Source organism: Spea bombifrons, chromosome 9 (genome assembly GCF_027358695.1).
Source record: "Spea bombifrons isolate aSpeBom1 chromosome 9, aSpeBom1.2.pri, whole genome shotgun sequence".
NCBI classification, from domain to species: domain Eukaryota; kingdom Metazoa; phylum Chordata; class Amphibia; order Anura; family Pelobatidae; genus Spea; species Spea bombifrons.
The window spans coordinates 21328020-21399078 of NC_071095.1; the positions used below are offsets into that span (position 1 = coordinate 21328020).

General features: G+C 43.4%; 6 protein-coding genes across 8 annotated transcripts in view; 4 read left to right on the forward strand and 2 right to left on the reverse strand.

Moving 5' to 3' along the window:
- Positions 1-12443: 12443 nt before the first annotated feature.
- ERH (ERH mRNA splicing and mitosis factor) lies at positions 12444-14947 on the reverse strand. Its single transcript, XM_053474625.1, has 4 exons — positions 14873-14947; positions 13578-13665; positions 13218-13338; positions 12444-12887 (listed from the first exon to the last, which is right to left on the reverse strand). The coding sequence occupies exons 1-4, from the start codon at positions 14873-14875 to the stop codon at positions 12785-12787; spliced, it is 315 nt and encodes a 104-aa protein (XP_053330600.1). The 5' UTR covers positions 14876-14947; the 3' UTR covers positions 12444-12784.
- A 304-nt stretch (positions 14948-15251) lies between these two features.
- On the forward strand, positions 15252-21347 carry SLC39A9 (solute carrier family 39 member 9). Of its 3 annotated transcripts, none has more exons than XM_053474619.1 (8): positions 15252-15414; positions 15927-16048; positions 18070-18178; positions 18465-18650; positions 18744-18812; positions 19377-19462; positions 19727-19861; positions 20212-21347. In XM_053474619.1, exons 2-8 carry the CDS (start codon positions 15953-15955, stop codon positions 20440-20442), a joined length of 912 nt encoding a protein of 303 aa, XP_053330594.1. In that variant the 5' UTR covers positions 15252-15414; positions 15927-15952; the 3' UTR covers positions 20443-21347. The 3 variants fall into 3 exon arrangements, with proteins under 3 accessions (XP_053330594.1, XP_053330592.1, XP_053330593.1); XM_053474617.1 differs by having other exon boundaries at positions 15253-15409; XM_053474618.1 differs by having other exon boundaries at positions 15253-15409; positions 15932-16048.
- A 3900-nt stretch (positions 21348-25247) lies between these two features.
- Positions 25248-36276, forward strand: PLEKHD1 (pleckstrin homology and coiled-coil domain containing D1). Its single transcript, XM_053474627.1, has 13 exons — positions 25248-25556; positions 26081-26174; positions 28045-28134; positions 28536-28612; positions 28969-29060; positions 29894-29946; positions 30109-30203; positions 30756-30849; positions 31509-31675; positions 33408-33540; positions 33966-34110; positions 34695-34838; positions 36119-36276. Exons 1-13 carry the CDS (start codon positions 25408-25410, stop codon positions 36274-36276), a joined length of 1491 nt encoding a protein of 496 aa, XP_053330602.1. The 5' UTR covers positions 25248-25407.
- Positions 36277-45710: 9434 nt separating this feature from the next.
- CCDC177 (coiled-coil domain containing 177) lies at positions 45711-48733 on the reverse strand. Its single transcript, XM_053474614.1, has 2 exons — positions 48519-48733; positions 45711-48009 (listed from the first exon to the last, which is right to left on the reverse strand). The coding sequence occupies exon 2, from the start codon at positions 48005-48007 to the stop codon at positions 45941-45943; it is 2067 nt and encodes a 688-aa protein (XP_053330589.1). The 5' UTR covers positions 48008-48009; positions 48519-48733; the 3' UTR covers positions 45711-45940.
- A 6930-nt stretch (positions 48734-55663) lies between these two features.
- On the forward strand, positions 55664-61526 carry SUSD6 (sushi domain containing 6). Its single transcript, XM_053474620.1, has 5 exons — positions 55664-55795; positions 59719-59916; positions 60050-60188; positions 60307-60731; positions 61331-61526. The coding sequence occupies exons 1-5, from the start codon at positions 55672-55674 to the stop codon at positions 61354-61356; spliced, it is 912 nt and encodes a 303-aa protein (XP_053330595.1). The 5' UTR covers positions 55664-55671; the 3' UTR covers positions 61357-61526.
- Positions 61527-66372: 4846 nt separating this feature from the next.
- The window catches only part of GPR176 (G protein-coupled receptor 176), a 10684-nt gene continuing 5997 nt past the window's right edge, over positions 66373-71059 (forward strand). Inside the window, exon 1 of the mRNA XM_053474616.1 lies at positions 66373-66820. Within this exon, the coding sequence (XP_053330591.1) occupies positions 66625-66820 (196 nt within the window). The 5' untranslated portion in view covers positions 66373-66624. The remainder of the gene's footprint in view (positions 66821-71059) is intronic.

The following is a 71059-nucleotide window of genomic DNA, read 5'->3' on the forward strand; positions in this document are numbered from 1 at the left end:
GTGAAAGTAACTTCCGTTTAAAATAACTATTTTCAGCTATATATATTTTTTTCCTTCCCCAAGCATCATACCTGAGGTGGGTTGTTGCTCTCGGCCCATTACCAGCCGTCTTGGGTCACAGTGGTTATCGGGCTGATTAACTTCCAGTCCGGCCCTGTGGTTACAAACAATCCTGAAAAAGCTGAAAATTCTACAACTAATAGTAATTGGTCTATCGTGGATAAAATATATATAAAAAAAAGCTACATTTTATTTTTTGTACAGAGAAACTTTAAATGTACAACAAAACAAACAAAACAAAAACGACGCTGTACCCAAGATACTTTCCAAAACATGCTAGCTGAAGGCACGAAAAAACCTTCCGAAAAATCTGCGAACAAGTCCATTTTACATCGTTTGTCTTGGCCGTGGGCAACGCTTCATTATCAAGAGACACAATGTGTTATTGATGGCGTGTTGCCGTGGAAACGGACGCATCTTTTTAGAAGCTTGCGTTGTCTAAGTGGAGAACACCTTTAGAATAATTCCTCCTCATATTCTACCATACATGATGTAACTATAACGCTCCGTGTGGCTCCTATGTGTTTGGACTTATTTATTCAAACGTAAGGAGTCGTACCACGGCCTTTAATAAGCGGGTTATTATTATTGCTGACCCCCCCGTTCTAAACTGAGTTGTGGTTGGAATTAATAACTAAGTTGACGTTTGCTCGTCCCTTGATGCCAATATGAGGGTTAAGGATGGGAAGGAAAATAATGGAGGCGGTAAAACAAATGACAAACAGGCATTAAGAAATGATAGCGACTGGGGACTGAAGAACGAGGTAAAATAGTGAGGAATAACACAGAAGGTGATGGTTACGGCCCTGTGCTATGCCTCTGGAAGGCACTTAACGCGTATTAATACGTATTTAGTCAGGAAGGATCACAGACTTTCACTACATGAAAACAATCAACAGAATCATCCCCTTTATGACTGAAGCCACGGGGGTTCTCCTCCTGCTTCCCACGTAATCCAACTGCAGGTTTAGGTCAAAACATTGGATTTTCCATCAACCTGTAAAACATCTAGAGAAAGTATTCAGCACGGCCTTGTTTGTGTTTGGAGCACAAAGTACTCTCGGTGGGAGACATTCATTTTATGCCAAACAATTACATTAATACCCAAATCTCATTCCAAAGAACCCGGTTTTATTAAGATTCCTAGAGGTCCAAAAGGAGAGCGAGCCTCTATTGGATATTTGGATATTGGGCGGTTGAGGTATGTGGTGTAAGAGAAGACATTTCCACCCCAAGAAGTCTTTCCTGCTGTTTTATTTCACATACGTTTCGTTTGATACATCGAAAAATATTAATCTGGCGCTGAGCTTCTGTGCGGGTTTTGTTAATAAATAGTCCTTTCAACATATTCGATTACTTGATAATTAACACTAAGCGTGCTGTAAAAACTTGGCGCGTCATCAATTCCTGAATAAGAGAAGAGCTGATGAGTAGTAATACCGGAGGGCCAGACTGGACTACCAGGAAGTTTCCCAGCCGGCTACCTCTCTTGGGGCCGGCCATGAAATTATACGTGCGACTGCGGCTGCCAACGCGTATAACATAACTATTACTGTCTAAAAGACAAAAAAGGTCCGGCTTCTCTACCGTACTGGATCCAGTCCCCATGACCCCTCTATGTGAATCGTATGCTGTTTAGGGGGCTGTGTGTGTCATTATATATAGCTGTATCTGCCTTTTATGCAGAGGATCGCTGGATCAGATCCTGATGGCTTCTGCATGGTGATGAAGTATAAGTATAGTAACTTTACACCACAGGACAGACAGACAGACAGACAGACAGACAGACAGACAGACAGACAGACAGACAGACAGACAGACAGACAGACAAACGTCTGTGCGTCCCTACGGATGTATGAGGCCTGCGTGTGCCTAGGCCGCAAATAAAACTCTTCATCCATACAGAGGCCACGGGGCTCGATCCGGTAACGCGTTGTATTGCAGGTAATACACCTAACCTTTACTCCACATCACGTTACACAAAACAGCCGAATACGGGCATTTTAACGGAATCGCAAAGTTTTAAAATGCACTGCTGTGTCGTAATTATGGTGACCGAGAGAGTAATGGAACCCTAGCAAAGACATTAAGATACCGGTAAGAATCATTTCTAAAAACTCACAAAAAAAAGAAGAAAAAACCCCAAACAAGTGTCATTACTCCTAGCGCGAGACATGCTTGCCGGCAGCGCCTTGCTCCAGTGCTGGATCGGCAAACATTGCTGGAGTAACGGGGGTGCTTTGATGCAGCTGATTGGCCGCTTCAAGCAGCCAATCCGTGGTGAGAATTGCAGGATCACAGCAGGGGAGCTACAGGTCTGTAGCTGCTGCGCAATCTCCTTAAGGTACGTGATTAACATTTTCAATAATGTATAAAAAGGCACTTAATTATGAAAATATATTGTTCTCGAGAACAGTGGCGTCGGCGGAGGGAAGGGCAGAGAGGGCCATGCACCCCCCTACATCATGCTGTGCCGCCCCCCCCGTGTGCCTCCTCAATTCAAACGCACTTTTTTTTTTTTTTTTTTTGGTACAGCCGCGGAGGAGAGAGAGGGGCGCCGAGCGGTTGCTCAAGAATAAGTTTTGAGCAACTGTTCGGCGCCCCTCCGTCTCCTCCGCGAGGCTTCTGTCTTGGTCGCGGTGCCGGCATTTCATGCCGACCGCCGGCATACGACGTCATATGCCGGCGCTCAGTAGTGAAGAAACGCGCCCCGCGGCCAAGGCAGTGAGACAGAGGCCTCGCGCTCCCACCGCAGGACTTCTACAAGGTAAGCGAACTTCAAAGGGGGGAGAGGATAATTAGTGAGGAGGGGTAGATAGGGAGAAGGGAGAGGGTAGAAAGTGAGGGGGGGGGTGAGAGGGTAGATAGTAAGGAGGGGGTACAAATATGGTATGAGCAGAGTGTTTAAGCATTGGGGACCAAGATGGCATAGGCAGAGTGTTTATGGGACAATGTTGACTCATGCTGGGCTGTTTGGGGACAATGTGCGTCCTATGTGTGTGTAATCTGGGTGCTGGTCAGGTTCTATGTGGGCAATGTGGATGCCGAGGCTGGCCTTTGGGGTGTGCGACCTGTGATCTATGCCTGTAATTTAGGGGGTTTTATCTATACCTTTAATGCTGAGTTTATATGTGATTTCCAGTTGATTCATAGCTGCAAAGCTGGGTTTTTGTGTTATTCTGTTGATCTATATCTGCTATGCTGTGTTTCCATACATTATTTATGTATACCTGCAAATACAGGGTTTGTATGTCGTATTCAGTTGATCAATACCTGGAGTGCTTTTGTCATGTGTTTATTTGATCTGTACCCTCAGTGCTGAGTTTACATGTGATTTCCAGTTGATCTATACCTGCAATGCTGGGTTTGTGTGTTCTGCTGATCTATATCTGCTATGCTATGTTTCCATACATTATTTATGTATACCGGCAAATACAGGGTTTTTATGTCTTATTCAGTTGCATGTGCTGTTTCCATGTGTTGTTTATTTGATCTATTCCTGAACTACAGGGAGTAAGTAAAAGAGCGGTATGGTTTAGTGAATGAGGGGTCAAAGAGACTCCTTTGGGGATGATTACAGGGGCGAGGACCTCTCAATGTCACGGTGCAGTCAGAAGGAGGGAAGACTGGGTAGGGTCCAATTTTAATATAAAATATACTGGCAGCAGGGGCTAATATTTATATATATTGGCTGCAGGGGCTAATATTTATACATATCGGCAGCATTGTATAATATTAATATATATCGGAAGCAGGGTCTAATATTTCAGCCAGTTCAGCTGTTATTTTGAAATCATATTTCAATCAAGGTCTTTACTTCAAAGAGAAAAGTACATATTATGTAGTTAAAATGCATGTCTAACGTATATATCTATATATATATATATATATATATATATATGTAGCGTTATATATAATTGCCCCCCCTACTTTGGTCCCTGTTCCCCCATGTGCCCCCCTAAATATGAAAGCTGGAGACGCCACTTCATATCAGACGTGCCAAATTTGTCACAGATCTAAACTTCCCAGCACCTCTTACTGTTAAATGACACTGAGTGTAGAAAAAAAATAAGGTTGTTTTCACAAATGAATTCAATTATCCTCAAAGCCGTGAAGGCAAGCTGTCCTTTAATAGCCCTAAACTATTCAAGTATGCATTGGCCACAGAATACTATATCAGGCTTTTCCGTAAATCAGCAGATGGGCGCTTATTTTACGTGGGCGGCTATGACCGGGAGGAGACGCCTTCTGCATCCCCTCCCTGGTGCTCTGCCTGCCGCTGGAAAGATGGACCAGCTACGCCATCTCCGGGACCTCACTCAGCCACTGGGTTGGGATGCCACCTGCACATCCCACCCCCCCGATGCTCTGGCTGCCGCTGGGGAGACGGACTGGCTGCGCCATTTCCAAGAGCTGCTAGAGTGTTGCCACCTGCCTCCTCTCCCTGCTGTGCAATCTCCTAGGCGGTCGCTCAGCTGCTGAGGAGTGATGCCGCCTGCATCCCCTCCCTGGTGCTCCTGCTGCCGCTGGGGGGGAATGGACCAGCTGCACCATCTCCCAGGTTCTCACTCAGCCGCTGGGGATTGATGCCGCCAGTATCCTCTCCCTGCCGCTGCACCTGCCACTGGGGAGGTGGACTGGCTGCACTGTCTCCCAGGTTCTCACTCAGCTGCTGGGGAGTGATGCCGCCTGCATCCCCTCCCTGGTGCTCCTGCTGCCGCTGGGGGGGAATGGACCAGCTGCACCATCTCCCAGGTTCTCATTGATGCCGCCAGTATCCTCTCCCTGCCGCTCCACCTGCCACTGGGGAGATGGACTGGCTGCGCTGTCTCCCAGGTTCTCACTCAGCTGCTGGGGAGTGATGCCGCCTGCATCCCCTCCTTGACGCACCGGCTGCTGCTGCTTGCGAGATGGACCGGCTGCGCCATCTCCAAGACTCTCACTCAGCCGCTGGGGAGTGATGTCGCCTACATCCTCTCCCTAATGTTCCAGCTGCAGCTGGGGAGATGGACCGGCTGCACCATCTTCTGGGCTCTCACTCAGTCGCTGGGTAGTGATCCCGCCTGCATCCCCTCCTTGGTGCTTCTGCTGCCGCTGGGGAGATGGGCCGGCTGCGCCATCTCCCAGGTTCTCACTCAGCCGCTGGGGAGTAATGCTGCCTGCATCCCCTGCCCGACGTACTGGCTGCCGCAGGGGAGATGGACCGGCTGCATCTCCTAGGCCAGGGGTGTCCCAAGTTTTTTCTGCAGTGGGCCACTTCATCAGAATTGTATACGTGCGCGGGCCGCACTCATTTTTCACTGGGAGAAAATATGGCCTTTAATAAAAAATGCAGATTAAAATAAAGTAAATGAAACAAAACCTTTACTTTTCCTCTCACTGATTTCTGGGCCTAGAAAGTTTTGTGACTACAAATTCAGGATTCTGGATAAGTAAAAATGAAATAGTTCATGACTTGGCATGATATGAGTGTGATTGCTAACAGCAATTACACTCCTTTTATACCCAGGCAACCAGTAAATGCTGGAATCTAGGCATGATGGGACACTCCAAGTCAGCTAGTACATGCTGGTACAGGGTGGCTGTATGTGCAGACCCCATACTGCTGGCAGCATCAATACACAAGGGGGGCAGCTAGCCAGGTTTCAGCATGTACTGGCTGACTTGGCATGATAGGAGTGTGATTGCTAACAGCAATCACAGTCCCATCATGCCTAGGTTCCAACACTTACACATCCATGCTATCACATCACACACACACACTAATTCAGGGCTTGACAAATTTGTTGTGAATCTAGGCACCAGCTAAAAAAGTTAGGATTTTTTTTTAAACTAACAGTTGGTCAGGAGGGATCCGATCATCATCAGCCCACTTACTAAACTCACAGCATTTGACCTGGAAGCACCCTGGACATTCAGGTCAGTGCTGTTTTTTATTTATTTATTTTTTTTTAATGCTTTCAATGCTGATGTTCCATTGGAGCACAGCATTGACTCATTAAGGGGGACTCATTGGGGACAAATGTTAACCCCTGCAATGCCACGAATGTGTCATACACAATTGTGACATTGAAGGGGTTAACGCTGCACTGTCGCTCTCATGGAGCGATCAGGCAGCAGGGGGGTGTTGGGGCTGGTGTCCACACTCATGTGGAGACCGAAGAACCCTCTCACCCTGTCCCTGAAGCTGCCTCTGGCTATAGACCAGCCATTGCAGGGGGAGTCTCTGATGACTGCTGTAGGCTTCCGTGCCTACAGGAGTCATCAAAGGGCTTGTGGGGGCTCGTTTTTGCTGTTGCTGGTCTGCCTGGGCTTCCAGGCAGACCACCAGCAGCAGAGCCCCGTACAAAACGGGAATTAACCCCTAAAATGCCGCGATCGTGGCATTGAAGGGGTTAACGCTGCACTTTCGCTCTCCTGGAGCAATCAGGCAGCAGGGGGGTGTTATGTCAGGTCCCCACACTTGTGTGGGGACCCAATCAACACACAACCCCCTTTCCTGAAGCTGCTTGTGGCAGCTGAAAATGCGATTGCTGGTTTTCCAGCAACCGCGGTTTCAGCCTACAGGATCGGGGGCGGGCTCTGAGTGGCTGTGCTGTCTGCCCAGACTCCTGGGCAAACAGCAGCAGCAGCACCCCCCGCGATTACAGGCTGACAAACACCTAGGCGCCAGGACAAAATTCTGAGTCGCCATGGCGACCTGGCGCCTGGGATTTGTCGAGCCCTGCACTAATTCATTAATTCACAAATTCATTCCATCAATCACGCATACTCATTCAAACACCTTCCCCCACCCCTTACCTGCACTGCAGCTCTCTTGATACCGGTTGCAGACTTCAGCAGGGGGCGCGGCCTCCCTCTACGTTCTCTTGTACTGCACAGAGGAAGCAGGACTGGAGCAGAGTCCTGTGTTGTCACGTGAACTCTGCTGAGTTCCGCTTCCTCTGTGGAGTACAAAAGACCCTCCCACAGGTAAGCAGCAGGGCTCTTATGATCCCAGTTGCCCTGGTTGCCAATCTCACGCGGGCCCAGGCCCGTACTGGCCATCGGTCACACCGGGCCGGACTGACTGGGCCTATGCGGCCGAATTAACACAGGGCATAAGGGGCACCTGCCCCTTAAGCCCGCCGCAACTGCGACCGGGTCTACCCCTCCTTCTATAATCCGAATGAATGAATAAATGTGTGGGTGAATTGTGTGAATGCGTATGACAATTAATGAATTCATGTGTGGATGAATTGTTTGAATGATTTGTGAGACTGTATTAATGAATGTGTTAATGATTTGTGTGAATGAGTGAATAAATGCAAAGATGGTACATAAAGGGTGGGCTTTAACAATAAATAAATAAATAAATAAAAATGAGCTGCTCAGGCTTAAATGCCCGGGCCTATTTTTTGTCCCAGTCCGGGCCTGCGCGGGCCGTACCTCGAGGTGCCGCGGACCACATGTTGGACGCCTCTGTCCTAGGCTTTCATTTAGCCGCTGAGGAGTGATGTGGCCTGCATCCGCCCACTGCTGCGCCTTGTCCTAGACTCTCAATCAGCCACTGTGGAGTGATGCTGCCTGCATCCCCTCGTTGGTGCTCTTTCTGCTGCTGGGGGGTGATGCCAGCTGCATCCCCTCCCTGGTGGTCTCTGGGGAGATGGACTGGCTGCACCATTTCTTAGGCTCTCACTAAGTCGCTTGAGAGTGATGCAGCCTACATCCCCTCTCTCGTGCTCCAACTGCCGCTGGGGAGATGGAGCCTCTGCGCTATCCCCTAGGCTCTCACTCAGCCACTGAGGAGTGATGCTGCCTGCATCCCCTCCCTGCTGAGCCATCTCCTAGACTTTCACTCAGCCTCTGAGGAGTGATGCCGCCTGCATCCGCTTCCTGACACTCCGGCTATCGCTAGGGAGATGGACCGGCTGCGCCATTCTCCCAGGTACTCACTCAGCCTCTGGGTAGTGATGCTGCCTGCATCCCCTTCCTGCTGAGCCATCTCCTAGGCAGTCACTCTGGGAGTGATGCCACCTGCATCCTCTCTAGGGCTGCAACAACGATTCGATAATCGAATATGAAAATCGTTTTCAACGATTTTCATTATCGATTAGTTGAATATATTTTTATCGATAATAAAATGTTTTTTTTTTTGTTTGTTTTTTAAATACCCCTCCTTCTATAATCCGACCTCAAATGGAGGTCGGATTATAACACTAGAATCCACATCCCCCGCAGTGCCGCAGGGGACATGGATCCTCTCTGGCAGCCGCACAGACAACCCCTGCTTCTACCCTCCACCATCATGGAAGCCTCAGCGGAAGTGAAGGGGAGAATCCAGAGAGAATCTGGGTCCCTTGCAGCTCTGCGGGAGATTTGGATTTTAGAGCGCGATGCATGCAGACATCCTCCGCTACTTCCCTTCACTTCCGCTGGGGCTTCCATGATGCACCACAGGCGTCACATGACCTTCGGCGCTCAATATAAATGCTTTAATAAATATAGACAAAAAAGAATAGATAACAATACAATATAAAAATGTATAAATATATGGACAATACAAACAATAAATCAAATACAACAACAATAAAAAACACAAATTAAAGACTGCACATAATTAATAGATCCCGAAAAAATTCTACCTGCCCCACCAGGGCTTAATATATCAACAGGAGAAAAACGGGGCAAATAACCATCCCTGGTAAACTAAGCCTGCAGTATTATCTTTAGGCTTATTTGCCCTGTTTTTTCCTCCTGTTGATATATTAACCCCTGGTGAGGCAGGTAGAATTTTTTCGGGATCTATTAATTATGTGCATTCTTCAATTTGTGTTTTTTTATTTTTTGATTGCTGTAATATTTGATTTATTGTTTGTATTGTCCATATATTTATATATTTTTATATTGTACTGTGTATTATTTATTCACTTTTGTCTATATTTCTTAAAGCATATATTTTTATACCTGGGGGGAGATGGACTTCATGCGCCATCTCCTAGACTATCACTGAACCGCTGCTGAGTGATCCCGTCTGCATCCCCTCCCTGATGCTTCGGCTGTCACTGGGGAAATGGACCAGATGCGCAACTCCTAGGCATTTCCTCAGCCGCTGGGCAGTGATGCCGCCTGCGTCTCCTCCCTGCTGCGCCATCACCTAGGCTCTCACTCAGCCGCTGGGGATTGATGCCGTCTGCATCCCCTCTGTGCTGCTCCGGCTGCCGTTGGGGAGATGGATTGGCTGCGCCATCTCCTAGGTCTCCGTAGGCCGGCAGACCACATTCAAAGCGGCTGCCCGGCTGCGAAGTTCAAAGCCGCCGTTGTGCGGCATTGAACATGTGACGTTGCTCCTCGTGGCAAGGACAGGGTCATCACACCGGAGGAGAGCAGGAAAAAGTAAGAAAACAAATATGTGAGTATTACCAATGGACATGATAAAAGTGTAATTTCTGCTAGCTTTTGCTACTGTGGCTGCCTGTGCATGATAGGAGTGTCATTGCTATATAAAATATATATGATTACTAAAAGCAATCACACTCCTATCATGCACAGGCAGCCAGTACATGCTGGATCCTGGGCATCATAGAAGTTTGATTGCTGTTAGCAATCACACTCCTGTCATGCCAAGTCAGCCAGTACACTCATTCATATACCCTCCCCCACCCTTACCTGAACTGCAGATCTTCTGGTGCCGCAGGGGCGCTGTCTCCATCTGCGTTGCGCGCAGTCTGTTTGAACGTCTCTTGACCTGCCCAGGGGGACAGGAATGGAGCGGAGTCACGTGAGGTGACGTGCATTCACATGCGCTGGGTTTCTGCGTTCGCTCGACGGAGCAAGAGACGCTGCTGAGCAACACAGAGGGAAGCAGCAGGGCCCCTGCGGATGATTATTTCCGGTGTTTTTTTTGTTGTTGTTTCGGCATTTTGCCAAATTAACCCTATATTCTCAGAGTGAAAAATGAGTGCGGCCCACATTTCTGATGCAGTGGCCCACTGCAGAAAGAACTGGGACATCCCTGTCCTAGGTACACACTCAGCTGCTGCCTGCATCCCCTCTCTGACACTCCGGCTGCCGTTGGGGAGATGGGCCGGCTGCGCCCTCTCCTAGGCTCTCACTCAGCCGCTGGGTAGTGATGCCGCTTGCATCTGCTTCCTGACAATCCTGCTGCGCCATCTCCCGGGACCTCACTCAGCCTGTGGGGAGTGATGTTTCCTGCATCCCCTCCCTGACACTCCGGCTGCTGCTGAGGAGATGGACCGGCTGCACCATCTCCTGGGCTCTCATTCAGCTGCTGGGTAGTGATGGCGCCTGCGTCCCTTTCCTGGTGCTCTTGCTGCGACTGGGGAGATGAGTCGACTTCGCCATCTCCCAGGTTCTCACTCAGCCACTGGGTAGCGATGCCGCCTGCATCCCCTCCCTGGTGCTCCTACTGCCGCTGGTGAGATGGACCGGCTGCGCCATCTTCTAGGCTCTCACTCAGCTGGTCTTGAGTGATGTGTCCTGCATCCTCTTCCAGACACTCCTGCTGCCTCTGGGGGGGAATGGACCGGCTGCAACATCTCCCAGGACCTCACTCAGCCTCTGGGGTGGGATGCTGTCTGCATCCCCTCCTTGACGCACCGGCTGCCGTTGGGGAGATGGACTGGCAGCGCTATCCCTTAGGCCAGGGCCGTCCACCGTGCGGCCCTCCAGCTGCTGCAGGACTACATCTCCCATAATGCTCTTTCAGCTAAAGGGCTGGCTGAGGAGGATGGGAGATGTAGTCCTGCCGCAGGTTGGACACCCCTGCCCTAGGCTCTCACTCAGCCGCTGGGGAGTGATGCTGCCTGTATGCCCTCCTCGACGCTCTGGCTGCCTCTCAGTATCCTACAGCAATTTAATTTACCGCTGTATTACAGCCCCGGGCCGTTATTCGGCCCAAGAACGAAGACCAAAAAACCTGTTTTTTCTGTTTAACGGCCCTGGGAGGCTTAACGGGAAAACCCTGCTACTTGTTGCTAACACAATATTTACCAGGATTCTGCAGACCACCGGCGCGTGTTCTCAGTAAAGAAGGGGGTAGCACTTCATGTTCAGATTTAACATTGGATAGAAATGAAATGCAATTGTAAATAAAATGGCATTGAGTGCTTGTTTGGAGCTTCTGATAAGTTATCCAAAGTTATTTAACCTCTGTCGAGCCTGAACCCTGACGTGTTCCGGATTACATGCAGCACGTTCTGTGTGTGTGTGATTGGGAGATTCCGCGCTCGGGATGCACCCAGGGGGTCAATTTCTCAATAAGCAAACTGACTCGCCACCCCGTTACCCAGCCTTTTCATTTAATTATTCATTAAGAGAAATCAGGCTTCATCGCCGAGAGGTAGGTTTTTTTTAATTTTTTTATTGGTATTTTTAGCAAGACTCATTCGCGCTCGCATATGGACCGTAATCGAGTGTAAACCGGAACTCTTCGGTCCTTAAATTAGACGTTTCATGAGGCTCCACACTTTTATCCCAACGATGATGGAACCTTAAGTGAGGCTTAAAAAGAATAAAAAATTCTATGAAGGTTATAAAGTTTTTTTTGACTTCTACCAGGTTTACTTAATTCACTTTGTGAGAATAATCTAATGTGTCAGAAGGACCCGCGTTCCAGTGGCGTTTGTTTATTGCCTCACACACTGCATTTAGTTTACGCTACTAGAAGTCCATCGTCCGCAGCATACAAATGGATAACGTTTTTTTGGAGTGTATTTCAATCATTTCTGAACAGACACAATCCAGCAACAAAATCTTTTATAGCAGGGGTTCTCAAAATATTCTTTAATGACCAAACATTAAGAATCAGCTCAAAACAAACAAAAAAAAAATATCAGTGAATCTTGGCAAGATAATGCACAATAAACTAGGAATAAACTAGGTCTGGTGCTAGCAACAACTAGGAAAATAGGTTCTTACTGAACGCATTCGCTTTAATCTGAACATTATGCCTTTTTTTTTTTACATGGTAGGTATTAGTAGGAAACATTAGGGAAAAAAAAGAAAACCCAAACGCATTGCTCAGTGCTAGGGTTGGAAGCTTTATGGATATGTCTAAGCTTGGTGGCCACTTCCATGGATGCTGCGAAAAGGATGCCCCCAGATGTAAGCCTAGAATGAACTTGCATGTACACCCCAAAGACAGCAGTCAATTAAAAAGGAAAGAGGGGGGATATTACGGTTAATTTAAATAACCTGCTGGAGACTAACGGACATAAAAACATAGCGTGCTAATATCCCACTTTCACGGAGACCCACAAACCATCGTTAAGACCCTTTCCCCTTAATGTTAAAACGTTCAGACGGTTCTTGAGGACCGCAACCATCTTCTCTCCCCTATATCTGCATCGGTATCCAAGGACACTAACAGAAAGCAAAACAGGTTTTTTTTTTTTTAATGATTTATTCCCTCTAAAATCATAAGGCTCTAACATGTTCCATCTGCCAGAAGTGTGGGACTGAAACGTAAAGCACAGACCCATCTGCCCCACACGAGTGCAGCTACAGGTGATCGGGGAAAGAGTGTACTGAATGTTTAGCTATAACGCATTGGGGTCACCTCTGGCCGGAGCATAAGCCAGTGTGTATATATTATTATTATGAAAGATAACATGTTTCACAAAACACACTGTCCCGTAGAGTTGAAACAAAAGACAAATCACTATATTACAAAAAACAAAACTCCCGCATCATCCTTCTGTACACGAGGTCTTCTATCACGCCATTACTTTCCTGCCTGCTGGGCCTGCCGGCGCAGTAGGACATAGATCTTCTCCTTGATCCAGTCTTTATTGTAGGGCTGGTAAGTCTGCGTGTCTGCGCGGTATCTGTACGGATAGAAGGCATTAAGATATAGAATAGCATTCCGCTGTAAAGCGGTTGGACATGTAACGTCTTCGTGCATGGGGCTGGATTTGTCTCTGGTGCATCAGTCAGGGATATAGATACAGCACACTTTGAACAGCCGGTAGCAAGCAAGAGACGTCTTATGGATAGTGTAATTTCTAAAAACATTTAAATAATTTAACAATGGATATAATGCATGATGAATTAGAGACTAAAGCCCATCTGAGAAGTCCTTTAATGATGTGAGCGAATGTCCAATATGGTTTTGCATAGAGCCGCAAATAACGGGCGACAGGCAGAGAAATACTTACACCAGACAGCTGAGGTCGGCCAGATCGTCAATGAAGTCGAACAGCTGACTGATGTCATATGTAATGGATGGACTGTTCGGATTCATTCGCTTCAGATGTTCTTCATACATCTTACAGACGCCTAAAGGACAGTAACAAACATGTTACACAGGCTCTAAAGCTTATGAATGAATTCTAATTACGTTTGTAGGTATAAGTTTGACTTTCAGGTTAAACCAGAAGTCATTTTATGAATTCATTTGAAAAAAAGATATTTAATGCCGATTAAAATACTATGATTCCATGATTTTTCCCCCAGAGTAGCAGTAACCATGCATAAGTGTGCGCGTAATATCATATATATATAACCGTATCACATACCTTCCATACATTCATTCACAGATTCATAGTCTGCATATGTTCTTCCTTCTGGCCTCTTGGTGGGCTGGACAAGCAAGATTGTATGAGACTAAAAAAAAGATCGAGAATGAGGACATTAGACACAAGCAACATTTAACGGCCGAAGACAACACATAGGTTAACAGGAGGTCACGGACCTAAAAAGAAACGTTACATTAAGGGATATTACGCATACATAACGGTGTTAGAAAATCAAAGCCATGTTTCACAGGTAAATACACCCAACTACTTGTGTTCACAGAATAAATCAATATATCTGCGGCAGAAACACTACTGTAATACCCCCCCCCCCCCCCCATTGTTGAGTTATTGATGTTTCATCTCTCAATGGCTATTCTTACGGGCAGTGGATGGGTGCGCAAGGGTGCCCGGCCAGCGAGCAAGGGTGCCCGGCCAGCGAGCAAGGGTGCCCGGCCAGCGAGCAAGGGAGCGCACGCATGTCCAGCGCTGTATATATTTACCTGCATATAGTGTTAGAGTGCGCATGTTACCGTGTGGGCGCATGGGCACGTTACCCTATGTGCATATGTTAGTATGCGTGTTGATTAGCATCGTGGGGGGGGGGAGAAAACGGCCCCTATGTCTATTGACTGACTCTTAAAGCCCAGCTGAGTTCGTCAAACCTTTTTTTGCGTCTCAAATTGCAAAGTCACAACTGAGAAGTGTTAAAATACACAATTCCCTATCAGATTTACCCACGTGGCCGTCTTCTCAAGCCACACATTGGGGTCGCCACGCTAGGCCAATAATAGAAATTAAAATCCTGAGAATTACATGTAGAAATACAGTTTTCCGATTAAAAAGTAGCCAGCACATTAATACTCCCCACCACACAAAGTATACTTTTTTGGAACACTAGAGGTAACTGATACACATATACAAGGGCCAGAGTATTAAACATATATCACTATATTATCACGATATGTCTACAGAACATGTATATCTCTCTCACACACATGTAGATGATATATAATCGATGGTGGAAAGCCCTTAGTAACCCCCCCTATAGAAGATGCCTCCTCTGGGGCGGGTTTTAATTACCCCTTTAGTGTATATTTTCCCTTAAACGTACAAAAGGTGGGTTCAGGTCGCCATAGCAATACAATGGAGCCTGGGGCTTCCAAACGGAACACATTTTCTATCGAACACGGCTGTAAATGCGTGTCTATCGCGATATATGAACGCCCTCGGGATTATTCGTTAAACAGGCCCCGGTAAATCCACCCCTATGCCCCCCCTTAGTCACACTTTCTCACCATTTCGAGATGCTGAACACACCACGACCCAACGAATCAATCTCAAACAAGACAGGAAGTGCTTTAACGCATTTCCGACGGAAGTAATGGGAGACACATTTAAACGAACAGGAAGTATACCGCTGGTGGAAGCCCGGGGAGCCATCTTGGATTCGGGCATCTAATTATTCCTGAAAAGCAATATGAAATACGAATAGCTTTTCATTCTATCAATATACCGATTATCAAAACTTTATGTCATGACAAGAAGCTGACATTACATGTATCATGTCATGTACCTATGTGTAGCATACACGTGTATACCCGCAGGAACACATAGCGTGCGAGCTTTTGTTTGTACACATTAGAATTGTGGGGCTTTCTCTGTGACGTCACTGCACCCTTGATCCGGAAGCAGTCTGCGCCGTGACACCATGGCACCATCCGCACCGGGAGGAAACAAGATGGCCGTCACTTACTGAGGGCCCGAGAGATCTAGTGAGTTATAGGAGAAATCGGGACGGACCGGGGAAGTCAGTGTGACACGCCGCTATCCGGGTACGGTAACCGAGGCAGAGTAATAATAATAGTGACACTAGTGCTAGCGCTCCTCCCCATTCCCATCTGCGGGGAGCAGGGGGCTTTTAACATCTGTCATTCCCCAGAAGTTAAGGAATCTTACTTGTCATTTATGATATGTGACGTAGTGTGACATCATGCTCGGCACATTTAAAAGTTCCCTTTTAATCAGGACCCCAGCTGTCACAGTGTGAGGGTCTTTCTTCTGGGGGAGGGCATTTGATTATTAGTAATTGGTTAGAGCTTGTTTTGGGAAAGGCTATATCTTTATAGATTGCAAGCTTTTGAGACTATCTATGTCTTTTCTTCAGTATAATATGCATGAAGCTGATGCCTGGATAGCCTGAAGAGCTTGCAGTCTCATTTAGCCAATGCAGGTATCGGCTTTCCCAAGTGATCTTAGTTTCTGTGCGGCTGACGGGTGCCGCTCTGTACCTTTACAAGCTATTGTGACACTGTTTGTGTTCATTGTCGTGTTATTGCTCTCTCCTCCAAGGGCAGAACCTGAACAACAAGCAAAACATGGACGACTTCAGCTCGATCAGCCTCCTGTCCCTGGCCATGTTGGTGGGGTGCTATGTGGCAGGAATCATTCCTCTCGCCGTTAATTTTTCAGAGGTATGCTAAACGTTCCACACGCACACACAGACACGCTTACTCGGGTCTTTAGCAGCACCCCTTATAATAACGCTAATTAAGCTGAGTGCTTCCCTTTTGGATTTGTGTATATATATATATATATATATATATATAATGAGGGTGAGGGCAGTGCCCATAATGCACATCAGCAATTTTTACGTCTAGCATGAAATATCTATAAACTATCGATATAAAATAGGTTGCGTTAAACACATTTAATCTGTTTTTTTGTGAATTTTAAGCCTATGGATTTGCTTTTTTTGTTTGGGAAGCCTGGCATGTTCTGCAGTATTACTGTTTACGTAGTCATTATCTGATTTAGAGTTCTGTTTTATATAGTTTTGCTGGGATGTGTGTTAGAACACACACACGCACGCACACACACACACACACACACGCTCCCCTATCTTCTCTCTACGTGCTGTGCTCCGATCCTTCCGTCTTCCCAGCTTGTCTAACAGGTTTTCTATTTGTTGGTATGCATCGGCTGGTTGTTTATGGGCACAGGCTTCGTATTCAACAAAGCCATATGGCTACGCACCTTAAATCAGACCGTTTGATCCGTCCGTTCAGGTTTATAGTAAGGAAGTGTGCGATCCAGCCTTTAATCACAGCCAGGAGAGCAGAATCAAACTGCTTCAAATCTATGCCGTCGATTAATTGATCTATGTTGAGTAATTGAATGCATTCTTTAAAACTTACTAAAAAGTTGTTTAGCGACGCTCCAGCAGAATCATCAGTCCATGGGGGCCGGCGGGTGCAGGGCTACAGTTTGTGTGTTAAAATACTCTGTGAATACTTTATATGTATTCTTCTTAAGGGTTACCAAACTGTCCCTTTAAGGAGAAACTGCAGCTCTTCTCCTCCTCCTCTTCGCTCCGACAGATGTTGGCATTGATTGGCTTCTTGGAGCAGCCAGTCAGTAGCAAGCGAACAATCCCATTGAAATGGGTGGAAGTGCTTTCTACTCATGGGCACGGAAGGGTCTTGTTAGCGTGCGTATGATGGCTGAAGTGTCCTTTTACTGGACCTTGGAGCAGTTAGCCGTCTGAGCAGTCCTTTCAGCCCAGACCTTCCAGGACCCCTGACGCTCTGCAGAGCGTGGGTTACACAGGGGCAGGTAGACGGCTATACCCTCGGTGTGCCGGTTCTAACAATTTTCCCTATTTACTTGCTTCGGGATCAGGGAGTAGAAATGTTCTGCAAGCTCCACGGCTGATGAAATACCCCGATAGCTTGCGTGGATTTCAGATAAGGGCAGCGAGGCATGTCTTGCGTCCCTAATTCTAAGAAATTAAGAATAAAAATATTCTTGATCTTGTAAACAGTGCACATAACTAGAGATTGTTTGCCGGATCAGTGTTTGTTCGGTAGTGCTGCTTATTAATGCATGATATGTCAAAAAATATGAATTTATGTGAACCAGAAAGGTTCTTTATAGATTTAGCTTATTTCACTTACGCGGCCTAAGATATTGATTTAGTTTCATGGCTGCACTATGTCATACGGGCTATTAAGGTGCTTCTTCCCTCTCCCGTTTGCTTGCCCTGTTCTAATCCCAGACGTGAAATATTGTGTTTTGTGAAGCAAATCTCCCGAGATAATAGCCTTCAGAAATCCCCGCTCAATCATTTAGCAGTATATGGAACGATGCAGCTCATGTCCCTGTCTCCTGACAAGTACAACTTGCTGACTTGGCAAAGGTAAAATCAATTTAAAAGCTCCGGGAGTAAAGCCTCCCCTTTCTACCTCGGTTCATTGGGTGATCGGTGGGTAATAATTATATCGGAGGGGACAAGAGTGGAGGCTAGGAAATAGAAGGGGTACAAGGTTTTGTTCCATTACCCAGTGTAATACACAAATATCCTCTATGGACGCTTTATTTCATTACGTTTTAAATGGTTTTCTAGCATGGGTATTGTTACCTTTGTGTATTTTAGATTACGTTGAATTCTAGTGGAGCTGATGACATTCTTTCTTCCCGTTTTGTGGTTATTTAGGAGCGTTTGAAGCTGGTGACCGTTCTGGGTGCTGGTCTTCTCTGTGGAACTGCTTTGGCAGTCATCGTGCCCGAGGGGGTCCATGCTCTCTATGAAGAAATACTGGAAGGTTGGTGGTTTTTTTTATTTTTAAACATTCACATACTTGAAACAAAACACTTGATACTTGGTTATTTTTCCTTATTTCGTTCTCTTGATCATTGGAAGACACTTGGTGTTGCGTAATACGCAGTTCTGACCATCTACATGTTTGTCCCTGATTGCGTGCCCCATTGTTATTTGATAGTTGGCATGAACACCATGTCTGCTTGGATCTTCTTCACCGTATAAGCTTTTATTGGGTTCTGGTTTTATGTAAAATGATTGCTAAATTGAATCTGCCCTCTTTTACTTAGCGAAACACCATGAAGTAGGAGAGATCCAGAAGCTGAAAGATGGAGAGACGGGGCCTGAGATCTCCACCGCGCACGAGCATGATCACTCTCGACTACATGCCTACATTGGCATATCCTTGGTGCTGGGGTTTGTCTTCATGCTGCTGGTAGATCAGATTGGCAGCTCCCATATGCATTCTACCGATGGTAAGTGCAAGTGAAGAGGTGTTCTATAGAGAGTACAGCTGGTTGAAGGTTTCTTGGTTAAATTATGTTCTCTCTCTTTATTTATTTTTTTAGATCCAGAAGCAGCAAGAGCGGCTAGTTCCAAAATCACAACAACTCTTGGGCTTGTGGTCCATGCTGCAGGTGCGTGCCTGTCAATGAAGAGCTTCATTTATGTGTCAGGAATAAAAGAAGCAGAGGCTGGTCAGAGCGGGCAGGACAAATCAAGATAAAGCTACAGACAGCATTTAATATTTAATAAACGGATGCCAGACGTATATTTGACCTTCTCACGTGATTCTGTGGAGTGGCCGTTGAGGTGACCTCACTAAGCATCGGTGCGAAGCATGATCTCCTGACTTCTCGCACTTCCGTCTGTAGGCTGATAGGCGTGACTGATGCTGAAGTCTGTGATTAGTAGCCATATTGGTCATTTAGGGGTAGTTAGCAATGTGCCCAGACTCGGGATTTGGAGACTTTGGCAAGCAGGATCATGCACTAGTTTTGAAAACTTTTTCTAAAACAAGCAGATTATATTCCAAATACATGTTCTGTACATAGTATTACATTTATTCCTTTCATATGTTCATTTCAGCCCCCGTAGGAATCCTTTCCTGTTCCCAAATATGTTAAGGTTGCATCGCAGTTTTGTAAGATGTTTGAAGAAAGCCCTATTATAACCTCCGCTCTTCTCTCTCTCGCTTTCAGCCGACGGTGTTGCCCTGGGTGCTGCTGCTTCAACGTCCCAGACCAGCGTTCAGCTTATTGTGTTTGTGGCTATTATGTTGCACAAGGTACAACGTCTTTTACCAGTGACCCTCAGCGCCCCCTTTTTAAATGAACATTTTTTTATCCTTTCAAATATATCAAGGTATTCATCAGAACCCCCTTATGCATTTGCCTTCTTTCTCCATTCCCAGCCACTTGGCTTGTGGGAGATTTGATGGCTTGCGCAAGAGAGATCTGTATCACCCATAGAGATCTGTGTTTTCCTCCTGTCATTTTATTTTGTTATTGTTGTGCTATAAGATTTTTATCTCTTTTGCGGCAACTTGCAGGCTCCGGCTGCGTTTGGCTTGGTGTCGTTCCTCATGCACGCTGGCCTAGAGCGGAATCGCATTCGGAAGCACTTGCTGGTATTTGCCTTGGCAGCTCCTGTGCTGTCAATGTTGACTTATGTGGGGCTGAGCAAGGTATGGCGACTCATTTCTCATGTGTATAACCATTAACGAGTTCCTTAGTGCTTGAATAACCAGTAAATATTACAGAACGCCCAGGGTGAGACTGTGGCAAATAAATCACTTCCATGCAGCGACACGCAGCACTTTTACGGCATTTGCCAAGCGTACCTGGCGGCCAGTCCAAGGTTCATGATGTCCTTTGAAGGTTTGCATGACCTTGTGCGTTGGAGAACAATTAGGATAGCAAATACTTGAGCTAATGTAATTTTTGATATTTTGGTCCATGGAGTTCTGTATAAAATACGTAAGCGGTGACCTCGGCTCCAATGTGAATTAAACTCTCGCCTTCTTTCCATCCACAGAGCAGTAAAGAGGCTCTCTCTGAAGTAAATGCCACCGGGGTCGCCATGCTTTTCTCGGCTGGGACTTTTCTGTATGTTGCTACGGTCCACGTACTCCCGGAGGTGGGAGGCATGGGTCACAGCCACAAGTCGGAAGGAGGCGCCGCCAAAGGACTGACCCGTACAGAGGTGGCGGCTCTGGTTTTTGGGTGTCTAATACCGCTCGTGTTATCCATAGGACATCAGCACTGAACTGGTGAACAGGGGATGGCGTGCCAATAAAGTTCAGGACTCTTAATTAAGCGGGACAGATCTGAGGACGTCTTCAGGGAAAATCCTGGTATCTGTTTAAATTTGTATAACCTATTGTGTAGTCAAAATGACTGTAAATGGGATCAGAAAATTCTGGTGGGTTGCTTTTAATTGTGTTGCCTTTTAGAGGCAGCCAGACTTTAAATATGTCTGTACGTGCATACATTCTTAATTGTTCATTTGTTTTAACGGATTGATGGATGGATTGCCTTAGAAAAGGTACGTTTAGGCTGACTTCGTGAACCAGCTTTGTCTGACCTTTTCACGGCTGGGCAGCAATTTTTGTTTTTCTAAGCTCCTGTTGAAAAGAATGATGTGACTTCATAAAAGAGACTACAGGTCTCTCGCATAGACAGGGGCCGTAGAAATGTCCTTATGGACCAACGTAGCTTTCAATGTGTAAACAGTTGCTTTTTTTTCCCCTAAAGAAATGCCTGTTTACCTGAAAAAAAAACCTTATATGTTTGACTGGAAGTTCAAAATTTGACTGTTTAAAGAAAGTTGATAGAAAATGTCGATTATCATGCAATGTCTGATGTGGACCAAAAAGTAGAGCGGCTACCGCATGGTGAATCATCTACGTCTTGGTGAATCAGGATGGAACAGCGATAACTGAAATGACCAATTGGACTCAACGAGTCATCGATCTGTCCTGGGTTTGGAGACGAGGTTTTCCAAGACCCGTCACGGATGGAAAAGGTGGAAGTCAGCGCGTTACGCTGTTACGTGACTGCTGTCATCTTCTGTACCTTGATATAGTGGAGATCATGAACCATGCAGCGCTAGAGTAGGGGGTAGGACACTCAGCCTGTGTTTCTAACTGGACATTAATAAAGAAAATAAAAGTTTCAGCATTAAAAAAAAAAAAAAAAAAAAAAATCACAATTGTGGATCCCTGCGTTTACGGTGTACGTGGGGCTTTTGTTGTCATTATTCGGTAGATGCCACGATCGGTAACTAATGCTCTGTACAGGGAATTTTCATTTATTCCTTTCAGTAATTTGGAATTATTCCGGCGCCATCCGCGTAGCACCCCACGGAGCCCCGATTTCACATGACGTTTTGTGACTGTGCAGTCTTGATGGAGAATTGTCCTACTTGGACCTTAATGCGGTTTCTTTACGTTTTTTGTTTGGATATTGATTTGCTTTTTCCTTAATTTCGCAATTAATTACATTTCCTTATTGTTTTTGTATCGCATCATCACAGCACCAGAATAATTGCCCCGCAGGCTGTTCAGGGCTGGTGTAGCAGAAGAACCATCTCTATTTGCAGTGGGATTGGGATAAGCCTCTGATGTTTGCCTATAAGTTATACATGTTACGTGCGTGACCGTGGCTTCGATTATATCATGTGCCTTTCATCCACTGTGGTTTCCGGGCATGTTACTGCTTTTTGTGTGTCATTTCTAATCGGAGGTATTTGTATCCCTATCGTTTTTGGGACGAAAATATCAGAATTTATACAATATTTACCTGATTTAAATGTGATCCGCCTAGGCTAATACCGAGACCAGGGTTATACCTTAGAAGAACAGAAGACGTGGCAGGACCTTCTGGTGGAGACCATGCCCAATGGCTTCTCTTTGTATGACTTTAACGTTTAGTGCTGTGCAGTATTGCCTGTCGTTTCTCTTGATTTGTCGTTTTTGCTCGTGTGGAATGACGTGGCCTGGAGTTAAGAGCCATATTTAAAAGGGAGAAATAGATGTGCAAAGCCCTTGGATTTGTCAGCTACTGGCTGTTTCTGACCATATACACTTTTTATGTTTTTTTTTTTATTTTTTTTTATTTCAGCCATCTGAATTTTATGATCATTCCAACAGTAAAAATGTCTTATTTTTTTGTTGTTAATTGTTAAACCGTTAAAACATGTTTTAAAAACAGTACATTTGTATGGGTGTGATTGTGATTTTGTTGACGAAACTTTGAAATGGCAAGTCATCTTAATAAATCTTTTTTTTTTGATGAGAATATGTAGATTAGATCATTTTGTTTAATATTCAAGTACAAATAGAAAATGTTGGAAACCCAAGAGCTTTCTGTGGGCCGTTTTATTTATTTATTTTTTTTCCGGTTAATAATCCTCGTCCTCTATTATTTTATTTATTTTTGGAGAAAGTCCTTAGTTGATGGTCCATCTGCTTTGCCCGAGGCATCGGTCCCAGTAGCCCGGTGCTGGATATAAAGTAGATCGAACAATGTCCTCCTTGATAATATGCAAGATTTTTGGCTGACTGAAGATGATAGGAAATTCCGTCGGCGACAGAAGACGTTTGACCTCTTGGCCAGCCTTGCTATTAATCTAACAAAAGAAGACTTTGCAAATAATATCAATCTACTAAAAATGTACCCCCCCCCCCTAATTATGTTTTGCCGTTAACCATAACTTTTGGGTTGAGAGGCATGGAAGTTTTATTTATGTCTAAGGGGATGTGCGTGAGCTGTTTTGGCACCTATGTTTTTTTATTTTTATTTTATTTTGTTTCGTTTTTCTTCTTTATTTTACTTTTTAAACCATTGGCGTCGGATACATCAGGGATCTCTTGGTTATTTTATATTGAGTATCTTTCTAATTCTTTCTTTTCTGCTATTTGTTTGAGTAGGGAGACACACACTGTATAGCCCGGCACTTTTGGAATATTAGGCATTCCCTGTTAATTATTGGAACTGGAACCCATTGGATCTTGCTAATGGGTGACACCTCAGGTTGTCTGACAAGGTGGACATTGTGGTTGTGAATATACATACATTTTTTTCCATAACTGTGTTGTGAAAACATGCTGTGATTATACAAGAAACCATCTGTCGCCATCTCCCATCTCCCTACAATCCGGAGACAGATCTAACCACGGGAAGGCCCTGGTTTATTATGAAGCCAAACACGGCGATGTTATGGCAACAGGGACGAACTGACCCAAATGATCGTCTGGTCCGCTAAAGGTGAGGCTTGATTTTCTGGTAAGTAGCGCCCTCTTCAGTCATTCAGTTACCTGCGTAAGTTTCGTTGTGGACATAACATACATGTTCTCTATAAGGCAGACGATGACACAAGGCCGAATGGCAACAGCCTAACCAAGTATATACAAGTGTATGGTGCCAGATGATTGGGAGGGGTGGAAAGAGAAATAAGTCCAAGGGCTGAGTGTGGACCAGGAGAGGCAGCAGCCTGGGCAGCGATAGTCTTTAACGAGCCAAGGAACAGCCTAAAACACTGTCCTGGACGGTGACTTCTTCCCGGATCAGGCCCTTCCTAGCAAACCACAAAGCGCCCTAAACACACTAGGCTCCCGACTTCATCAACGTTCCCGGACAAAGGCCACGCACACGCTCGTTTAGTGCATTTTCTTAACAAAGCTTGTGGAAAAAGAAAATGGCTACAACAAATCTAGAACATTCTCCTCCATTGAGCGATGTGGATAGCGTCCGCAACCGCACAACCACCTAGCAAAAGTGTCCTGGGGGGGGGGCTTAATGGCCATTCATGTCTTTTTGTCTATTGGTCAACCTGTTTGCTGCCACATTAGTCCACACAGCCTCTGTTGTTGCACCAGCGAGCGCTGAAACCTGTTCCATGGGGTCGCTGGCTCTGATGGGTTTACGGCTCACCATACTGTCCAGTTTAACATCCAGGTAAAGCCAAGGTCTATGCCTTACTCAGATACATGAAGAGCTCACTCCATCTCTTCTCCTCTCACAGGGCAAGCACGCGTCAGACATTCATGAATCTGTTTACCTGTACAGAGAATGGCCAGTAGTCCAGCTCTGCCATGAAGCCCATCTAACGGTTTGAGAAGAAGAAAGGATACCAGCAATAAGACAAGCCGTGTGAATGAGTACTGGGAGTTATCCTACTGCTGGATGTCCAGATTAGATTAAAGCAATGCAGCCCTAACGACTCATACCAAGGCTACTTGAATTATTCATATTAATTAATATTAATGGAGAAACATCTCAATATGGAGTTAACCGTGTGCGAAATGATTTCAGATACATTCAATTCGAGGCTTTTTAACGTTTTCGGCTCTGGGTATTTACGAAGCACAGCATTATTTATTTAGACGGTTGTGACGTCGTTTCCAAAATGGTAAACAGAGGAAGACGGGAACATCCCCGACAGATCTCAAGGTCTATTTTTTTTTTTTAGTCCAGAGCTGTTGAAATTTGTAAAATACCATAATTCTTTACTGAAAAAAGAACGTCTGCGCGCTGTGGCTCAATATCCACAGAGGGAGAGACATAGTTCAGATTTAATAATTCCTCCTGTTTTGTACAAAAAAGCACATATTTCTGCCAATTTGAATAAGCGTAAGCCGTGGCCACTGATTATCCATTATGCACCCTTTAGAATGTGGAGTGCATTCTGTTAGCAGGGATAGAGCTAGGATACCGGATACGAGGAGTATACAATGGGTTATGATGATTAGGGTCCAGTCTGGGCACCCTTTAGGGGACACTGAGATCACATGGTGCGGGGAGATCACATGGTGCGGAGATCACATGCCTCTCGCTGGCACTTCTACCACTAGACAAATGATCAGAGAATGAACTCTCATCTACCGATGGAGGAGAAAGCTGCTGATATTGACTCAGCAGAGCAGCTATTGATTGAAAGTGGATTTGTTCCATTAGTCTGTCCGATATGTTCTAATATGCAAGTACTCTTCACCCCCCCATCTGTATCTTTTTTTAAAACTTTTTGCCGTCCTTCACAAACCACCTTTCCATTGGTCCCTATTCTTTCCCTTTTCCAATCATTGCCCATCTCTTCTCTTGTCCTCCCCCCCCCCACCTTCCCCATTTCATCCGCTCCCTCCCTTTCTCGCTTTCATCGTCTCCCTCGCTGACGGACCATAACATCTGACTGTCCTCTGGCTGTCTCAGTCGGAACCACGCCTTCAATAAGATGTTCAACTCGAAATCTAGCTCCGTCTCCCCGTCTCCTTCCATGGATCCAGCAGAAGCAGACAATTTTGATATCAGAACTAAGGTGCAGCTGCAAGGGGTGCTTTGGAAAAGACCATTCGGGAGACAATCGGCAAAGTGGTCCAGAAGGTAAGAGATGAGATGAGAACGAGTGATTTGGGGTGATGGGCTATCAAAGTGTGACAGCGGGCCACGGCATGTTTAGGAAAAGCAATTTTGGGGCAAAGTTCGAAATATGGAACAATCCCCATGAAACAAATACCGTGCTCCTTTTTGATGCGTATAAACTGCGATTCAGTAATTATCAAGGAGAATAGGCATGCCGATCATAAAGCCTTGCCCTGAAACGAGTCGCTTCTCCAATTATCAAAATATCTTCTCCAAATCTGTGTTTCTTCTAAGGTGAGCTTTCTGGCATGGAAACCGTTAAAAAAAAAAAAAAAAATCAATTCTTTATAAGAAATGCATTATGCAGGGTAGCACTTAGCAGCGATCTTTTCAGAGCGAGCTCCTGGGAGTAGCTTTTATAGTGCGTTGTTATTATTATTATTATTATGGAGCGGATTCCAGTCTGCTCACCTTAAAGAACACCGTTCTCTAAATACTTGAAGCGCTGTTTGCCTCCAGTAACGAAGCTTTCATGTCCTCTGCAGGTTTTTCATAATAAAGGACAGCTTTTTGCTTTACTATGCTGAGAGCGAAAGGAGAAACTTTGAAAGCAACAGATACTTTAACATACACCCCAAGGTGAGTCCTCCCAGGAGAATGCCTCCCGCACCCAGTTTAACAACGACCTTCTCCTCCTCCCTTCCACCGAGTTTCTGCTGAGGCTATGGGAAGCGAGCTTGGATGATCTCGGGAAATCTCGGGATCGTTTGGCAGCATTGATCTTTATAGGTCTGCCGAGAAAGGAAAGATCTTATTTACATGCGTTTTCTTTTAAGTCTCTTTAGATGGCAGCCTGCCTTTCACCTGCTTCATCCTGTAAAATGCTCCAAGGCACCTAATGGGGAAACCCAAGAACAAAGAAATATTTAGCAGTGCAGGGTTTTATACAGTAATGTGCCATATCATATGGCGTTTTTAACTTTAGCTCTGCCTGCCACCCCCTCTGCGCCATTCTCCTTTCTGCAGGGTATCGGGATATGATGTCATATCCCAGTGTTCCACATAGTGTTCATGGGCCAGGTTGGGGAGATCAGCGATCTCCCTTATAACCGGCCCATTGAGTAGTGGTCATCAGACTGCCCCTGCGGCTCTCCTGGACTCGTTGGCTTAGGCCCAAATACGCCTCGGAGTATTTCACTTATGAGATCTTGGTTTTGCTTCACATGGATCCAATCATGATATCAGTCATGGTATCTTAGTTACATTCCAGACTCAAACACCACCCCACCAACCTGGACTATGTGAAAATCATAACATTGTCATGTCTTCCTGCAGCCACTAGTGGCCACCCTTGCCTCTCAGCAGCACCCCTTTCTAGTGTCTTGGGACAGCCGAACCACGTTACCTGAGTTTAGCCCTGCCATTATATACCTGCCCTGCGCTTCAGTGTGGCCCTTTGCATTGTTCGGCTTGGGTCCCTGTTAGTCTGCTTGCAGCGATAGTTCCTTGTACTTTATTCTTGTCTCCCGTCTATGACCTTTCGCTACGTTTACGATCCAGATTTGTGTCCCAGACTTCCCTACCTGTCCAGCCGTTTCCAAGCCGTGTGTCCTGCCACTCTGGTTTCCCCCGTCCTCGCTACAGTTCATTGATTCCAGTCCTGCTTTTGTGTGCCTGATTGTACCTACCTACCCATCAAGGTGCGTCAAGGGGTACAGACACAGCCCCTCGTATACCCTGCAACTGGGCTCCTACCCGACCTGCTTGCCCGGGGCCTGACAGCTGCTTCTTTCTGGTAATGCTAATGAAGTCCTGCCTATGCACCCACAGACCATACCTAGTACAGGGTCTTCTTGGGGGGTATTCTATTTTTATGATAAATAGTAAGTGTGCTATTCGTTTGGCTTGGACTAACGTAACAGCCTAAATATATTATCCAGCTGTCACATTGTATTTCACAAAACTTTTATATTTAACATTTTTTTGTAAGTGATACTAGTATTAAATCTCAGTAAGAATCGTCCTATATAATGTGTGTGTGTATATATATATATATATTACATACTAGAGCTTGTTGCAAAAAAAAATAACTATGCTACTAACAGTCATATCAAATTATATCAAACCACAAAATTACATTTCCAGCCTGCTGTGAATTGGGTTCCATTGTTCTCAATGTGATGCAATAACATTTGTTTTGCGTGTAATTTTTAATCAAATGATGTAAATTTTTATCCTAAAATGTATAGTATGTTTTTACATTTATTTAATAAAACAGGGTCAGAGAAAGCCAAATTGTGTCCAATCATTGAATCGCTTATATTCAAGTTGATGTTGAATCCCAAGGCTTTATAAGCACACATCCCATGTGCTAAAGGGCTATGTAACCCCCAAACTTTCCGGGTTACATAGCCCTGGGGTCACCAGAGGGACAACCTTATTTAAAAACCGTAAAGGCTGCGCACGCTCTTATCTAATATTCAATGATCTTTATGTTCTTGCTTATCAGGGTGTAATACCTCTAAGTGGATGCAGGGTTGATGCCAAGGAAGAGTCAAATATGCCGTACGCAATTAAGATTTCCCATGAGGACTTTCATGTATGTATCTCTGCTTGGTACCCGTTCATTCCATACACCTTTTCTATAATTAAATATGTATGTGTGTGTATATATATATATATATATATATATATATATATATATATATATATATAATAAAATTAGATTCTTCCATTAATTGGGGCTTAGTTGCTTCTAAATTGTGGAATTCTTCAGAATGTGATTCATTCTTACACTGGTACATTAGAAGAATTAGTAACAGATAGTTACAGATATACGGTACTATATTTACAGTATTTTTGCATCCAGCATATCTTACACGTGTATTTAATCTGCAAAAGCGTTGCATTGGACCCAGGCCACCAGAAGCTGCTGTTGACCAGAGCGTCGTCACCCTGCGTGCCGTAGGACTGCAGCACTTTTCTTGTTCTTCTCTGCAGGGAAACATCCTTCTGGCAGCAGAATCTGAGCTGGAACAGGCTCAATGGCTGGAAATGCTGCAGGAGTCTGGGAAGGTGTAAGTATATTCCGCTCCTTCTCCAAACAATTACCACTCATGGTAGATTTACCCAGCCCAGGAACCGTTATGTCAGCAGAGGACATCTTCATGCCATGGGTTACAAGGGGACGATACTCCAGCCTCGGGCACCAAAGATCTCCACTTGCACTTTTTGCTGTACCTTGTGGAATAATATAACATTGGCAAGATGTTAGTGCTAAAGTAATCAGACCTTTGGATGTTATCAGAGGAGGGACCAAAACATACAAAACTATTAAGAGAAGACCCTATATCTTTGGTCCTCCTTCCTGGTGAATTGGTTACAGGAGAGGGCGATGCTATAATGTCCCAATCTGTCCACAACTATCTTGCAGGACTTGGCAGAATGCTCAGCTTGGGGAAGCCATCATTGGAAGTTTAGAAGCTCAAGGTCTGCAACTTGCTAAGGAGAGACAGGACTATTTCGGTTAGTGTGAAACATATACTATGAAACACACGTACGCACACGTATGCATCAAACTCATGGAACGTAGGAGATACCGCAGGTGTCGTGCCATTTAATAGTGAACTTGTAGGCTAGCGTATAGACTCCTAAGCTTTTTCTTGGGCAGATTGAGGTGTTATGTAGTAGTAGTTATTCCCAGAGGATCATAAATCCAGTTTTTGTCCATTCCCAGTGAGCTCTAAAATGTGCTTGGTTCTGAGTAACGCACGGCTCACTCAGTGAGGATTCTTGAACGTCAGGGCCAGCGTACCCCTTCTTTTAGGGTAAACCTTGCGAGGATTGCTCCTCATTGTGCATGATGGATTCGGTGAGGGATTTCATTGTTTAGCAAATTCAATTCTGTGATTCTCCTGGCAAATCCCACTTTGGTCAATAAATCCCCTTGGCTTTGACCTCACTTCTGCGAGTACCCGTGATGATGTATAATATTGTTACATGTATACGTATGACACATGTGTTTATGATGAAGTATATGAACATGTATACTGTGTGTGGTCTACCATATCTAGTATGTAAAGCGTAATCACAGTTATGAGTTTGGAGAAAGACATCTACGCGGGAATATGATTGACATATAGAAGTATATTTAAGAACAGTTGAATATCTGCGGATCCTTTCATAATGTCTGTTTAATGGAATATACTGTATGGAATAGCCAATTTTTAACAGAATGTAGGTGGGTAAGTCAAATTTATAGAGTGCATGGCCAAGTTGGTACTGGGATTTGGATGGGCACGGCAGCCCAGGAGGCGATGGGGTCTGACAAATAGATTGTATCTTGTGGTGTTTTGCAGATAAGCTAATGGAGGAGACAGAGGAACTGTGCTCACAACGTGAACAGAAAGAGGTGACGTTGTGCGACTAACTGCCCTAATTCGTATGTAGAAATGTTTGACTCGTTAACTTGTGGAAGTTACTGGCTTGTTGCTTGCTCCATTTATAGTTAGTGAATACGATTCTTATTTTAGAGCTGTTGCTGTTTCTCAGCATCTGTGTTGATTGTCTCTAGGAGCTGGAGAAGGTAAACCAGGTTCTGGAGTCTGAGAAGAGTCGATTCGAGGACTTGGTGCACGAGCTGAGACTGGAACAGGAACAGATCAAGCAGTAAGTACCTCTTCTTTTAATCTTGGTATGCGTGTCTACATGACTTACTGTTACTTACATGGCTTTGATGTATATTATTACCCAAAAGCTCTTTTTTATTTAAGAAGTTGATAATATTCTTCTAATATAAACGATGGCCACGGGGTATATGGACATTTTAAAGGGATCCGATATGCTGGTCTGATGCTCTTTTTGTCCTGCCGTGTTTCACCCCAGGTTGGAGGACACTTACTCCTAGACCATTGGCTACGCTGCTAATGTATTTAATGTATGTCTTGTCTCTAATCCTTTCTGGAGAAGACCCATCACCTCTTGCTTCTGCCTCTGGCAAAACCCTCACCCAACCTAGAGGTCCATACTTTGATATTCAACGTAATCTTGAGAGAATGTTGATTAAAAAAGGATCCCCCCCCCTCTAAATGTTTTAACACTTTGTCACGGAGAGCTTTCTGTCTGTAAGTCTTCGGTGTGAAGAGAGGGATACGACTGATTGACTATGTCAAGGGCTGATTAAGGTGTAAACGTCACTTTTTATGTGTTTTGTGGCCACAGGGAACTAGAACTTACTATTCACTGTCTGAAAGGAGTAGGGGAAGAGAAGCAAGAACTCTGCAGCCTGACACAGCATCTTCAGAGAACAATGGAGGCAAGTATAGGTCTTCCTCGATAACTCCAAGATTCTCATTAAGAACGTTATGTGGTACGCAATAATAATATCCACAACCTTTAGATTCCTATTGGTTGAAACTCTAGCCCTATTTAGTCGTTGTGTTGTTGAATAGGAGTAATTGTGTTTCACCAAGCAATGTTGCAAGGGCTGACCCCAAGTCTCAGGTTTTTTAACCAGTGTTATGGTGAACGGGCAGATGCTGAGAGTTCAACAACCACAGCTGATCTTTCAGATTTTGAGCAAATTTCTAGTTCTAGAGCCACCAGATTTATGTTTTTCGGGCAGGATGCTCTTGCCAACTGAAATCTCTTGAATTCTGGTAAATTGGTTAACAATATCCTGACGGAGTAGGATAACCAGAATGAATTGTATGCCGCAATGTCTTACATAGAATATTATTAATATTGAGATGTTGGGCAAGCCAATTATAAAGTGTCCAGGTATGGCCAGTAGCAGATGCATTTGTATGGTAACATGGCATAGTGGCTTGATCAGGTCAGGAGAGCCTTTTGAAGATGGTTTGGATACTTTGCTTAATGTTCGCAACATTTTACACGGCATGAATATAGAGCATGTGTAGTTTTAGTATGTAGCAGTAATATATAGTTGTGTGCATCAACGTCTCGCTTAATTAGGAGCTGTCTATTGAGAAGCAGAGGACTTTGGCAATAATGGAAACTGGTCAGAATCACCTACAGGTGTCCACTATCGAGGCTCCCAAGCAGGGTCTTCATGACAACCTACAGCATATCGAGTGCAAGCTTCAGACGTTACTGCAAGAGAAGCTGCAGGCCGAAAGCAGGTGGGACAGTTACAAGGCCATAAAATCATGCAAACGTATAACTAGACCAGTGTGCCACAGCTGTTAGTTTTAATAGTTATAGTAATGGATGAACATGGGCACATTTCACTGGGGGTAACTCTGTACAACCATAATTCAGGCAGGTGCACACATAGGCACCCCTGTTACCAAGACTCTGTGCACGCTGTCCTGAATACAGGCTCTGCACAGGATAAGGGTGCATGTGTTGGTAAATGGTGTTAGAGCATGTGTGTTAGCATATGGTGTTAGCTTGTGAGTGCGTGTTAGCATGTGTGTGAATGTATGATGTTAGCGTGTTGCTGTATTATGTTAGAGTGTGTGTTAGTTATGGTGTGGGTAAGTGTATGGTGTTACAATGTGTGGCTGTAAAAGCGAGTTTGTGTGTTAGTATGTGTGCTAGTCTGCTTGTAAATTAATGTTAGTTTTGAGGGGGGGTCACCTTATTTATACAGGTGGACAGGAAGGGAGGGCTTAAAAGTATAGCCTTGCTCACATTTTGGCGGGGAAGTAAAAAAAGAAATCCTGCACCTAGGTTCCAGTAAAGCTAGCTCACCCGTACCTAAATGACTGCCCTCAGGAACTTAAAATGTTTAGTTCAAACTGTCAGCCAGCGGGTAGTGGTAGGGTCTTTTCATAAAACTATTGTTTGGATTCCTGTTGGTCATGCCCTGGTGCCCTAATGAATGGTCCACGTGTGTGGGGAGCAGAGATCTAACTAGAAACCACTCGTCCCTTATGCAGAAAATGCACCATGGTCCCACTTCACTAATCAACATGCACCACAGTGCCAGATTTGTCCCCAAACAGCTTGCCAGTGCCATATTTGTCCCCAAAAGGCTTGTCTGGGCTATCATTCTCTCTAAACAGCTTGTTGGTGCCCCCAAACAGCTTGCCTGTGCCATCTTTGCTACCAAACAGCTCGTCAGTGCTTCCAAACAGCCCACATGTGCTATCGTTGTCCCCAAACAGCTTATCAGTGCCCCCAAATAGCCTGCCAGTGCCATCTTTACACAAACCTGCCTGCCTGTGTCATCTGTGCCACCAAACAGTCCCCTAACAGCTTGTCTGTGTCATCTTTGTCCCCAGTTTGTCAGTGCCCCCAAACGGCTTGTCTGTCCATTATTGTCCGCAGTTTGTCAGTGCCCTCAAACAGCTTGTCAGCACCCCCAAAAAACCTGCATGTGTTATCTTTGCCTCCAGCCTGCCCATGCCATCTTTTCTCCACTTACCAGCAGGAGTGGTCCGTCTCTCTTCCTCTGTGCTGTGTGTCTGACTGATCCAGCATGCCGGAAGTGGATGTGATGTTACTGCTTGCATGCTGGATCAGTCAGACACAGAGTGCAGGGAGATAGTGAGAGATCATCCTGTATGTCACGCTCTAGCTACCCATGGGTATTACCTCTACCTAGTGGCTTTAAAGAGGCAGACAAATGCTCACAGGGGTCACTCTGGCCCCCTAGAGTAGCAGAGGCCCTGTGGCAATTCCGACCATGATTGTTATGCCACTGATGGGGAGTGTAGAATGTAGCTTTCCTCATCAAGTCCGTTGGGAACCACACTACCAACAATGCTTTCCTAGGAGCAGTTACATCTGCATAGCCCCATAGATGATCAGAGCCCTGGTACCGCCTGTTAATAAATAGCCTAGTTGTTACTGCTAATAGGGTTTTGTTTCAAACACCTGTCTTTCTATATGCTGCTGTATCTTAAGGATCAAGGAAAATGAGGAAAGATTCCGCATATTGCAAGAGGAGCGAGCATTCTACATTTCAGAGTCCCAGGCGTTACAGCACTCCTTGGCGGAACTAACTGCAGAGAAAGAACAAACAGAAAGAGAGCTTAAGGTAATAACACAGAGCCGTACATATCGCAAAGTCTCTTCTATATTATGTGATTATCTGATAATCCAGATCTCGCAGGTTTCCCTCACAGATTCCTTCTTCCAGGCCTCATTATCACATTCGCTCTACAAATAGAAAGGTAGACAAGGATGGAAAACAACAACCATTAGGCCCATCTTATGGTCTGATCGATACAGGATAACCATCTGCCTATCCCATGCATGTTTAAATTCCCCCAATGTATCAAATATGGTGAAGCTACAGTCCTTTAATGCACCCTCAAGGTTCATACTTAAGGGGTCTCATGTGCTTTCAACGTTAATATTAGTTTGGAGGAGGCTTGGAGGGCCTAAAACATATGAACTAATAATCTCCATTCACTACAATGCAATGCGCACAGTTAACATATGCGAATACATGGTGTTTAGGTGCAGATGAAGATTCAGTTGGACCTTGAACAAAGATTAAGAGAAGCAGAGGAGGCTCTTAAGAGGCTGGAAATGGGGCTGGACTCGGCCGTGATGAATCGGGATAAGGAAGAGAAGATGAGGGCCGATGTCAGTCACTTGAAGAGTGAGTGTAATCCTGGAGACATTTAATCATACTTCTTACAATTCTGGGTAATCAACGGCTATGCTTATATCCCTCTTCATCCGCCTGACATAATAAATCCCTACCCTTTGGTTTATCAGATGATACAGAGTGCAGGGCTATTTGTAAATTGATGGAGAACCCAACATGAACATATTTCACCGCTCCTCTGCACTGTAAAATGCAAAAAACATTAAACTCCATATAATACACATTCCAGATATAATTCTAGAAGCTCACAGCCACAGTTTGGAGTTTGGTGTTTGGTGCTGATTCATAAAACTGGGGGGGCTCGCAGATGACTTAACTCTCCGTTATGGACAGCCCACCCTAATGAGCTTCTCAAGAAGGGCTGAGTTGGATAATGTCCTGTTAATGTAAGGAAAGTTCTATAAAGTCATCCCATTGATACATTATGCACACGAGATCTGAAAATGTGTGCCTCGTGACCTTATTTCTTCTTCTAGAGGAAAGGAGGCACGGCATTTCACTGTACTTGATAAATAAAAACCTGCCTACGTAACGGAAAAACCCACAGAGGCCTTACAAGCATATATTGTTTACAGAGTTCTTTGAAGAATGCATCAGGAATTCCGAGATCGAAGCGATGAAACCCGCGATTATGAAAAACTCGGTGTATCTGCCGAAATCCGCTGCCAGGCGCATCAAGAGCTGCCGCTTCAACCACCAGAGCCCCGGCTTGGCGAGATGTGAGTGACAGTACTATAAACGATGATTTTGTGTGTCTTAACATCGTATCAGTGAGTAGAAATGACGTTTAACATAGCAGTGCGGATTTCATGCGTGTTTAGGTCTCTCTCCTTATTTCATTCTCATTCTCTCTCGTTTTGGAGCTGACTTGCAGCATTATGAATCATTTTGTTTTGCTGTTAAGGACAGCGGGGCATGTAAGGTCACATTGTTCCGCCTCACAGGAGAAGCCTCACAGAAGTCGCCTTCTCAGTTCCCAGTGAGTTTCATCAAAGCGATGTCAGGAGCCCTCATGCGATGTTCAAGACGTGGAAGACTCATTAGGCCACGAGACAGACCAGGACACCCTGGCATTTCTTCTCAAGAGGCCATGATGGGTACCCTCAGGGTTTGCGAAAGGAGCTAGTGAGATCCCATCCCCCCTTATGTTGATGATGATGATGATGATGCATCATTGAGAGAAGTGGAGCACTAGGATAAGGTGCCATATGCTCCATTTAACTTAAGGCTGTAGTGACAGCAGGCTTTCTACTCTATTCCATTTTCTGGTTTTTAAACCACAGTAGTGCATAATATCGTATTCTTTGAAAGGCATCCAGGCATTATTTTAGAGAGTAGAGGGTGACTGGGCTTCCAGTGACATGGCAGACACCCTATGGATCATTCAGAAGTAATATCCTGAGTGAGAAATGTGATCTAAAGTATCACGTGTGCTGTTTCTATTCAGGTTATATATACCAATTGGTATAAACATGCACAAACTACATTGTCGTATACGCTTTCAGATTCCACACACTCACGTTCCACTCAAGGCCAGCTTCTGAGTGTTTCGCTTCATTAATCTTTGGAGAGTCATAAGGACGTCTTAACCTTACGGTACTTTTAGATTTCAAAGCAGCAGATATCAGTGCTGCGGAGATGTAGTTTGATAGTTTGATAAAGTAGGGATGATCCCCAACCTATTGTTTGCTTCCTAGAAGCAATTTGCTTCCACTCTTAAGCATCCTCTCCCCGGTGTTTCCATTCCTATTGGGGCAGTAGTCTCAGATGCAGGCCGTGGTGGTCTAGTGAGATGAAACAGCGAGATTTGGGCCTCCAACGGCACAGACCCCTCTTTCTCCGGTCCCTTGAATGGTATTGGGGCAGTCTGAAGAACATTTTAGCTTCTACCTTAGACTACCTGCATTGTCCAATCTGGCCCTGAACGCACCATGAAATATTTCTGTTGTCTCCTTATTCTTTTCCTTTGCTCTTCTATTCAGACTCTCTCTTTTTTCAGTGAAGCACTCTCACTCCTTCTTGATGTCGCAGGCCGAGCCAGGCAGCATCCAGAACATTAAAGAAGCTGCCAGGAATCTGAGTAGAGACCAACAATTCCGAGAAAAGCTCTACCAAATCATCACGAAACAGGAAGCCTCCCAGGGGGCTGGAAAGTGATTTCTGGCGACTCCATGCGGCTCATAACGGAACACCGCAAACAATGAGCCGGCAGCACGCTCTGCCGTCTGATCTCCGCACCTTTATTAAGCTGCTGGATTGCAAATTGGGAAGCTTGAAGAACCGTATAGCAATGGATATTTTTCCACGCCATAAATGCTACAGAATATTTTCCATCATAAGGCATAACGAGAAAATGTAAACTATATATATATTTACTATATAATACACATAATATAATGCATTTACAGTTATTAAACTTTTTAGTAACTTTGTAAATATGATCTCAAACTGATCCAAAACGTTTTGAGTTTCTTGCTGCACAATGAAGGGACATCGGGGTGACTAGAAATGTTAAAATGCAGGCCTCTTTAAATGGACTCCTATTATCCAGTGTATAAAACACTGTGTAATGTACTGGTGGGGAGACTAACCTGGACTGGTGGGGGTTACTCAGGCCTTGTTTGCCTTCTTGGCTGAAATTTCACTCTTAATTTTCCCCGCTGCGGTATTGGTTTGAAGAACACAGAAGTTTTGGAGCAGCCTTCTTTTTGATTGGGAATGCCCCGTTATTTTAAGTCCACAGATACCTCTGTAAAGAACGCTCTATGGTGGGCACTAGAGGTAGGGGGGTGGTGAGCAACCAAGACTTGGCTGAGGCTCAACCAAAAAGTAAAGGAGGCTATGTAGTGTGAATGGCCTAGGACTAGCATTGGGCATTGTAATCCTAGGATCAGTTTGGAGATTAGCCATTTCAAGATGAAATTGCAATGTAATTAAATATTATTGACTCTCAAAACGCGGCTTTTTGGAGGATTTGTACTTCTGAAATTGGCTTTTGTTAAAGAAATGGCAGAATGACTTGGAAGTCCACAGAATAGAGCAGCAGGTATATTAGAGATAGAGCGTACTTACACATAAGCTCACGTGGCTGGTCCACAGACACCATGGCTCCCTTGGCGTGGGTTATAGCGAGTAATATAGGCACATGCATTCAAACCCTAATCGTGCTCTGCAGAGAGATTTATCATTGTCAGTGCAGATCTACTTTGCTGTCTTTCGGAACCAAAATAATTGCCGTACGTTTTAAGCATGATTTCTACAGACTGGTTAAGAACTCGAGAGGCCGTTGGTTTGCAAATGTATTTTTATATAAAAAAAAAAAAACTATTTTACACACAAATTGTATAAATCAAACAGTGCAAAGTGATTGTACTAAATAAAACAGCGGCATAAAGGGGACAATATTCAATGCGCAGAAACAAAGTGGAGGTGCCGCTAAATGCTCTGCTAATGCCTCCGACCAGCCTCTCCGCTGTGTATTTGTGCTTTTAGTAACTTTGAATGGTGCTCGGAATAACCATACAAACAACTTCACAACCAACAATTTCTAACACTCTAAATGAAATACTGGAAACACACGACCTACCCTGCGTTCTCTGAGTAGCGCATTAGTGGAAATGATCAATTTAAGGATATAGGAAGCAGAGGTGTTCTATTTTTTGGCTCAGTAGATATGTCAGGAAGCCTTTGATATGGTATTATCCCCAAAATAAGCTGGTTAAAAAAAAATACCGTGACCTAGACCTATCCTTTTTGTGCACGCTTTTGAAACGTTTCGGCTGGGCAACCAAATGGCTCTCAGGCCATCAGATCACAACCGCGAGACTGCTTTGGAGATGACAGAAAAGTTACAGAAACTTAGAATCTGATGGCGGATAAGAACTATTCGGCCAATCTACTCTGGTTTTCCTGAGATAAAGATCAACCGTAATCAGGTCTTATCTTAGAGTCAGGATCTAATGGGAGGCTATTCTGCTTACCTAACACTTTCTTATCTACGCCGCTGACTCTCTAGTTTTAGATTACGACCTCTTGTTCCTCCTCTTTTGAAATAAACGTTTTCTCGCTGTTGCTTTGCACACAGCCTGTAGAAACCAGACCCGTACTGGCCATCTGGCAAACTGGGATAAATGGCATGGTGGCCAGGACCCCTATGGTGCCGCTTACCTTTACTGACTACTGGATACACAAGGACACGCCTCGGGAGAGCGTAGGAACGTAGCATAAGGCTGACGTATGTCATCACCCTCCAACCGTAGCGTGCCGGATTTGAATTCCCAGTCCACCCAACGTAGGAACACCTGGCTGCATGCGTCGCATGAGGCTACCATTACACAGAAACCAGTACAGAGCCGGTTACGTGTCAACTAATTCTATGATCCATAAGAGGGTTAGAAACTGAGTACACGCAAAGGATGGTGACAGAAATGCATACGTACAATAATAGCAACTGTCTGCATATTGCTGATTCTCTACATGCGTTCTTTCCAAGCGCTCACATATAACTTTAACCATTTGCTAGTTTAGCAATGCATTTGAATAATAATGGGGTTCTAGGCTACAAATATCTCAGTATAAAGAAAACATTCATGACACCGCTATCCACACCTCTTTGGTGAATTACATAACGTGCATTAAATAAAATACATTTGTACGATAACATTCTCCCCAAAACAACAGACTTTACAACAAGCGTTACACAGGAATTTGTGTATAAAGTAGATGGTCACAATGAAAAAAAGAAATGGAATTTGGTGCATGCGCATAGGTGTAGCCAGTAGCGTACCTAGTGGGGGCCGGTCCAATTTTGCTCCAACCACACTTTTATTAAAAGTAAATAACACACCAAAATAAGACAAAAAAATCTACAGCAATAGTAATATTGTTAACAGCAATCAGACTCCTATCATGCCCAGGCAGCCAGTTCATGCTAGAACCTGGGCATGCTAAATCAGTACATGCTGGAATCTGGGTATGCCTGGGCATGATAGGATTTTGATTGCTGTTAACAATATTACTATTGCTGTTTTTTGTCTTATTTTGGTGTGTTACTTACTTTTAATAAAAGTGTTTTGTAGGGGGGTGTCATTTTCGGTTTTGGCCAAGTGAATGCTGGATTTTTGGTTTCGGTCCAGAATTTTCATTTCACTGCATTCCAACTATATACTAAGCAATACACTGAAGTAGTAGGCCTACACCACATCAATGTTTGGCTTAGTATATAGTGATAGGGGTTATGCTGCATTCTTGTCAGTGTCTGGCTCAATGTATAGTGATAGGGATTGTGCTGTACCACCGTCAATGTGTGCCTCAGTATATGGTGATAGGTGTTATGCTGTACCACCGTCAGTGCGTGCCTCAGTATATAGTGATAGGTGTTATGCTGTAACCCTGTCAATGTTTGCCTCAGTATATAGTGATAGGTGTTATGCTGTACCACCGTCAGTGCGTGCCTCAGTATATAGTGATAGGTGTTATGCTGTAACCCTGTCAATGTTTGCCTCAGTATATAGTAATAGGTGTTATGCTGTACCAACGTCAGTGCGTGCCTCAGTATATAATGATAACAGTAATCCTATACCACCATCAATGTTTGCCTCAGTATATAGTGATTGATATTATGGTGTACCTCGTCAATGTCTGCCTCAGTATATAATAATAACAGTTATGTTGTACACCCGTCAATGTTTGCCTCATGATAGAAGCTATGCAGTTTTAAAGTGTGTGTGTGTGTGGGGGGGGTGCCACATACAGAATCCGCCCCAGGTGCCAAATACTCTAGGTACGCCCCTGGAGAAATGTGATCTAAAGTATCACGTGTGCTGTTTCTATTCAGGTTATATATACCAATTGGTATAAACATGCACAAACTACATTGTCGTATACGCTTTCAGATTCCACACACTCACGTTCCACTCAAGGCCAGCTTCTGAGTGTTTCGCTTCATTAATCTTTGGAGAGTCATAAGGACGTCTTAACCTTACGGTACTTTTAGATTTCAAAGCAGCAGATATCAGTGCTGCGGAGATGTAGTTTGATAGTTTGATAAAGTAGGGATGATCCCCAACCTATTGTTTGCTTCCTAGAAGCAATTTGCTTCCACTCTTAAGCATCCTCTCCCCGGTGTTTCCATTCCTATTGGGGCAGTAGTCTCAGATGCAGGCCGTGGTGGTCTAGTGAGATGAAACAGCGAGATTTGGGCCTCCAACGGCACAGACCCCTCTTTCTCCGGTCCCTTGAATGGTATTGGGGCAGTCTGAAGAACATTTTAGCTTCTACCTTAGACTACCTGCATTGTCCAATCTGGCCCTGAACGCACCATGAAATATTTCTGTTGTCTCCTTATTCTTTTCCTTTGCTCTTCTATTCAGACTCTCTCTTTTTTCAGTGAAGCACTCTCACTCCTTCTTGATGTCGCAGGCCGAGCCAGGCAGCATCCAGAACATTAAAGAAGCTGCCAGGAATCTGAGTAGAGACCAACAATTCCGAGAAAAGCTCTACCAAATCATCACGAAACAGGAAGCCTCCCAGGGGGCTGGAAAGTGATTTCTGGCGACTCCATGCGGCTCATAACGGAACACCGCAAACAATGAGCCGGCAGCACGCTCTGCCGTCTGATCTCCGCACCTTTATTAAGCTGCTGGATTGCAAATTGGGAAGCTTGAAGAACCGTATAGCAATGGATATTTTTCCACGCCATAAATGCTACAGAATATTTTCCATCATAAGGCATAACGAGAAAATGTAAACTATATATATATTTACTATATAATACACATAATATAATGCATTTACAGTTATTAAACTTTTTAGTAACTTTGTAAATATGATCTCAAACTGATCCAAAACGTTTTGAGTTTCTTGCTGCACAATGAAGGGACATCGGGGTGACTAGAAATGTTAAAATGCAGGCCTCTTTAAATGGACTCCTATTATCCAGTGTATAAAACACTGTGTAATGTACTGGTGGGGAGACTAACCTGGACTGGTGGGGGTTACTCAGGCCTTGTTTGCCTTCTTGGCTGAAATTTCACTCTTAATTTTCCCCGCTGCGGTATTGGTTTGAAGAACACAGAAGTTTTGGAGCAGCCTTCTTTTTGATTGGGAATGCCCCGTTATTTTAAGTCCACAGATACCTCTGTAAAGAACGCTCTATGGTGGGCACTAGAGGTAGGGGGGTGGTGAGCAACCAAGACTTGGCTGAGGCTCAACCAAAAAGTAAAGGAGGCTATGTAGTGTGAATGGCCTAGGACTAGCATTGGGCATTGTAATCCTAGGATCAGTTTGGAGATTAGCCATTTCAAGATGAAATTGCAATGTAATTAAATATTATTGACTCTCAAAACGCGGCTTTTTGGAGGATTTGTACTTCTGAAATTGGCTTTTGTTAAAGAAATGGCAGAATGACTTGGAAGTCCACAGAATAGAGCAGCAGGTATATTAGAGATAGAGCGTACTTACACATAAGCTCACGTGGCTGGTCCACAGACACCATGGCTCCCTTGGCGTGGGTTATAGCGAGTAATATAGGCACATGCATTCAAACCCTAATCGTGCTCTGCAGAGAGATTTATCATTGTCAGTGCAGATCTACTTTGCTGTCTTTCGGAACCAAAATAATTGCCGTACGTTTTAAGCATGATTTCTACAGACTGGTTAAGAACTCGAGAGGCCGTTGGTTTGCAAATGTATTTTTATATAAAAAAAAAAAAACTATTTTACACACAAATTGTATAAATCAAACAGTGCAAAGTGATTGTACTAAATAAAACAGCGGCATAAAGGGGACAATATTCAATGCGCAGAAACAAAGTGGAGGTGCCGCTAAATGCTCTGCTAATGCCTCCGACCAGCCTCTCCGCTGTGTATTTGTGCTTTTAGTAACTTTGAATGGTGCTCGGAATAACCATACAAACAACTTCACAACCAACAATTTCTAACACTCTAAATGAAATACTGGAAACACACGACCTACCCTGCGTTCTCTGAGTAGCGCATTAGTGGAAATGATCAATTTAAGGATATAGGAAGCAGAGGTGTTCTATTTTTTGGCTCAGTAGATATGTCAGGAAGCCTTTGATATGGTATTATCCCCAAAATAAGCTGGTTAAAAAAAAATACCGTGACCTAGACCTATCCTTTTTGTGCACGCTTTTGAAACGTTTCGGCTGGGCAACCAAATGGCTCTCAGGCCATCAGATCACAACCGCGAGACTGCTTTGGAGATGACAGAAAAGTTACAGAAACTTAGAATCTGATGGCGGATAAGAACTATTCGGCCAATCTACTCTGGTTTTCCTGAGATAAAGATCAACCGTAATCAGGTCTTATCTTAGAGTCAGGATCTAATGGGAGGCTATTCTGCTTACCTAACACTTTCTTATCTACGCCGCTGACTCTCTAGTTTTAGATTACGACCTCTTGTTCCTCCTCTTTTGAAATAAACGTTTTCTCGCTGTTGCTTTGCACACAGCCTGTAGAAACCAGACCCGTACTGGCCATCTGGCAAACTGGGATAAATGGCATGGTGGCCAGGACCCCTATGGTGCCGCTTACCTTTACTGACTACTGGATACACAAGGACACGCCTCGGGAGAGCGTAGGAACGTAGCATAAGGCTGACGTATGTCATCACCCTCCAACCGTAGCGTGCCGGATTTGAATTCCCAGTCCACCCAACGTAGGAACACCTGGCTGCATGCGTCGCATGAGGCTACCATTACACAGAAACCAGTACAGAGCCGGTTACGTGTCAACTAATTCTATGATCCATAAGAGGGTTAGAAACTGAGTACACGCAAAGGATGGTGACAGAAATGCATACGTACAATAATAGCAACTGTCTGCATATTGCTGATTCTCTACATGCGTTCTTTCCAAGCGCTCACATATAACTTTAACCATTTGCTAGTTTAGCAATGCATTTGAATAATAATGGGGTTCTAGGCTACAAATATCTCAGTATAAAGAAAACATTCATGACACCGCTATCCACACCTCTTTGGTGAATTACATAACGTGCATTAAATAAAATACATTTGTACGATAACATTCTCCCCAAAACAACAGACTTTACAACAAGCGTTACACAGGAATTTGTGTATAAAGTAGATGGTCACAATGAAAAAAAGAAATGGAATTTGGTGCATGCGCATAGGTGTAGCCAGTAGCGTACCTAGTGGGGGCCGGTCCAATTTTGCTCCAACCACACTTTTATTAAAAGTAAATAACACACCAAAATAAGACAAAAAAATCTACAGCAATAGTAATATTGTTAACAGCAATCAGACTCCTATCATGCCCAGGCAGCCAGTTCATGCTAGAACCTGGGCATGCTAAATCAGTACATGCTGGAATCTGGGTATGCCTGGGCATGATAGGATTTTGATTGCTGTTAACAATATTACTATTGCTGTTTTTTGTCTTATTTTGGTGTGTTACTTACTTTTAATAAAAGTGTTTTGTAGGGGGGTGTCATTTTCGGTTTTGGCCAAGTGAATGCTGGATTTTTGGTTTCGGTCCAGAATTTTCATTTCACTGCATTCCAACTATATACTAAGCAATACACTGAAGTAGTAGGCCTACACCACATCAATGTTTGGCTTAGTATATAGTGATAGGGGTTATGCTGCATTCTTGTCAGTGTCTGGCTCAATGTATAGTGATAGGGATTGTGCTGTACCACCGTCAATGTGTGCCTCAGTATATGGTGATAGGTGTTATGCTGTACCACCGTCAGTGCGTGCCTCAGTATATAGTGATAGGTGTTATGCTGTAACCCTGTCAATGTTTGCCTCAGTATATAGTGATAGGTGTTATGCTGTACCACCGTCAGTGCGTGCCTCAGTATATAGTGATAGGTGTTATGCTGTAACCCTGTCAATGTTTGCCTCAGTATATAGTAATAGGTGTTATGCTGTACCAACGTCAGTGCGTGCCTCAGTATATAATGATAACAGTAATCCTATACCACCATCAATGTTTGCCTCAGTATATAGTGATTGATATTATGGTGTACCTCGTCAATGTCTGCCTCAGTATATAATAATAACAGTTATGTTGTACACCCGTCAATGTTTGCCTCATGATAGAAGCTATGCAGTTTTAAAGTGTGTGTGTGTGTGGGGGGGGTGCCACATACAGAATCCGCCCCAGGTGCCAAATACTCTAGGTACGCCCCTGGGTATAGCAATATGAATTATAGTTGTACCTATTTGAATCTCACCGTAGCAGCTTCTACCCCTTCTGATGGGAGGCTGTTCCATTTATCTACCACCCCCTCAGCAAAGTAAAAGTTTTAGATTATGACCTCTTGTTGTAACATTTCTCCTCCTTTGAAATAATCTTCCCTCTTGTACTTTGTTAAACCCCTTGAAGTATTTAAATGTTTCTATCACATCCCCTCTCTCTCTCCTTTCCTCCAGGCTGTACACATTGAGATCCATAACTGTGACCCTGCAAAGCAGTCACCATTTTGGTTGACCACCTCTAAACTCTCTCCAAAACCATGCCCCCCATGTCACATTTCCTGAAATGCTGATCCTACTATCTGCCTCCAGCTCCACCTCAAAGACCCACAAAAATACCCTGTTTTCCTTGAATCACAAAATCCCTGATTTTTCAAAAAAAATAAACTAAATTACCATTTTCATTTCTAGAAAGCAACATTTAACCCCTTGCAGTATATGTCTTTGTGTAAAACCTAACTGTCCATGTCCAGCTTTCCAAACTGCCCTGCTAGCTAATTACAGGTCATTGATTTGGAGTACCCTTCCAAAATCCCCTTTCAAGCAATCAGCATCCTTTTCTAAAATTAAAAAGAGAAAATCTTGAAACCTGCCTAATGTATAAAGAATTATTTGCAGTCCTTGGCCAAGAAACGTCAACATTTTCTTAGACTAACCACAGTTAGTAAACTGTCCATTAGCGCCATCACCCCAAAGGTTCAAGCGCAAGCACTTCTGCCTGCCAATGACCAGGGCCCGGCAGGCATACCTAGCTGGCGGGCGCACACTGCAACACCCGATCTGGAGTAATGGGGAAATGTCAGCCAGCGGCCACATTTGCCTAATATCCCACTTGCCAACCATATTATGATTTTTTACACTCTGTAACAGAATGTAAACATGTTGGACCAAAGTTCAACAAAATCAGCATGAATTATAGATTTATGTTCTCTAATTTAAAGTAGAATATTAGCTTATTTTATTTTTTAGAGTAATTAATGTCTCCGCCAAATTGGGTAAAAATCTAATTTTTTCTCATTAGAGCCAAATGTTCCAACAATGAGTTTACAAGAAACCAACTGGGGGGAAAAGTATTAATAGTAGCAAAAGTAGCCCCAATCATCATTGGTGTTTCATATCAATTTTGTGTTTGTTCCAGTCCACTGTAACAGAAAATGTAAAATGTTACACTTACGAACCATAGTAAACAAAATGAACAAATATAACTTGTATCTATTGCTATCTAATCGTAGGACCATATGGAATTGATGGAAAATTCATTTAGAACCCCGAATAAGTTAACTTTTCCTGAGTTCTTTGCATCTGAAAATATCTCTGGCCCCATGAGTGTATAGAGACATGAAGTAGGAATAAATGCATTCAGTGGCATGTAAGAAACACATCTAAGAGGAACGTAAGAGACACATTTATGAGGAGATCCATGAGAAAGTTCTGCGCTTGATATTGACCCCAGCAAGGTCAATCAATTTACAGTACTTTTAGTACAGCTAATTCGTGTGAACAGAGGTCAGTAATTATGTGATAAATTAGACAGTGACCCGAGTAGGGGCCAGATTTGGTGCTATTTCAGCGCCTCATTTTTTGTTAATGTTGGAATATAATTCCGCTTCCAGAGCCATCTTGTCAAAGGTACGTGTGTTTGTCTCGGCTCGCACCCTCTCCCGGATGTTGAAGGAGGCTCTGGCCACCGAGCGAGCATTGTCAAGTACAGTTTGCTTTTCCTTGCATATTTGTTCACTGCGCTCCAACTTCTTCTCTATGGACATAAGCAGTTCCTGTCTCTTTATCTCCTCATTCTTCTGCACCCTCTGCCGGTTCTCTCTCTGTATCTTTTCCTTCTCCAGTCTGGCCTCTACAGCTTTCCTTGCTTTGTGTTGCACTACCTCCTCGGCCACCTGTGCTGCATGCTGCAGCCTCCTCTCAGCAGTTTTAGCAAGCTCTTGCAAATGTTCCCTGCGCTCCATCTCTCTCCTTTCTGCTGCCTGCCTGGCTCTCAAGATCTGTAATTCTTCCCGCCGAGCCTTGTTCTTTATCTCTTGCTGTTTTTTTTCCATCAGGTGTTCCACGTTCTCCTGGGCCTTTTGGAGATTGTGCTCAAGACTCTTCCTAAGCTCTTCATTCTCTGATTCCTCCTTCTGTAGCAGCTCCTGTAGTACGACCTGGTGCTTCAAATTTTCCAATTTGTTTTGTGCACATTTATTAATCTGCAGCTTCTCGACTTTCTCCTGCTTTTTCTGTTGAGCTGTGAGAAGCTTTTCCTGAAGTTCCTCTCCTTCCTGTCCCTCAGCCTCTTTCTTCTCATCTTCTTCTTGATGGGTCTTCTTTTGCTTACCTTCCACTTTGGTTTTCTCCGACTTCCCTTTCTTGCGTTTATCCAGTTCTTGAGGCTGTTCCCTCCATTTCTCCAACTGTACCAAGCTTCTACTTTGTGTCAGGGAGGAAGCATTCAGCTCGTCAACAGAAATTCTGTTACACCGATTCTTTACTTGAGATTCCCACAGTCTCTGTCCTTGAAGTAGATACCTCTGCCTTTCCTTCTCCTCTTGCTCCTTTCTTAGTTCGGAGCTTCTTCGCTGCCTGTCCCATTGCAGATGAGCCCAGTAACGTTGCTCATTTCTGATATTTTCCTCCTCATGCTTGGCAATCATAATGGCTGCAATTTTCTTGTCCCTCTTTGGCAACTCTTGAATACCCTTCTTCTTCACCTCTTTCACCATCTTGTCCACTTTCTTGGTTGTTTGGGGTGAGTGGCTCAGATCTCCAAGACTGAAGCTCCTTCCCAACAGGGAATTCACAGTCTCCAAGGTTCGTGGACTCTGAAGGAATTCTGCTGCTCTGGCTCGGCCACTATCTCCACTATACGAGGAAGCCGCAGACTCAGAGGATGTTTTGGTAGAGGCTCCATCCCTCACTTTCTGCAACGAGTCCAGTGATTGGCTCTTATTCTTTGGAGGAACAGTATGTACAGGATCAGCGGAAACTAAAGGATCGTTACTTTGTGCATTGGTGGTAAGTGAAGGGTCACTCTTTTGTTTCTTGGATACTGGGGTGTGGCATTTCTGGGAGCCCTTGGCATTGGGAGAATTGCTCTTTTTGGGGCCCTTTGAGGGAGGAGTTTCTGTTCTAACTACGTCCTTAGAGGGAGGGGTATTTTTTCTTTGGCAGCCTACAGATGGTGGAGAATCAAACCTGTGGGCAATGTTTCCACTGTTAGGTTCTGCCCTTGATGGTCCTTTTGAAGTCGATGGGGAACCAATTGTGTTGCTAAGTACCAATGGTAAAATCCGCCTCTTTTCTTGCCGAATAATCCTCTCTCTCTCCTCCCGGCACATCTTCAGTTTCCTTTGCCTCTCTATCTCATAAACTTCACAAAGACCAGTAGCCACTCGCATAGATCGTCCCGGCGCCTCTCGTACCAAATCAGACAGGCTCCTGGCCAGTAGTTCCACGGGCTTTACCATACAGCGAGCACAAGCCTCTAGCGAGCGGGGACTTGTCAGTACGTAACGGCTTCCCTCTGCATCTGGACTTTCAAAGTTATAAAGATCTAGGTGTAGCATAGGTGAGTGCTCTCTTTGACGTCCAGAAGCCCCTCCAGACAATTCTTGTCCTCCTGGATCCTCTATGGGCTCTGTCATCATTCCTGGAGGAAAGACTTAGTATCAGCATGGTCCTCTGCTTAAATGATGATGTTTGTGTATGAGAAATGGGTAGGAGGTGGGCAACATATTCATACAATTTACACACAGCCAGGTAGAGGCACATACGAGGGGGCCAAACAGGGTTTATATACATCAAAGCAAGGGTTTCATTGGGCTTGGAGCCGACCCACATTTAAAGCAGTTTAAAGGACTGTTGAAAGACTGCAGGGATCACAGCTCAGGGCCATTGGTTCTAAATCAGGTCTCCTTACAAATATGCTGTGTCGCTAGTCTCAATTTACATCAGCACAGGCAGCGGCTCCTGTATTTACTGCTATGCAGGATTTGTTAGAATAAAGCACGGCTGTCTGGGTGAGGGGCAGAGAGGATGTCCTCATTTTCCTGCATACATATAACACTTAATGCAGACCTGAAATCATGTTTCATTCTATGGATGTGGGTGATCAGTACGCTATTGCATGTGTATAACGAGGTACGATCTGTTACTCACCACAAGCTAAGCTCCAGGGCGTGGGTATCACCAGAGTTCAGCACCACAGCGGTGGACAGCAACCAGATGTCAGGGGAAGCGGGGGGGGGGTATAGAGAACAGCCAGGGTCAGGGCAGGAGGGGGGTATTTAAATAGAATAGCCAGGAATGAGACGGTGGGAGGAAGATGGAAGGAGCAGCCAGAAATCTAAAACAGAATGGATGCAGTTCATCCAAAGCAGCCAGGGATCGGTGGGAGGGGTGCAAATGCGCAGAACAGACAATGAATGGGAGGAGGGAGGGAACAGGAATGGCTGCACAAAGGGAGGGAGGGGGTGCTGTTATAGGAACAGCCTGAGAAAGGCAACAGGGGAATACATGCAAATTCATAGAAAATAAAGGAATTAGAAACATAGAATGTGACGGCAGATGAGAACCATCTAGTCTGCCCATGTTTTCCTAATGTAAAGACTCAAACTGTAATCAGTCCTTGGTCTTCTCTTAGATTCAGGACACATATTCCTATCCCATGTATGTTTGAAATCCCTACTCGTATTAACCTTTACTGCTTCTGCTGGGAGATTGTGTCATTTATCTACTACCCTCTCAGAATTGATGTACCTTGCACCAAGAGGCATTGTAAAAGCAGGGCTTATGTTAAAGGGGGTCCATAAGAGATGGCTGATGGAGTCTGATTAAATTAGAATTACAAATGAATCGAAAATGCACAAGAACTGAACTGTTAAAATTTTACACAACTTCAGTGCTTTTAACGCATTAACCGTAAATGATCTAAATTTGTACAAAGTGATCTAAACATGTCTGGAAATACTGGGAGTAACACAACTGCCGTTGTCACTCACCTTGGGCATCCACCAAGAAAAGTACAGAAATGAAATAATGTGAAATATAGTTACTAAAATACATCAACCCAACATAAATGCCCAGTAAAACAATCCAATGATTGGACCATGCAGAAGTATCCCAGAGCTTCGCAGAGTTTATAAAGTCCCAATAGGTAGGACACTGAAAAAACCATCAGCCAAGGATTTGCATCACATTCCAAGGGCCACAAGAATCAATCTAGTGCAACAAATAAGTAGATAAAGCTGTGACATGTCCTAGAGATTGCTCAAATCCCACTGTAGCCACATCCGGTTTTAAAGATCACAATGGTCCAATCACACGAATATATAGCCCATATCAGTAATGGACAAGAGTACACCGTACCCAAATATAAAATAATCCATATATGCATTATATCTATTGATTGGACCCTGGGCAGGTATTTGCTTGGGCGACCCCTCCACTCCCGCTCTCCCTAGCATGTAATCACGCCCTCCACCCCACCAACCCCCCCCACCCCGAGTCAGAGCAGCCTTCTCTCTTTCTGACCCTAGTGTGAGTTGTCCTCACGCCCAGGGCAGACGCACAATACTTTGTCACTTGCATAGTAAATCAATGGTGCGGGTCTGGCGAGTGATCCGAAACAGGCATGTTTGTCGCAATCAGAGCTAGTTTTAGTTGTTCAGGTGCCCTGTCCGTGGGGCCCGTCCCCAGTCATCACATGGAAACATAGTACCGACGTCTGTGCCATCTTTACCCCAAACAGCCTACCTGTGCTATCTTTGCCCCCCACTTCCACATCCATGCTATCACACACTTAAAAACATATATATATATATATATATATATATATATATATATATATATACATACATACTCATTCACACTCATTCGCACATATTTATTCACTCATTCGCACTTATTCACACATACTCACTCATATCACTCCACACTATCTGGATCCAGCAGAAAAGTCTATTGACATTTTTGAAGCTTTTTGATAAAAGATTGTATTATTATTAGAAACAGCCTTGTCTCTGTTTTGATCACCATACATGATAGCGGTACTTTGCTTAGCTCCTCGTATATTTTTTTGCAAAATGGCCTTTCTGGCATTCTGGAAAAGCAAATACCCATCCACTTAGAATTACATATCTATCAAAGTACTTGGACAAGAAGAGTCCTTAATGCTATAAACAACAAACTCGGTGTAATCCTTACACATGTTCTGCATGGAATTTTAATTGAATTTCCAAAGGTTTGGCTTCACTTAGCTCTACATAGTAAATGTTGAACAAAGAAGATAAAAGGAGGTAAAATATGACTAAAGAACTGTTAAAGTATCCAATCAGGAGAATTTATATCCTTATCCTAAAAATAAAGGATTATAAAGAAGTAAGCTATGAGGGTTCTAAACAAGTTACATTATACTCATTGTTCACTCCATTATGGTGAAAAGTAATTAATGTGTGAATCCGTTGAGCTTGTTTTTGTTTTGATGCAAGGTATTCTACTTAATCGATTATGACAAACTGGAACATGATCAATACCCATTACAACACAAGAAGAAAGACTGTGTCCAAACTGACCCCAGTCATGTACAGGAACCATACTTTTATCATCTTTATGGATTACCCTGTAATGTTTTATAAAGTGTTCTTCAAATTACCGGATTGTCTTGCCTTTAAGAGTCCACAAGGGCATTCAATCATGTAAATGACATATGAGCTTTGGTATCTCAGTGATGAAACCTGATGAAACACTGAGCAGTTGTAACCCCTCTTTGGAATTACTCAATTAAATGTTTCTGGCTGTAAGTGTCATTAAAACAGGAATATTCAGTTGAATATTTTTGTCATCATGTGATCACAAGCCTGATTTTATTTCAATTTTTTATCAGTGGTTCGTATTTTGATTGCATGATCCACGTCACTGCCATTTATATGGTATTTAAATCATAAACCTTTTCGCTAAATCTCTCAGCTGCTTCCAGGCACTTAGGTCATAAAGTAAGTCAAGGGTAGGATAACACTCTAATAAAGGAGGGTGCATAAAAAATATTCAGACACAAAGTTATGGTTATATCTGTACTCTTCCCAAACACTCTAGCTTTATTTAAAGTAGATGGGTGTCCAGGAAGTTGATTGCTTTCTTTCTTCAATGGGTTTTGAAGTGAATCCAGCTATCAATGTGATTCAGACACTCAATGAACTCTGTTAAGTCTGATTCTGCACCCTGACAAATAAAAGAAAAAAAAACATCAATATACAGTTATCTCAGGCAATATCTTTGTAGCATTCTGTAAATAGGTTTGTGTAAGAGGGACCATGCTGCTCTATGTGGCTGCTCCCTGGATCAATCTATACAACCATTGAGGTCCATGGCCTGGATTAATAAACAGGACATTAAACCTTACAAGTGCCATCTAGAAGAGATAGGAGCTACCAACAGCATATGAGATAGCAAAGTAGCTCTTGCTGTGAAATATTTTGTGGAAGGAACCAAAGACTAGAAGTGTCTCCAGATGGTCACCACCTCATCATCATCAACAGAGTAAATGTGACAATGTGGACGACTCTGGCTTGATACTGTGGACGGCTTTTGACTTTGGAAGAAATGTCCTTTCCATGAAAAAAATTACTGCGTTAATACAGGAACATTCCTGCATACATACAGGTATCTCCAAAACCAGCAGAGCTCACATCTTTACCTGGACCTTTAAAGTGTCACAACCAGAGCCAGTTGACAGCTTTGCTCCTTTATGTCTATTCTGTAAGCATGTAGAGTATGCTAAGGAACCCGATATATGACTTGGACCTGAAGGGTTCTTCTCAGTGCAGGAAAATGTCATCAATATTATTTTGTGTTTAAAAGTAATCATGTGGGAGAAGATCTATTGTTTGACGAGATATATATATATATGTATGTATGTATATATATATATAATATAGTATATATGTATGTATATATATATATATATATATATATATATATATATATATATATATATATATATCATTCTCCTAATTGTATATATCTGTTGTAAAGTCCCTGATAATCGGGAGATCCCGGTAAACCGGGCAGATAGCCAAGCAATTGTAACGTATCTTGATAGAGTAACATTTCTAGCCATAGCCCGTATTAGTTATTATGTGACAGTCTTGGCTGTTCGGACTTGATACATTGTACTCTTTCTTGGCTTTCCTCCATTGCAGGGCCCACTGCCTATCCTGAACGGTAACGTCTATTGAGTGGCTTTCATGCTCACAGGTATCGGTGTCTGTGCATACGTGTGTCTTATGTGTCCTCGGGGGGCTCGGGCCCTCCCTGTGCCATTGAATTGAAACGAGCACTGTTATGGAAATGAAGACTAACACGTTTCCTGCTTCCTTATTATGAATGCTTTGTATAGGAGGGCCACTTCCGGAGTGTCCCACACAGTGCCCTGACGTCACTTCCGCGCTGAGAACAAGACCAGGCAGCTTCCGAACCACCGAGAGCGGGACCGGCTTCCGTCTCGCCGATATCGGGTCCTGGAACTGTGCAGGGAGCGGGTGGTCTGCTCGGTGCCCCGGGACATACCGGTGAGTGGGTTATATGTATACAAAGCGGAATGTGTGGGGCGGCGGCATATACCGCTGTCTGTATATGGGAGTAAAGGGACAGAGAAACAGGAAGCGATACCATATACCGCAGTGTAGCCTCCTGTAAACACAGGGCCGAGCTGGCACTACATACTGTACATATGTAACAGTGACTGTATATACACGTATGTATATGTGTTTATATATTTACATATGTTTGTGTATATATGATACGAGGCGTTTCAGGAAGTAGAGAAAGGCAATGGGGGAGGGAGGCGTATAGACGCTGCTACGTTTGATTCGAGGGGAAGTAAACAAAAGAGAAGCGATCTTTTACAAGGACAGGAAGCCGGGATACAGAGGTCCCTATATATTATTTAATGTGTAGCATGAAGTGTACAGGGTGGGCTACAGGGCAAACTAATTGGGCTAGGAAGGGGGTGGTCTCTCTCTCTCTGTGTATGCGGTGTGTGTCATCTGGGCTTTCTATTGACAGCAGCTTAATTTTGCTACATTTGGTACATTTCCTGATACATAATGATCGCTCAGCTGTATCCGATCCCACCACTCATTTATGACAATATACAGCGTTTGTGTGGTTTAGAGCTTTGGAATGTTTGGTGCCTGGGGCTGATTTTAAGGACTGCCTTCCTATTTTAGCCATTCCTTAAGAACAAAACACAAACACTACCGTCAGAATAAGTTACTGATGTGCTGACTGTTTAAAGGGCCAAGATGGCCCTTCTTGGTTGAGAAGCACATCAGGTCTCTCCTGGATCCTCAGATTCTGGTGGGCATGTGGGATCTGTATTTGTTCTTTGAGGGTCCCAAGCTCGGTCACAATTATAAAACACGATCATTTGTTAAATTGTTATGCAATTAAGCAAGTAAACCGGTATAAAACTGTTAGTGGCTACACCTGGAAGAGCGTATATAGAATGATTATGGTGCAAAGTTTGAAACTAGAGCAACCAAAAGAATTGCTCCATTAGCAAGGACACTGGTTGCTATGGTGATAGGACCACTTTTCAAACGCTTTGTGGACTCATACTGTGGGTCTGGGTACCAGTTTACCATGTGATGCGAATGGCAGATCTCACATACAACACAAAATAACACCGATAAGCTAGTTTATTGCGTTAAAGCTAAATGCAAAGACTGTAACAATGTTGTGTATAGGTTTATGAGTTAGAGCCTGGGATAGGAACATGACCGTTCTCCTTTAAATAAAGTGCGTTTGAAACCTGTTTTGCTCCAAATAAAGGATTGTCTCATATTAAAATGTGGTAGATGAATGTCGTGTTTTAACTCGGTGGCGTTGACTATAGAACTTGTCAATCCAGAGAAACCACTTCCCTAAAGGGCAGATCTCGTCATGGTGAGCAACTTAACTAAGGTGCGAAGCACGCATGCCATCTAGATTAAGGGCTGTTTATTCTAAGTTTCCATTAAATATTAATTGTTTGCTAAAGGGACCACCCTGCTGTGGGCAGATGGTCACAGCAGAACAATGTAAAATGTGAAGCTGCTTTTCCTCCTGGAACAAGTAAGTCATCGCCGCAGTGTTATGGATCCGGTTTTTATTTTTGCTTATTGAAAGTGAGATGCAAACGTTATTAGATAAGCGTCTAAACCCGATCTTAACAAATGCAGGGTTACAGGCTGTCCTGGCATGTGCTGGGTTGCTGTCAGACTCACACAGATGGATCTGTCACAAACCGTGAGTGATTGAGCTGCCTGTTGGGCATCTCGAGGACTAGAGTTTGGAACTACTGCTTTATAGATCTTCACGTGCTAGAAAATGACACCGTTATAAAGCTTTTCGGCATAGACGAGAGGCTGGAAATCAAACAATTAGAAACACAAGACGTACATGTGAACATACGGGATACATACATGATCGCAGGGGGTCTGACTTGGTGGTTTCATTGTTATCGGTCCTAAGTCACAAACTGGAAAACATACTGAGTTCTGTGACACCTTTCTAAGGACTTAGCAGGCTTTTACAGGCTTGGGCAAACGTATTCTAAATGTAATATTGATGTATAGAAGTCTATGGCAGATAACAACCGTTCGGGCATCTAACCTGCCCTTTTTTCCTAATGTAAGTGACTCAAACTCCAGTCCCTTGGTCTGGTCCCATAATGAGCATAGCTTTCTGTCTATCTCATGCATGTTTAAATTCCCTTACTGTATTATCCTCCACCTCTTCTGCTGGGAGACTGTTCCATTTATCTACCACCCTCTCAGTAAATACAAATGCAAAATATTAAAATATTCTCTGAAACCTTGTGGAGGAAGATCTTCATCTTGTTGTCGCCGTGTGTTTTTGCTGTCTCACCAAAGTGTTTTTTTTTCTTCTGCTAGATAAAGGGCTGAAGAGTCTGCAGAAACTAGACGGTGATCAAGAACCTCCGGCAGCACGGCAAAAAAACATTTCTGGGGTGTAAGTTCATAGTGATTGGTGTGTATTTGTTTTATAACACAACTATAACATAGTAGGATGCCGTATGACCGGTTAAGCATATAATACTTGGTGAAGGTTCAGAATAACCTCTCATCAGGGCACATGGCATCCAATCCTCATAGTAGAAAAATCTCCCCTGTGGTACATGTCTTGTGTTTAGCTGATTTCTGCTATATGTTCTTTGGTTGCCTGGTTCTGTCTTACAAATGCCCCTTTTCTTCCCCAGGCTGGAAAGTTTATGCTCTGATATAGCCTCCCTCTTTTTGGGTACTCGAAGATGTACCGTGGAGTGGTAGCTGCACATAGTCCCCTCTGGTGTACAGTTTGGTCTTCTGGGGGGCCGAGGCTGCACCTCCAGTTGGTCCTGACTCTGTTTTTCCTGTCGAATGCACTATGCTCAGGTACGTACTTTTTTACTGCAATTATTCCAAGAAGACTTGGTACCGCAACAGAAGGGCGCGCATGCCCATTATCACTGAAAAGTCCCGACTGTTTGGCATACTTCATGATCATCACAACTACTAAGTGTGGCTAGCGATAAACAATGCAAATGAATATACATATTGTATATGTGAGCATCCTGGCTATACCTCCTGTTGCCTGGTATATCCTTTCCACTGTAAGAATGTCATACTTCTGTCACATATGATATCCTGTGACTTCGTATGAAGCCCTCGCATGCTTCATATAATATTTCCACCCTTTTTCTTACGACAAGGGTAATGTGTGCCCAAATTACTTCTTGTCTTCATGCCCCGTTTCCTGACTTTCCTCACTTTAATGCCTTAGCTTGACTAAGTGTCCTTATCCGTTATTCATCCCGAGTCACATCTCTCTCTGCCGTTCGTTATCCTGGCTGCCGATATCTGCCCGGATCAGATAGAAAATCCTCACATAAACTGGCAAAGCCCTCACAATACTGCACCTGTCTGCCTTAATCCTCTTGCACCAGGACCTGTCCCTTCATGCTGATGGTTATAAATGCCTTCCATGTACCGTCATTCCTGCCCACAAGGATTTGTCATGATGCCCCGATCCTGTGAATTCTCTGCTCCATCAACCCCCCCCCCCCAGCTTTGAAATATCTAAGTGGTCCCTGAAAACACCATCCTTTATCCGGCAGCACCATCAACACCTTTGGGTTACCCTATTATCGGGTATTGAACACTAGATAAGTTACATGCAAGACTTTAGTATTCTTTAATTTTTATTCTTTAATTAGAAAGGAATGTATGCAAAGCGTTACACGTGTAGTAAATCCGACTGACCGAATCCCATGAAGTATCACGAAAATCACAAAAGGTCGACAGCGCGGTGCTGGGTTCTACATAAGACAAGTGTGATTGTTGTTGAACTGGTGCAGGGTTGTTTGAGGCATCTATGATCTGTCGCATTATCAACGGTTCTTTGTTCTTTCTGGTTGCAGAGAGTGGGTTTCATGGTATGTATTGTGCGCGATGTCACTGTGGGTTCAATGCAATGCATTGTGTTTTGTATGTAGCTTTCAAGCAGGAGATCCACCATGTTTCAAGGCTGAAAGATGGGCATGGGGAGGTTATATATAAAAAATCCTTTAGATGCAGAGACAAGTGGGCTGGGTCATACAGAAAATTCTGTCATCAGAAAATAATTAGCTTTGTAGGCTGTTATATGTGTCGCTGTCAGCATGCAGCTAGTTAATAAAATGGTATGTTTAAGCTTCATAAAGCAGATAATAGAGTAAATGGCGCTATCCCATCATTAAGTAATGTATTTGGCTGTCTCTGGGTGTGATTGAGACTGTCTAGATATGAGATACACAAAAGGGTCCCAGTCTGCAAAACTATTTCCGATCGCAGCAGTTGTGCGAGAGCACACTGATGCATCTGGTCATCTAATATTCATTGTGACAGTGACCCAGCCATCTGTCTCGGGGAATAAGGACTGCTTTCAGTGTCTGGGGATTACACTGAAATTCCATTAGCATATGAATATGACCAGGGAGTAGGAATGCCTTCCTTCCATTCAGTGTGACAGTCATGCACTGCGGTACTTAACTCATAACCATATGTCCTTTCTCAATGATTCATTCTGCCACACTTCTGGCTAACCTGGAGACTGCTGACCCTATGGTGACTTGCGAGCCTTTAGCCTGCCTGGATTCATCTGCGGTGAACAGTTTTCCCGCTTCGTGTCACATTGTAATTCTGCGTTGGCTACTTCATGTATTCATCGACCTGAAGCTTTGTATTGCATTACGCTTCTGTGTTAGAGAGGTGGTAAGCGTGTTTTTGGATATGACTGCCTTGCCCAGGTGGCTATTTATAATAGATTGTGGATACAGTCAAACCTACTTCTATAATTTTACCTTCCACCCCATATTCCCGTGAGGCTTTAAGATTTTTTTTTTTTTTTTTGAAAAAAAATTAATTTAATAAATTAAAATAATTATTACATTATTATAACAATTTTTATATTATATTAAATAGTAGTAATAAAAATATTTTTTCTTGATTAGTATTTTAAAGCAGGTTGCAAATCAACTTAAAACTACAACTTCAATTAAAAATAGATTATAATCTAATATTGTTATAGATTAATGTTTTTTTTTAAAAAAATATCCGCAAATTCAAAAAAATTTCTAAATGCTCACAGATGGGATATTTGTATCTATTGGAAACCACGGGCTTGATTTAATGACCTGTCCAAAACCAGGACAAAGTAGCATTTTACATTTTTAAATTCCAGACACTATTGTTTTTTGTTATTTTCTCATATTATGCATTTTACAGTTGAATACATGGAATAAATCTATGTAGAGGTGTCCACAGGTTGAAATTTAAGTTAATTTATTATTGATCCCACAGCCTTTGTGTGGTGAGGCGAAAGGAAATACTGTAATGTCGGGAGAGAAATCGGTTGTATCGTAGCGGTTGTATCATATTCTGCCAAAAATCTTGACTGTAATGAAGTAAACCCTTTAAACCAAATATCTCCCTATTTAAAAAAAAAAAAAAAAAAAAAAATTGCAAGCTGCCAGTTTTTATTTATTTTTTCAAATACTTTGTTTGTTCCCCTTTATGTTTTGTGCCTTTCTTAAAGTCCCTGTCTCTGTTTCTAGTTTAATGTACGCAGTGTTTTTAACATCCCCATAGCTGAGCAACGAATGTGCTTGAAGAAGATACAAGAATGAAATTACGTAAAACCTGTCCTTGTATACCAAACAGTGCAGGCAGGGAAGTAGATTGGCATAGTTGCGTGTCCCGTTCTCATGTGTAACGTATGTTAAAGCTAAGGGTTAATAGAAAGTAGCTAAAATAACAGTAGTTGTTCTATCTCATTATATAGTGTTGAATATTCTGTGCTATTGTCATCTTCATTCGTTCATTCTTCGTTCATTCTTCGTTCATTCTTTGTTCATTCTTCGTTCTTACATTTATAAAACTTTGGGATTAGGGGAAAAGCTTTTCTTTAGTTGTCACCTTGTTAATAGCTTCACATGATTCACTTAAAAAATAATAAGCGACTATTGCAGTATTTGAAACGTTCAGCTCTTCCTGCCTTTTCTGCAATTTTTATAATGTTCTGTCATTGGCTAAGTTAACCTTGCAGTGGTCTTTTTACTTTTCCAGTTGCCTCCTTTTTTTCTTTTCAAATGTTTCCTGTAAAAGTAAAAAAAAAGTGAGATTCCTTCAATATGCCAGACTCTGTTCCATTTTTCTATCATCCTCTCCATAAAAAAGATGTATCTCTTCGCTATTACTTTTCTCACTGCGGTAGAATTCTACTTGCTCTGACGACCACAGATCTATGAACGCGCAAACTAGACAGGCCGCGTGTTGCTTATCTGCAGTCAGAATCTGTTTAGGGTGTCTCTCTGTTGCTGTGTTTCACGTGTTCCCCGTGACACTGGCATGTAACCCATTGCGTGGTTTATGGGTGTGAATGTGGCTTCCGGCAGTTGTTGCTTTTTGTGTCTCAGCTGCTTGAACCGCACGGGTGCATGGGCTTTATCTGCCAGACTGTGACGCTCGGAGCAGAAAGCCTGCTGTGTGATCTCAGCTGCCGAAGTCACGTAGAGACGGCGTCTAAATGTGAAGCCCCTAAGGAGCAGGCCATCTGTTATGTGAGATAGCAAAGACGTATGTGAGCAAACTTTCCTTTGTGTTTATACTTCCTCATTCTTTTATTATTTCAACAGAACAGAAAATATGTAAATATATATGTAACTGGCACGTAAGGGGATATAGACAGATATATTGGTTTTACAGCATTTTAGTGTCTGTTTTTTTTTTTTAGCTCCAACTGTCTGAATAACTGATTTTTTTTTTTTTTTTTTTTTTAGTGTGTCCTCCACCCCCAGAGCCGGAGAATGGTGGGTTTCTGTGTCACCCTCCGCACTGTGATCAGCCACTAACCTCAGGAAGTGTGATTGAATACTTCTGTGCAGAAGGATTCATGCTCAAGGGAGACTATAAATTCCTGACCTGCAAGAATGGTGCTTGGAACCCACCCATGGGAGTCAGCTGCAGGCAAGGCCAAGGTGGGGACTGGTTACAATGCAGCGTAAGGTTCGGCGTCGCTGGACTAGCCACATGGGCCACTTTTCTTCCCCACATCTACAGGGATGATATGTTTTATGTTGGATTTCACTAATACATCCATTTTTGTTCTAGAGACCAATAAACACACCAGCCTCGGGGTCCCTACATTGTCTATCGTTGCATCTACCGCCAGTTCTGTAGCCTTAATATTGCTTCTCATTGTCCTGTTTGTACTGCTGCAACCCAAGCTCAAGTCTTTCCATCATAACAGGTGAGGGAATTGTCACCATAAAAATGTACATATCCGTGTAGTGCTGTTAATTATTCTATACCTTGTTGATTTCTGCTGCCTGTGGTCAGAGAAATAGTTTTTGTTGATGTTCCTCCAGGCGTGAAGGATGTGTCGCTGGGGAGCAGGTGTCCATCATGGTTGATGGAGTGCAGGTTGCTCTTCCTTCTTATGAAGAAGCTGTCTATGGCAGTGCAGGAAACTGCATTCCATCTGCAAGCTCCCGCGTTCAAATAGTGTTATCGGAGGGCCCGGGTGAGGAGCAAGACCTGCAGCAGTCTGCATGCAGCTCTAATTCCACTGGCCAGACTTCCAGGGGCTCCGATCTTACCGGCCAAACTATGGGACACGCCATGCAGGGCGCAACAAGCAGCAGACAGCACTCAGAGACTGTGATGGTCCATCAGACATCATCTTCATGGGCATCTGGAGCAGAAGGCAGGACTCTGAGAGGAGCAGGAGTAGATTCTGAGAGCAGTGATGTGCAGAGCCTCCTCTCCCTCTCCTCTGATGACTATACAGATGGTAAGTATTTGGAAGCTGTGTATATTACTTGCTCTTCCCAACATGCGTGGTGACCCATGTTGCTTTTAATATCATGTTTAGTCTTAACATTTGTTGCATCTCTCTTGGTTCTGATTCCTGTGCCTAAATTGTGTTGTTTGTGTACCGAGTGTGTATTTAGTGCTTTAGAACTGCTAGATAGATATCGCACATCAGGCTTATTGGCAAGCGGTAAGTTAAATATGAGGGTTACCACCCACTGCCAAGACCCTATTCAACAGTCTGTTTCCTGAGAGGTGTCTGATGCAAGTCGTGGAGTGTTTTCTATGTACTCTGAGACTTGATTTCTTCCCTGTCACTGTATGATATGTGTGTTTGTTGCTTCATGTGCAGTATGTATCTGCTCTGATTTGTTTCATGTTTACCACATCTGTCCATGTCTTCTGCTGTCCATAATGTGCATTTTCTTTTGCTTTTGTTTCATTACTTCCTGTTGTGCATTTGCATTGTCTACAAAATGCTTCCTACAAAGTTCCTGTCTGGTATTTTTTTTTGTATGCAGCATTTCATGTGCCTATTGTCTGTTTCTTCACTTAGAACATTTTGTATTCTCTCTGCAGATGTTCCTCTTCTAAAGGAAGCCTGATCTCGGCCTGGACCTCCATTCAGCTCTGCGGGATCACCTCAATCTTCCTGCTTTGCTTTTCTTTTCATCACAGGTGCCCTGGAGCCGACAATTTGTGCCTCTCTGTTTCTCTCACCAGCCCCAGCAAGTTGCAGACAATGTACTTCCCGCTTGTACTGTGGAAAATGCATGTAGAGCACAGAGAAACAGATTGTCTGAGCCCCACTTGCAGATGTTTAGAATCCTATTTAATGTATGTGTTTTTATTATAGGCTATATACAGTCCAGATATATATAATAACTTCTGTAAGTGGGGCTGTAGCTGTTGTCGCCTGGCATGTGTCCCCTACTTGGTCAATAGTTGCGTTTGGCTGGCCCAGTGAATTAATATTTAGCACTTGTACAGATAACACACAGCATTTCCTTGTGATCCCAAGGAGAGGACCTTCTTCTCAGGCTGGTACCCAGGTAAGGGTCCTCGAGTCAGTGGGGTGATGCAAGGAGAACACTTTAGACTTGAATACATGCCAAGACCATGTTTTCGCCCCAAACTTTGACCATAGTTCCTCATGCACATTTGTGTCCCATTAAGACAGTATGATGTGCTCAGCATGTAACTTAAATACATGGGAGAGTATATATATCTTATTTTATTTTAGGATATGGGTTAACAAATCATATTTCTCTTGGTTGAGGGAGAGGTATGTAAACGTATATACCAAGGTAGGATGGGATTATTCATTAATACAAATAAGATATTTCTACAACATGATATAATATAATGGTTCCATCACAGGTAGTTCCTCAAACTGGACGGCAATGAAAACTTTTTTTTAATTTTTTTATTTCATCCAGAAGTTTTAAGACTAAACCTGAAAGAGATATCCCAGGGGCTTTATCCTAAAGGCCTGGGGTAGGCAGCAACATTGATTGGGAAATCATTTTGACTAAATGCCCCATAAGAAAAATGAATTCCACAAACCTCGTCCCGGACACCTTGCCTACCCCTGCATTAGTCAAACCTGCACAAAATTAGGAGAGACTATGTAGGTAACATGTTTGTAGGTGTGTGTGTGTATATATATAAATACAATATACAATATAACTACACATGCAGCTTGGATCCCAGGGGTGTTCCACATGTCCTTTAGCTCTTCATGTGTTGCCGATTCCTTTCCAAGAAGAAAGAAATATGGTCAGAGAGATTGTGGGAGATAGAAAACAAACCAGTGATGGGTGGGAGAGCAGATTTTTATTTGAGGTGTTTTTTAGTAGCGAGTGCGTGTGTTATATGGAGATCTTGCTCCATTTGACTGGATGCCTGGCCATCACAAGCCGGCATGCCATTTATTGATTGTGTATGCTAGTTTGTATATGCTGCGGGCTCCCTTACTTTTTTTTTTATTATGATAGCAGAGAGATGACTGTCACTGCAGTGATTACTATTCATCCAGACAACTGTTTACTCAATGCATCTATTTAATTAACATGATGAACTTCTCTATTGAATTTATTTTTCGTGCCTGATTAATGTCACTTCACACACTCAGATGTGCAATATTTTCAGGAGCAAGGACATAGGACAAGTGATCAAACATCACAGACCCTTCATTCATTTGTAAATATTGTTCCACCAGCATCTCTGTGGCTGTAATCAATGCGTTGCTTATATATATATATAATATTTTTTTCTCTTCCTCTTTGTGTTGGATTCAAACACTGCCCTTTCAAATATGAGGCGATGCGGATCTGTATTTGCTATATCGAGAGGCTGAGCATGCAGTGGGCTGCACGTGGCCTGCTAGTAGTAAATGGCAACTGCTAACGACCCCTGATCTTCTTCCACAAAGAACACACACAGCATATTTGGAAGGGGGATACGCCACTGGTCTCAAGAGCTTAGGAATTAGGTATAAGAAATTGTGCACATGTTAAGTATCATCCTGAAGATCTGTGCCGGATGTAGCCTTCAAGTACAGGAGCTGGACGCCGCCGGCATATTGCCTCTGGCCTGGCACGGCTCGTAACCCTTGCATTTCTGGAACGATGTATTCCACGTAAATAATTGCTTTGTTCCCTCTCCTCTCACCCTGGGCACGGCTTTGGGGCTGAAGATCGTATTTTTAATATTTGTATAAATTAATTTAATTTTAATTGTCTATGTATATAACTGCATTTCTAAATAATTAAAAAAAAAAATCTTTTACATTTATTTTTTGTCCTTGTCCAATGGCTAGTGTAAATTAAGTGCGCTTATGGGCTGTATATATATATTATATATATATATATATATATATATATATATATATATATATATATATATATATATATATATATATATAATCTCTATATACACGCACGCACGTACTTTGGTTTTATACATTAAGATGTTCTCTGTATTTGTCATTGTTATATGGAAATTTCACAGAATCTTCTAAGGAGAAAAATCCTTAGTACACATACACCAAATCCTATATTTTATTATTGCGTTCACTAATGTATAAACCATGAGACCGAGTAATTCTGTGTTTTCAGACTCTGTATAATTCCTTCCTACGAAGCTATGTGCTGCCGTTGGGTCGCTGGTTCTGGCAACGTTTTTGAGGGCGAGTAAGGAAGATGGGGGAGACAGAATACTGATTGGATGTTTTGCGTCGGGCCAAGGAACAGAACACAGATCTCGATAATGTTCTATATAAATGCAAATCATTAATATCCTATAGTTCATATGCCAGTGGCATTTTAAGCACACATTGTCTCTGTAAACCCCCAACCCCCCCAGCTTCTCTGGCTATGAGTTCTGTCTGTTACTGGCAACACCCACTTAATCTTGAACTGGTACAATCTATAGCCCCATTATAACAATCATGTATAGCAAGAGCAACATTTACCATAGGCAAATGAGCAGGGGTCATCGGAACTCATTATGATTTGTGTTGTTTTTCTTTCTTCTGGTATGCCAGCGTGACCTCTTGGATATAGACCACTGTAACGCGTTATGGATGGTAACCTATGGAACCATTAGATTATGGTCACTGATGGTGCTTCTGGTGTTGCATCAGCTTAATGGGTAGACTAAATGGGCCAAATGGTTCTTATCCACTGTAAAAGATATATTCTTAAGACCTTCGATGATGAAGACTTAGATTGAGCTTTCTGCTGCCTTTAGGTGCAGATCAGGGCCTTGGGACCCATTGGTACAGATCTGGGCTCAGCAGCCACTGGGGGCGCTTAAACCTACTTTACTGATAAGCCAGGCTGGAGCACTCCAATCACACAAATCCGCTTCAGCCCCCCATACCACCTCAAACACTCCCAAACGCACAGTTAAACAACATTGGCAAACTCATGGATACTGTCCTGTATGACGGTCCGAGCACACGCTTAAACATACATATAGCTCTCAGCCAAACAAAATATAAATGCACACTTCAGGTACTCGCTGTGCAGCGCTCCCTTCCATGTAGCACACTGCCTTCTCAACCTAAAAGTGTCTTGACCTCACATGAGGGCGCCTGCTAGTTTAACTTTCCTCTGGTTGTCTTGTTAAATGTTCCTGACAGTTTTTTGAAACATTGTTTATATTTCTGTACATTTTAAGTTTCTATGTATAATTGTATTTTGGTTTCTCAGTGGACACACTCTTACTGATTTTCTTCTTGGTGTCCAAGTTTTGGCTTCTCTCCAATGGTTCCAGTTTTTTTTTTTCTTTCTAGAAAACATTTTTTTTAACACACTTTTGGTATTGTAAGGAAATTCACATATATCGATATCAAAGAAAAAAGGAGAGAGGATTGTATATGCTACAGATATTAAGTAAAATCTAGGCATGGTACATGGTGAGCACCATGATGGTACTAAAACCCAACCCAATCTTGAGTTACTCGCTGGTTTAAATCCAGAAATTCCCTAGATTCCATAAAATTGTGGTATATTATGTTACATTTCCTTCTCTGTGTTGAGCAATTCTTTCATACAATGTAAGAACCATCATAATACACGAATGTCAATGTAGGATTCAGGGAATGCAACAATTTCTCTCTATTGGTTGTGGGCACTGCTTGTCCCCACTCAGTTAGCATGGATTTTGAGGGCATTTTATGGGGTCGTTCTGATCTGTGGTTTGGGGGTCCATGGGACTCAAATTGCCCTAAATCATATGCAAACTCTGTGTTTAGATCATATCTTTCAGTTGTGTACAGGGTGTCTAACATTGTGTAATAAAAAGATGCTCATCTCCAGTAAGCTGGCTTAGAGAATCCCCTCTATGAATGAAACCTGTTTTGGATCTAAAGGCCCATGTCTTTGAACATTATCATCATCACTGTCATTATGCATAAATTAAATCATTACTCACTTATATGTGGTTATTTTATGGTGTAAAAACACACAACGTGCTAATTTTGCATAAAATAAGCCTGTGATATGACACATCGCACATAAAGCCCAGCATTGTACAAATATAATGGCACTCCAGATTAGGAGAAGATGTCATTAGAGTCACCATCAAAGGGACCATTTGTGCGTCACTGGGACTTGCAGGGGAAGGAGCTAATGTTGACCTTTGAAATGGGCATTTGGGTCTTAAAGAGGGACTGGCCCTCCAAAAGAAAGCCACTTGGGATATATATATATACCAAAAAGACAATATGAGGCACCAGTGGAAACAATATTTATACCTGACTGTACAATTCTGTTACTCATGGGTTCATTTCTATTGATATGATTGGACTTTAACTGGCATACCCAGGGTATAGGGTGAGTTTATTTTATGTTACAGTGTATCCTAGACAAACATTCACTTTATTGTGTGCAGGATCAGTACATTCTTCCATCTCTGACTGTGGCAGCCTCTTCTTTCACCTTCTCCATATCATGCTCAGTGATTCCATGTTAATTATTTTTTTTCACCCCATGCAGCTCTGTTAAAAAAGGCTGGGAAATGCTGTTGATGTTCTGTATAGGAGCATCACTGTAAGGGACCAAAGCATCAATGAGATTCAGGCTCAGCTGTTTGGTGCCCCCCTCCCTCCTCTTTCTCCAGTGCCTAATGTGATCCTGTCGTGGAGATGTTTGCTTGGGATGAGAGGCTTGTGTTCTCCACGAGAGGCAGGGAGATCAGAAAGAAGATGCCCAGAATATGGACATGCCATGTCATCAGGCTGAGATGGGCACACACAGCCAGGGAGCACACAGAGCCATAGGTCTAACAGGCAGCAACCCCGGAGCAGCTGCCTCGGCAGAGTCCCTGCTTGTGCCGATCACACAGTAGGAGAGAGAGGAGTCACCATGGGTTACAATGGAACCTGGATTTTCAGGAACAGAAGCGACACAGGATTCTATCAGTCAGCATCTAGAACCCTGGAAATCAGGAACCTATCACACTCTCAGGTGTTCTGGAGCAACCGGAGTGCTAGTGATGGCCAGAGCTACAGACATTTTACCACCAGCGTCCAGGTTGTCATTTTTATCGGCTCTTTGCTGGGTGAGTGCAGGCTTTGGGCTTCATTGTTTTTTTTTTGGTTACAATGTTATTGGGTATTTAGCTTTTGGGATGGGTGATATGCTGCTCAACCTATAGAGGACGTGTGAAGGGTTAAATCACACAGTCACGACGGGCCAGCGTCAGTTGCTATACACCCCCCTCCCACCCCTTCTGGGTCGTGTGTGATGCTGTCTCCAGTGGGCACTGAGGATCACCCTCCTTCTGAGTGTTTTCTTGGAGAATTACCATATATGGCATGCAGACCCAGATTTTGGGCACCCCAAGAGATATGGGCATTGCATGGTATATATACTCTATATATAGGTGTATATATGTGTGTGTGTGCATGTATGTGTGTATATATATATATATATGTATTTAGCCCAGTTATTGAATGGTACAAATGCTTATTCATGGAAAATCAGATAGAACATCTCTATTATTTTACCTACCGACCTTCACACATCTGGGGATCGCCCACTCTGTGATCCTCTGCCATGAATGGAACCTACTTTATACAAGGTACACGATATGACTTGCCCATGCAGTGGTTTGCTGCCATCACTCTTACACAGGGGTTTCCGTGGGAGAACAGATGACGGGGACATGAGCCAGTGTTATTTAGATTCATCTTATTAAATCATTTTATATAAAATATATAAATACTGCAGAGGAACGTATGAAAAGAGCAAAGCGGGGCATATCTGAACTACTCAAGACTCCAGCTTGGGTATTTGCTCACTGGGATATTTGCTCAGTACCTCTATGTAGGTATAGATCATTTGGGTATTTTGGGCAACATTATATTATTTGCACAATATATCACAAAATAGTAGCTTGAAAGTGGACCTGCATTTCACAGATAAGCAAATCACAGTCTTCCTCATGTGTAGAGTAATATTCAATTGCCATCAGAAATCTTGGGGCCCAGTATTGGGGCCCCCATGCGCATGATGCCCCTTGCCTATCCCATTGTCCTGCCCATGTTCCACCCATTCCCCCCCGCCTTACTGGAGGCACATTTTATCAGGGCAAGGGTGAACCTAGGGTTAGTGGCACCTGAGTGCACTATTTCTTCTGGGCCCCCATAACCAACACTCATACATACTAACATTAAAATTAACTGCAACACTGTACACAAACAAACATTCTTTCCCCCACTTCTCCTCCCCATCCTCCACTAACCCTAGGCTCACCCGTGACGCCATACACTGATGCCCACACACACATGCTAACACCAAATACTAACACACACTCATGCTAATGCCATACACCAAAATACACGCAAACACTTTATCACCATACAGAAACAGACATTCAAACGCACTCTAACGCTATATGATGACGTACACATTCATGCCATACGGTAACACACAACGCCATATGCTCACACATGCTAATACCGCGCTCTTATACACATGCACACACTATTCAACAATATACATTAACACACTCACTTATAACACTATACATATATAGTGTTAGTGTGTGTGCATATATGTAGAGTGTTAGAGTAGGTACCGGGCATACTCTCCCCGATGGCGGCCTTAGTAATATTTGATCTATGCTTGCCAATTGTATTGTTTTATGTCCATTTTGCTCTGTACATTGTGTTAGTAGGTATATGGATCATGTCATCAGCATGACTGCACAATGCCTAGGATATGTTAGAGAGTGTGGAGTGGGGTTGCTGGCGCAGAGAAAAGGAGGACGCACGTTGGAGACAGCAGGGACGCTGTCAGAAGGATAGGAGAACTTGTCAAAAATAGAGAGAAAAGGAAGCCAAGCAGAAACCATGAAATTGAGAGGCTGCGGAAGGTGGTTAACAGATAACAACAACGGAGAATGAGACAGATGGGAAAAGGCAGAAGGCATGGATTTAAAACGATGCAAAGGATATATTGTAATCAACTCTAGTGAAAATAGTAGGGATTTGGTAAATATTATACAGCCTAATGCCATATTTTCTAGTAATTTTGGCTGTAATTAAAATGAAATAGAATAATACACTTGAAAAAAGTGGCAAAATCAGGACTTTCTCACACAAAACAAGAACTGGGCCAACATCAGAAATCTTGGGGCCCAATACACGCTTAATGCCTGGCCCCAATGTTAACACTACGCACACTCTATAACACCATACCATAACAGACACACACACATGCTAACATCATTAACACTTTACAGTAACACATACACATGCCAACACCATACACCAATACACACAAACACTACATGCGGATATACACTCATGTTGATGCCATAAAGTAACACACAACACAATATGCACACTAACACCATAGTCAAATACATGCACACGCTATCCAACAACATAAACTAACACACACCCTTTTTATTCTAACACTGTACATAAATATACAGTCGTGCAAAAAGAATGTACAACCTCTTTGAATTCTATGGTTTACGAATCAGGACATAATCATCAATCATCAGTTCCTTAGCAGGTCGAAAAATAAGGCAAATATAATCTCAGATGAACAACAACACATGACATATGTCATGATTTATTTAACAAAAATAAAGCCAAAATGAAGAAACTGTGTCTGACAAACTAAGTACCTTATGATTCAATAGCTTGTAGAACCACCTTTAGCAGAGAGCAGGGCGAATATCCCCTCCCCCATCTTGCCAGGCCTGGCATACCAGTACTGGTCGTACCCCCTTGATGGCGGCTCTGGTTAGGAGGCAAGCCCTAAGCTTTTCTTCCCCCAATCTGGCCCTGGACCAAATCTTATAAAACTTATACGTAACCGCTAATGCATATATGTAATTTCTGATTATTAGTGTATAGCTAGTGAAGGTGAACCAGAAGTTTGACACAAAGTTTCAGAACTGCAGTAGTAGTAAGTGGTGCCGAACTACGTCGCTAAGGTCCGATGTACATTAAATCAGCGATGAAATCCTACAGCCCACGCAGTTCATATGATGTGCCACCGTCAGATTATGGATGGGTCCGTAAATCTGGGACACAACAATATAACCTTTCTGCAGTTTTCACAATCTATAATTTTCCCAACCTCTACGATATAAATTATTGGCCTCTCTTTTTTGAATGGCTTAAAAGTACCTTAAAACAGATATTTAATTAAACGTACGCTCAAACTGTACATATTTCCACATTAGAGGATTAAGCGCTGGTGTGATTTTCTCTACTGCTGCCCACACACTGTGCGGTTGGTGGCGTAATTTCCTCTAATTGAACTCTTTCTTCGGAAGTCTGCGATTATTAAATGAGGTTGATGGGTCACATTAATTTTAACTATTCATATAACAGTTGGGTTTGATAGAATGAGAGCAGAAGGAGTTTAAAGGCATGACATGGATTTGGGCTGAAACTAGGAATGGTGGAGATGCTTCCAAAAACCCACCCCATAGTCACATTGAGGAGGTTTCCAACACACTTTACTGAAGTCCAACGTCAGTAGCTGTCAGATCCTCTGCAAACAGATATTAACTTGTGAATTAATTGAACACAACAAGTTTTGGACTGCAACGTTGGGACTGCAGAGCTACAACTGCCTGACCAAGCTTTTGGGCAGTCCTGGACTACGTCAATGAGGCCCAGACGTGGTGTCCTACAGCTCTTTGAGCTTGGTTTGGGAGAGCTGCTCAATAACATTGAGAAAAAGAGTTACTTTAATAAGATACTCTGAAGAAAAACACTTTCAAATTACCCATAAAGGCTGGGGGATGGGAGGAATGAATCAGTTGCCAAGGTAACTGAGCAGAGATAGTGAAAGTCCCGGAGGAGAGAAGTGTGAGGTACGGAACAAATGGGGTTTATATTTAGCTCCTGTGATACTTCGTAATTAAACAAGACACGAAGGTTATATATAGGACAGAGGCAGCTATTTTAATCCGTGCAGCGTAAAGCGTCTGACACATCTACCGTAATAGGTTATATGGCAAAGATTATTCATCAGGAATGAGTGTTTGGGCTTTAATTCACTAAAGCCGGCATTTTAAAAATGCATTTCCAACGGTCAGCTCAGCCCTTTGTGCAGAAGAAACTTCTCAAGGTTGGGCCTTCATGTTGTAAGGGGAAGTGATCAAGACTATAGATCCCCTCCAAATGTAGCCGTAGGGACTTTAAGCATGGCCGTGTCCTAGGATGCCACTTTGTGAAATTTATGCTAGATCTGCTACCGTAAGGTATATTAATGTGAAGTGGAAGCGTCTAGGAGTAACAACAGCTCAGCCGCGAAGTGGTAGACCATG

Bases quoted from the DNA above. Each gene is read 5' to 3' on its own strand.
- CCDC177 (XM_053474614.1), bottom strand. From the start codon at position 48,007: ATGATGACAGAGCCCATAGAGGATCCAGGAGGACAAGAATTGTCTGGA.
- PLEKHD1 (XM_053474627.1), top strand. From the start codon at position 25,408: ATGTTCAACTCGAAATCTAGCTCCGTCTCCCCGTCTCCTTCCATGGAT. The intron at 26,175-28,044 runs GTGAGTCCTCCC...CTTGCTTATCAG, and splicing joins ACTTTAACATACACCCCAAG to GGTGTAATACCTCTAAGTGG. The intron at 33,541-33,965 runs GTAATAACACAG...CATGGTGTTTAG, and splicing joins AAACAGAAAGAGAGCTTAAG to GTGCAGATGAAGATTCAGTT.
- SLC39A9 (XM_053474619.1), top strand. From the start codon at position 15,953: ATGGACGACTTCAGCTCGATCAGCCTCCTGTCCCTGGCCATGTTGGTG. The intron at 16,049-18,069 runs GTATGCTAAACG...GTGGTTATTTAG, and splicing joins TCGCCGTTAATTTTTCAGAG to GAGCGTTTGAAGCTGGTGAC. The intron at 19,463-19,726 runs GTACAACGTCTT...GGCAACTTGCAG, and splicing joins TGGCTATTATGTTGCACAAG to GCTCCGGCTGCGTTTGGCTT.
- ERH (XM_053474625.1), bottom strand. The intron at 13,339-13,577 runs GTATGTGATACG...ACTGTCCTTTAG, and splicing joins TGTGAATGAATGTATGGAAG to GCGTCTGTAAGATGTATGAA. The intron at 12,888-13,217 runs GTAAGTATTTCT...CTATCCGTACAG, and splicing joins GCCGACCTCAGCTGTCTGGT to ATACCGCGCAGACACGCAGA.
- SUSD6 (XM_053474620.1), top strand. From the start codon at position 55,672: ATGTACCGTGGAGTGGTAGCTGCACATAGTCCCCTCTGGTGTACAGTT. The intron at 59,917-60,049 runs GTGGGGACTGGT...TTTTTGTTCTAG, and splicing joins CAGCTGCAGGCAAGGCCAAG to AGACCAATAAACACACCAGC. The intron at 60,732-61,330 runs GTAAGTATTTGG...TTCTCTCTGCAG, and splicing joins CTCTGATGACTATACAGATG to ATGTTCCTCTTCTAAAGGAA.